Here is a 60948-nt window from a genome sequence, read left to right as displayed (position 1 = left end):
ATCAGGGATACTGTTCCTGACAGCTTGTATTCCATCAGTGTGTGGGATGTTTGTGTAGAGAGCCTCTACATCCATGGTGGCTAGGATGGTGTTTTCTGGAAGGTCACCAATGCATTGTAGTTTCCTCAGGAAATCAGTGGTGTCACGGAGATAGCTGGGAGTGCTGGTAACATAGGGTCTGAGTAGAGAGTCCACATATCCAGACAGTCCTTCAGTGAGAGTTCCAATGCCAGAGATGATGGGGCGTCCAGGATTTCCGGGTTTGTGGATCTTGGGTAGTAGATAGAATAACCCTGGTCGGGGTTCTAAGGGTATGTTGATTTGTTCCGGTGTTAGTGTAGGGAGTGTCCTGAGTAGATGGTGCAGTTTCTTAGTGTATTCCTCAGTGGGATCTAAGGGAAGTAGCCTGTAAAATTTGGTATTGGAGAGTTGTCTGGCGGCCTCCTTTTGGTAGTCAGACCTGTTCATGATGACAACAGCACCTCCTTTATCAACCTCTTTGATTATAATGTCAGGATGGTTTCTGAGGCTGTGGATGGCATTGCGTTCTGCACGACTTAGGTTGTGAGGCAAGCGATGTTGTTTTTCCACAATTTCTGCCTGTGTACTTCGGCTGAAGCATTCAATGTATAGGTCCAGACTGTCATTTTGACCCTCAGGAGGAGTCCCTGTGGAGTTCTTCTTCTTGTGCTGTTGGTGGGAGGGTAACTGTTTATCAGTGCGCTGTTCAGTGTTGTCCTGGAAGTATTCTTTGAGTCGGAGACGGCGAAAGTAGGCTTCCAGATCGCCGCAGAACTGTATCATGTTGGTGGGGGTGGCAGGGCAGAAAGAGAGTCCCCGAGATAGGACAGACTGTTCTTCTGGGCTGAGTGTGTGGCTGGATAGATTGACGATATTGCTCGGTGGGTTAGGGGTATCATGGTTGTGGCCCCATGTGGCAGGTAGGTGTTTAGACAGCTTACAGTCCTTTTTCCTTTGTAGAGAGGTGAAGTGAGTGATGTAGATCTCCTGTCTTATTTTAGTGAAGTCCGTTTGTATGGAAGTTTGGTTATTGATGATCACAAAGGTGGTTTTCCCAGGATGAGGCTCATCCATTGCACTGTGGGTGTGCTGACCCCTGCGATTTCCCCAAATGCGGGAAACTCAACTGCATAGTTTGTGGTAGTGGGGGACTGCGTTCGCGCTCTCCCCTGGCGATTGGTTTGAACAACAGAAAACCGACAGTGGGCTGCTTAGGCTTAGTGCACTGCAAAGCAGACTCTCGGGAAAGCAGTTGTCAGTCTGCTTTTGGGAGTGCTCTTTTCCACAGGCCCTGTACTTCTAGGTATCTTTGTCACAGGTTCCTCCTTGTAAGCAAAGCTCAGCTCTGGAACTTTACTTGGGTCTCTCTGTGTTCTTGGCTTTCCCTGGTCTTTTGCAGCTGATCTGCTCTCTAGTCTGCTTTTGGGGGGCTTGGACCGGTGCCTTCTTTGGCTCTAAGGGGAGCTGCCTGCCTGCTCTGCTTCTTTCCCTGCTTATAGCTTCTTGCCCGGCCCTTCTTCTCGGGCTCTTCCTCCTTTGACGGGAGGACGGCCTGTCCAAAACGCCTGTCCCACCTGGTCTCCTCGTCCAACAGGCAGCCTCGCCCCCTGCCCTGGGGCTGCTTTGGCTTTCGCTGTCTGTTCCTGTCTCTTGGTGGCCACCCTGTCTGTGCTACGGAGACTAGGCTGTCACAACCCCGTGCTGGAGGAGGGGCTTTCCGTCGCTTGAGGCCCACCCACCGCCTCCCCGAATGCCCTTAGCTATGCTGCGGGTTAGGGCGGCATGGCCGTGTCGCCCAGGAGCGGGTTTTCCCTTTTGCACACCTCTGACGGATGGAGCTGTTTTGACTTAACTGTTCAGCATGCACCGACCCTCGGGCCTGGTCTGCACGGGCAATGTAAATCGGCGCGGCTACATCAGTCTGCGCCTTGGTCGGAAGAATTCTTCCGTCGACCTAGCTTCCGCCTTTCGGGGAGGTGGATGGCCGGCACCAATGAGGAAAACCCTCTCCAGGACCCTTCTCCGGGAACAGGGCCCTTCCGTTTGGGGAGATTATGCTGCTTTAAAAAAGAGAAATTGTTTAACTGCCTTTCTCTGAGGCAAGGTTGATTTGTATTGCTTCCCTCGTGGCTCCTTATAGCAGTTGTGTTCTGAAATCTTTAGGGTTTGACTTCATTTATGATGAAATCTTGCTGTAACTTTATTCTAATTTTCAATGAGTAACTAGACCTGAGCTGTTTGGTGTGTTAGTGGAGGATTGTTTAAAAACCTGGGATTCCACTTTCGGCTGCCTTTCCATTCCATTTCCTCTGAAAGCCACCGAAAGCCTCCACTTCCCACATAACTCTCTCAAACCTGCAGTCATCAGGCATACAGACGATGCTTACAGTTTCACTCCATACGAGTCCAGTTCCTCGCTGTTTCCTGTCTAACCACTGCATACATATGGTGTCCCCTCCCTACCCGGAGCTGCTTCCTGGCTTTTGCGCTCAGGACAGGAAAACGAGAATGGAGAGGTAAGCTGTGCAGGGAACTCTTCCTCAGCTCGCACTCCACCCCCCAAGGGCCTTTCGAGGTCTTCTACGGACTTCAGGTTTCATTTGATTTCCAAGGTTTATGGGCTCATTAATTAGCCATCTCTCCTAATGCAGGGATCCTACGGGTCAGACCAAAGATCGATGGCCCAAAAGAGCTAAGAAACAGAAATAAAGGTGAGCGCTAGGCGTTACATTCAGATGAGCATCCAGAATCTGACTGTGCCCTGGCAAGTTCAACGCTGCCGAAAAGAAGGAGCTCGTCAGGTCCTTCTGCTAGCACCCACATCTGGTGGCTAGTCAGTCTGCTGGGAAATAAGGAAAAGGAAATGAATTAAAGGAGTCAGGCAATAACAAGGAAATGAAGAGGTTTGTCGAACGGGTTCTGTCTGATTCACTGTCTTCCCAGCTACCCATCAAAGTTAAAGACCTAGCCCAGTATCCTGTCTGCTGACAGCGGCCAATGCCAGGTGCCCCAGAGGGAATGAACAGAACAGGGAATCATCAAGTGCTCCATCCCCTGTCGCCCATGCCCCGCTTCTGGCAAACAGGGATACCTAGCTAGGGATACCGCTGGCAAAGCGCCATAGATGGACCTATCCTCCATTAATTTATCTAGTGCTTTTTTGAACCCTGTTATAGTCTTGGCCTTCACGACATCCTCTGGCAAAGAGTTCCACAGGTTGGCTGTGTGGTGCGTGAAGAAAGACTTCCTTTTGTTTGTTTTAAAGCTGCTGCCTATTAATTTGGTTTGGTGACCCCTGGTTCGTGTGTTATGAGAAGGAGTATATAACTCTTCCTTATTTACTTGGTCCACGCCAGTCATAGATTTACAGACCTCCCTCGTATCCCCCTTTAGTCGTCTCTTTTCCAAGATGAAAAGTCCCAATCTTATGAATCTCTTCTTAGATGGAAGCTGGTCCATATCCCCTCATCATCTTTGTTGTCCGTTTCTGAATCTTTCCCATTCCCATATATCGTTTTTGAGATTGGGGCGACCACATCAGCATGCAGTATTCAAGATGTGGGCATACCATGGATTGATATTGAGGCAATATGATAGTTTCTGTCTTATTACCTGTCCCTTTCTTAATGATTCCCAATGCTCCGCTGCACATTGAGTGGATGTTTTCAGAGAACTATCCACAACGACTTCCAGATCTCTTTCTCATGTGGTAACAGCTAATTTAGACCCCATCGTTTTATAGGGATAGTTGGGATTATGTTTGCCAATGTGCATTACTTTGCACTTATGAGCACCGACGTTCATCTGCCATTCGGTTGTCCCGTCACCCAGTTTTGTGAGATCTCTTTGTGGCTCTTGGCAGTCTGCCTGGGACTTAACTCTCTTGAGCAATTTTGTATCATCTGCAAATTTTGCCACCTCACTGTTTAGCCCTTCCCCCAGATCATTTATGAATAAGTTGAACAGTACTGCTCCCAGTACAGACACCTGGGGATAAGAGAGGGCAGATCCTCTTCTGACACTGGCAGACCAGGTGCCAGCTCATGCCAAGGCCCCTAGGGCTTACTGAAAAGTGACAAACGCATGGCTGGAAACTAGTCTTGCTCACCTGTTTGTTAGTGTTGTTAAAACAGGCATTAGCTTTATAAAAACGTGTTTAGAGTTTATGACAAGCTCGTGAGTTGCTGCATGCATTATTCTCACCTATAATAGCTGTAGCCCATGTTGTAAGGTGATATATAAGCGTTGGCACTAAAGCTGTAAACCCCCTTGCCGCCGCCCCACCACCAGTCAGGAGAGAAGCATTACCAAGTGTGAAATGGTAGTTTATCAGAAGAGGCGTCATCTCCTTTCCAACAAGAGAAGGCCCTGACTGAGACATCAGGCAAGCCACTGTGGATCATCCGTGGACAAAAGACTTGGTTGATTGCTCCTCCTCACACACCTCCGAGGAGGCAGAGCCCTGCACAAACACTTGCCCCCATCAGCTTGAGCTCTGGGGGAATGGAATAAAAATCCCTGTCAGGAAGAAACTGTTGTTCCCCCCTCCCCACGATGCTGCTTGGACTTCAGGGAGCCGGCACACCTTCTAAGCAACAGCAAGGGATCCTGGCTGTTTGGCTAGGGTTAGCCCTAAAGGACATACAGAGCTTGCGTGTTACAGCAGCTTCTACTACCCCTGGGTAGCAAGATAGAGTCAGGGTGCCCAAGGGGTCTGTCTGTGACTCCATGTTAAGGCTGTTCTAGTGCCTGAGGAGTTCACACTTGATACTTGGTGGGTGAAATTAAAGTGAGGAGCCCCGCTGCCTGCCAGCCCCAGGCGCCGGGGGCTGCTGCTCTCTGGGGCTCTGGCCACACTAGAAAGGTAAGTTTCTAGCTTGCCTGATTCAGAAAACCAGAAGGGAAAGAAAGAGAACCCACATTACATTTTTTAAAAAAAGAATCCTCCTGATTTGTAAGCCACTGTCATGATTTGGGGGATTTTCCAATAGCGAGGATGGCAACAATGAGAAGCTAAGGGTTATTATGTAGCATTTAGATTACAGTAGGCTTGGGGGGGGGGAAATCAGGATTGGGGCCCCTGTGTGCTGGGTGCAGCACGACACCTAGTGCCTTGTCTTGATCTTACGAACCAAGATACATAGAACGTAGGCCGGGTGGGGAGAAGTCTGTGTAACTCATGCAGTTGTGTATATACACATGACCTCAAATATTACCAACCGCCCCACCCCACCCCCCAAAAATACAAAAAAAAACCCAAAAAATCCCATCTCCCCAACAGACCCAGAATCTGGAAAGCATTTGTCCCTCATACTGTTGAAAAGACTCACAGCAGAAAGAAGGAGTCCAGCTTCTTAAATAACTCTCTAGCAAGAAAAAGAAGAACCTCTCACATCTATAGACTCACAAAACACTTCCAAGAAACTGTAAAGAAAGAAAAACACCCAGATTTTTCTGCTACTTCAAAAAACATTTGCTTTAAAGAAAGTATCACAGTTCAACTCTTTTCTGCTTTTCTAACCAGAAGGTTCTCCTCTAAAGGAGATACACCGATCCTGGAAGCACTGCAATACCAGATCAATGCATAGGGCAGACAAAGCAAGCTTCTGTTCTAACCCCCCCTGCTTCAAAAATCAAGTTAATATACAGTCCTCACATCAAGGATGTATCAGAGATTAAACTGATAAGAACAGACACAACACTTTGATCTGAGCTCCAAGGAGCCCAAAAACAATACTCACATTCTGCTATGCACGCACACCCCTGCGCCCACCCATTTCGACCTCACCAGGACGAGCTCCCAGAACCACAACAACCACCACAACTCGGGAACTCTACCTGAGAATCACTTCCCCAAAATGACTCCAGTGGAAGACTTCGAAGCAAGAACCCTTAACACACAATTCTGTTCAAAGACAGACAAGTCTTGCAGATGCCTTCCTCTCCCTGGTTTCCCCTCTATACTCCTAATTTCCATAAAGCCACCCACTGGCCTGGACTACCAATCTCTCACGGTTAACTCTTACAGCAAAACAGGGTAAAGAAAGCCTATGCAAGCGCTATTCCACAGCCCCGAGGCTCTTTTCTGCTCCTTCCCACAGAACTAGCTCAAACAGACAGTCAATTGCATCAAAGCAATTCCTTGCCATTTGGGGCATTGGTGCCCCTTAGTCCCTCTGAGGTGATCGGCTGGTTCCTTCTGGCCTGAAACGCTAGGAATCTGACTCAAAGGGCCACAGCCTTCCTCTTCTTCTGCGCCTATGAACTAGCACTCATCTGGGCAAAACGTTGACCATTTCCTAAGTTAAAACACTGGTGTTTTCCCCACAGGAAAGGGATGGACAATTTCTCTTATGTGGGAAGACGAAGGAAACCATGCAATCACCTTCTGGAAGGTATATTAAGGAGGGCGGTGGAAGAGCCCTCACGGACTAGACTAAGAAAGCAGCTCTTGAACTGACCTTCCAACAATGACAAACTAAAATCTGCAAGAGCAGCCTTTCAACTCAGGGGCCCAATAAGAAGCCGTTACCAATAACTAACCGAAGAGTTACAAATGACTCCAAACCAGACACTTTTAGGAAAAACCAAACGTTAACACAAACAACAACGCATTTCTTTGCTGCTCTTCAACCGTGATACTCTCCTCCACCGTTCCTCCCAAAAACATACAAAACCAAAGAGCCAGTAGAATGCACATCACAAAACAGTCCCCTGCTAGCTAGGAAACAATCTCACTAACATGAGAATCTTAAAGTAAATAAACCATTTTCAGAGCTCTGAGCTTTTTTCATATACTATAGATAAGCTTCAGCCAGTGACACCAGTTCAGGTAGCCCCCTTCTGTTTTTCTCACAGCAGGCAACAGCCTTGCCAAAGCAAAGCCTTAAAAAATTGGGTACAAACTCATAAACATTCCTCTCCACGGAAAAATGCAAAGGGAAATAGGCTGGCCCAGGGGCATGAGGACAATGGCCCAGACAAAGGGGGAGGGACTTGGTCCAGGGGTGGAGGAAGACAGAAAAAGGGACAGGCATGGGATTGGCTTCCTGTCTTTTTTCCTTTGCTCAGCATTTTACCTGTGACTGTAATGGGGAGACTTGAGAAATACCTGTGATGCTGGTGAGGTAGGTGGCTGCCACGAGAGCACAGAGCTGAGCATTTTCCACTGGGTTGCTGCCTGCACCCTCAGCGCCTGGCTATGATTGTATAGTGGTTAGTGTTCTGCGCTCTGGCTACAGCAGCCTAGGTTCGAATCCAGGTCACGGCATTGCTTTTTGGTGGGGAGGGGCTATCCTGCAGCACGCCTCGTGGCTCAGTCTGATGGCGTCCGTTTGCAAAGAGAGCCATCAGCTGCTCCTTAGTTTCTGCTTGGTAAAGGCAAGTCAGTGGGGTCCATTGGTCAGAAAAAGAGTACCAGGACTTCTTGCTGGGCGTCAGGGTCCAAAAGCAACACATTACCTACTGGAAAGGGCTGTGTTTCGAATGTCCATCCAGTGTGGGTTGAAGGGAAGGATCTGCGTGCCTGGGAAGCTGCGTCCCTCCAGAGGCACTTGAGAAGCCAAAGGGGCCATGGGTGAGTTTGCGATGAGGTGAGTGTGAAGTGTGGAAGGGGGAGGGTGGCAAGAGGAGGTTTTGAGAGGAAAAAAGGTGCTGCTGAGCTGGTAGGTGAGGGTAAGGTCCCAGGCGGGTGTTGTGTGAGGAGCTGTGTAGGCCCGAAAAGGCGTTGTGCTGGGCAAGGGCAGGTGAGGAGGGCCAGGGCTTTTCCAGGGCTGTTACTGCAGCCAAAGCCTTTGGGAAGCAGAAGAGGGCCATCTCGCTAGAGGATTAAATTCACAACTCTTTCAACTCCCAGAGCCCTTCTATAGCACAGATGATTTGTATACACCTTCACCGTGAGCCAAATTGGCAGGTTTCCGGGAGCCCTGTGAGTCCGATGTTGTTTTAGTCTCCCTGCTGATTTATTAGGAGAATAAAAGATGGACACCAGAACTGAGGCAGACTACGGACACCGCATTCTGAGAAAACAATGGTGAACCTCCAACTCCAGCAGTGTGGGCCACATAGACAAATAACCAGCACCCACAATCTTTACAAGCTTTTTTCCAAAATAACCAAAAATGTTACAAGGGCAATTGAAACCAGGCCACCTCTTGAGGTGGAATCAAGAGGTTGTGTCAGGAGTGGGATTTGAACCCACGCCTCCTGCAGGAGACCAGAAGCCCCAGTTGTGGGAAAGACAGAGCCTTGAGTCTGGCACCTTAGACCACTCGGCCATCCTGACGCTGGGACAAAAGCAGCTCTCTCAACCCTCCTTTTCTTCAATATTGTATGAGCCGCTCAAGGAGGCCAAGACAGCATCTCTCGTTCAACACCTACATCACATCTGGTTTTTAGACACCATCACCCTCATCTAAAGTTTCAGGTTTCCTACAACCCTGTGCCTTCTGAGGTGTTCTAATCTCCCCCCTCACTTATTAGATGGACACTAGGACAGAGGCAGAATAGAGACACTTAGCTTAATGAGAACCTCAAACTCCCGCACGGTGGGCCACAGAGTCAAGCAGCCAGCACTCACAATCGGTACCGGCCTTGTTTGGGTTTTTTTCCCAAACTAGCTCAGCACTCAGGGTGTTGAGCCCTTCTGGAAATCTTGCAAAAGAGTTTGGAGCCTGAATGGGTGTTGAGTTCTTAAGAAAACCTTGTTTTTGTTTTGTTTCCCAAGAAAATTGGGGACAAAAGATTAATCTAGGTGAACCTGGATGTTTACTGCTGTTTTCGTTCAGCTCCACTAGGCTCTTTCGAAAGCTGGTCCGTTCCCCATTACAGAGGGTCCAATCAGAGAGGGTGAAGGAAACCCTGTGCTCAGCATCACAACCTGAGCCCGAGGAAAAGCACTGAAACACGCTCAAATGACGCTTTAGGTTCATCCATCAGAATCACAAGAGCAAGACAAAGACATCTCAAGAGGAAGAGTCCTCGGCTTTCATTTACCCCATCGCAACCCTCTTCACTTCTTCTTCTGCCTACCTAGAGGCTCATCCAGGAAAATCACTCAACTGATTATAATTTGGGCAGAGAAACCCAGGGAGGGCTTGTGCTCCCCCTCCATGTGAGCGGATAGCACTCTGACTTCGTCACGGGTCTCTCAGCTTTGGCTTCCCCAGTTTGTCAACTCGGTGCAGGCAGGAAGCAGGCTCTCCTCGGCTTTGGCAAGCCACTTTCTGTCCAAATTGGGAAACCGGTCCAGTCTCCATTCCCCTGTGAGAACAAGAGCAGAGAGTTCACCAGCTGAACCCAATCCGAGGCATTGAAAAAAATGGAATTATGCTTCCCGTTCCTCTGTCAGGATCACCAGGGAAACACACCAAAATCCCAAGAGGAACAACTCGTCTCTGTTTTAGTTACCCCCAACGCAATCCTCTCCGCTTCTTCTGCCTCCCTCGAGGCTCTTCCAGGGACAAAACTCATTGAGCTGATAGGATTTGGGGGATGGAAACGGAGAGAGGGGGTTTGACACCTCCTGAGAGGATGTGGACGCGATAGAACAGCTCTCTCGGTTTTAGAAGCCTCCTAGCCTGGCTCTTTTGTTGTCAATTCTGTGCCATCAGGAAGCAGCGAAAGCAGGGTAGGTAGGGCACCCGGTGACGTTGCACTCCATACGTTTTATGAAAAGATGCTTATAAGTGTGAGTATGATGTAAGTGGAATATGCTTGATGCAAAAGGTCTCTTGTAAGGTATCATAACAAAGGTTCTAACCTACTGAATATATGTCTCCTATTTGTATACATGTCTCATTCTTGTCTCTGAAGCTGGAAATATGAAGTCTAACTCTGAGGTCCTATTGTAATTGTGCAAAGCATGGGCCACTAATGGCGGTTTAAAACCTTGACGGCTCCCATTGACAATTGGTTGTAAATGGTTTATTGACCTGCAAACCTTCCTGTGTACGTGTGGGCCAACCCAGGAAGAATGGAAACTAGGGGGTCTTACAGAGACCACGATAGTGGAATCCATCTTAAATCTGGTATTTTTCCGTTTAGAAGGAAGGGTGAGGACCCAGAGAGACAAAAGATTCCCGCCTTATGCCAAAGCTATAAAAGGGGGTGAAGCAGGACAAAGGGGCTGCCAGTCATGAGAAAACCCCTGCCAGTCACGAGAAAACCTAAGATGTCTGCTGGAAGTAACAAAGACCGAAGCAGGGGAAAGGATTGGGCCCAGACTAGGCAGGAGTCTAGTCTGTGAAAGAAGCTGATTGGAACACCTCTGAGGGTGAGCTATTCCCTGGAATCAGTTTCTTAATGTATTAGGCTTAGGCTTGCGTGTTTTGTTTTGGTTTGCTTGGTGACTTCCTTTATTCTGTCTGTTATTACTTGAAATCACTTCACTCCTACTTTTTAACCTTAATAAAAATGACTTTTGTTTATTAATAAACCTAGAGGAAGTGATTAATCCCTGGGGGAGCAAACAGCTGTGCATCTCTCTCTATCAGTGATCTAGAGGGTGAAGAATTTAGGAATTTACCCTGTATAAGCTTTATAGAGAGTACAAGGGATTTATTTGGGGTTTTGGATCCCACTGGGAGCTGGGTGCTGGAGACAGGTGCTGAGCTGTTTTGAGTTAAAGTCTGCAGCTTTGGGAGTGTGGCCCAGAGCCTGGGTCTGTGTTGCAGCAGGCTAGGGTGTCTGGCTCAACAAGGCAGGGTTCTGGAGTCCCAAGCTGGCAGGGAAAACGGGCTCGGAAGTAATTTCAGTCCCAAGGGGATCTCTGTGACCGAACCCATCACAGTGGCGTAGTCGAGCAGGATATGTGCACAGCTGATTGCTTTGAGACACTGGTAGTGATTTTTAAGCGTGTTGCCCGGAGGACAGACAAAGTGCTTATTCGGGAAAGGGAAGATGACAACTTTGGTTGCCAAATTGGCTGGGAAAGCTCTGGATATATTCAGTAAGATGCCTATTGCTGATGCTTCAAACTATGGTCTATTTAAGGAATTGGTTTTGAAAGAGTTTCAGATTAGGCCCGAAACCTAGAGGGTTAAATTCACAACTCTTTCAACTCCCAGAGCCCTTCTACAGCACAGATGATTTGTATACACCTTCACCGTGAGCCAAATTGGCAGGTTTCCGGGAGCCCTGTGAGTCCGATGTTGTTTTAGTCTCCCTGCTGATTTATTAGGAGAATAAAAGATGGACACCAGAACTGAGGCAGACTACGGACACCGCATTCTGAGAAAACAATGGTGAACCTCCAACTCCAGCAGTGTGGGCCACATAGACAAGTAACCAGCACCCACAATCTTTACAAGCTTTTTTCCAAAATCACTCATCTTTTGGAAAAATAGGTTGAGCCTTTTTGACAATCTGGCTAAAGATTTTAGTGCCTAACTGGGAGCCTAGTTCTTCTGCAAATCTGGCCCTAGCGGTGGGTGTGAGACCTTCTGAAAATTCTGGCCAATGTGTCTGGAAGCTCCAAGAAGCATCGCAACTTTGAGCATTTACTAGAACAGGATGAACAAAACCTTCCTTCCTTGACCTACAATCACCTTGATTCCAGGTTGAGGTTTCAAGAGAATTGATTTGATTCTTAGATGCACTGCGAAACAAACACCCTCCTGTAGACATTGGAAGGGGGAGGCTGAAATGGATCTGCCACTAAACCACGTTGCCTTTCATCAGTAGCCACCTGAGCAAGAGGGTAACCACTGGCCTAGAGGTGAAAGGCCCATAGCCCATGTTCAGAAGCCTTCAGCGGCTAGATCTTAGGAATGGAAAAGCTTAATGATCTTTCTCCGGGGTGTTACTTCCAAAGACTTGTATATAGCGCTGGGTGAAAGGTTTTTGGATGAATATTATATTTAGTGAAATATTTTGGTGGACCCAAAATGATTGTTTGGTTTGGTTGCATTCTTCTGGTTGAACTCCAAGCAAGGAAGGCAAGGTAGACTTTTGTTGAAGAGGATAACTCCCTGACCGGGAATCGAACCCAGGCTGTGGGGGTGAAAGCGCCAAATCCTAACCACTAGACCACCAGAGAGATGACAGTTGGGGGGGTTGGGCATAACTTTCTAGGCCTACTTTCTGTCCAACTGAGGCCATTCGTTCGTCTTCAAAGGAGGTTAACACAAACTCTGAGCTCTTCGTTTCCTTATGGTTCCCTTCCTATTTTTAGCACTGATATGAAAAAGAAACAGAAAACATATTAAGACAATTTCCAGTATTGTTATACATTGAGGCCATGTCTTTTTTAAAAAAAAAAACAGTTTTGTTGCTATCTTGTTTTACTCTCCATGGGCTTACAGAAATGTATGAGGGATGAATAAGATGTGGCAGAATCGTCAGCCTTAAGCAATCTCCATCCCAATGAAGAGGGCTGGTGGAGGATTTGAGAAAGAAGCAGTTATCTCAACTACTGAGCGCTGGCGAAGATATAGAAATAAGTAGAGAAGCTCTAGATGGCTGCTCAGGGGGAGGGGGGCAATCAGCTTCTGAAAGGTTATTTTTTCCCTCTCTTGCCTGGGCTAGAAGAGACTCAACTCTCTTAGGACCATGGAATTGTCAATGTGTCTTGTCTTCATGATGTACTAAAGGTCCGAGACCGCCTCAGCTGGTTGAGAGGACAAAGAGTGGATTCCGTTATGCTCTGAGACTCTAAGGGAGAGAGTGATGTCAAAGAGTGCAAGATGAAACGCCCAACGTGGGGCTTGAACCCAAGACTCTGAGATTAAGAGTCTCATGCTCTACCGACTGAGCTACTCGGGCTAGGCCTCAAGAGGTAGCAAAGGCACAGACAGTGCAAAAGAAGAGCGAAGGAAGTTTCTTTGCGTGCTGAGATTCGTTTCCTGACATTTGCCTGCTTTCCTGGTTCCTTCGCTCTCCAGCTAGCAAACAGGGCCCATTCCAAGGCTAGTTAGATGCTGGTGTCTAGACCAGAGAAGTGGGAAAATCATCTAGCAGCTGCTCAGAGAAACCTGGGTGGGAGGGTGGAATTTAGGATTCTCCCAGCAGGAGGAGGTGCTGTTTCTCAGAAAAAGCTTCTCAGCGCCCAAAGAGGGGGCAGAGAAGACAGTTCGCCGCCAGACACATCTTTTCGCAGGGAATCAGAACCCCCCGGGGTAAAACTCTTCCAAGGATGTGCGGCTCCAGGAATGTCAGAGAAGGAAGGACTGTTTGCTTTAGGAGGTGGGTGCGGAACCTGCAGGTCCTTAGGTCCCTCCAGCGTCCGATGAAAGCATTTGGGGGGAAGGGGCCGGGATAGACAAAGACAGGAAAGACGGGCTTGCGGCTCCTGTGCAAACACCATGTTGCCAGCGGTCCAAGAGAAGCGGGTGGGGGTTCGAGCATTTTGGCTGCTTCCTGAGGGCACGGAACTCTCAACCTGGCAATGCTCAGAGCCCCGTTCCTCTGGAGTTATCTTAGGTTTGGTCTTGTGATGCTGAGTGAGGAAGCTGAAGCATCATTTGAGTTTGTTTCAGTGCCTTCGGTTGGGCTAAGGTTGTGACCCTGAGCACAGGGGTTCCAGCTCTTAACCCCTGAGGGGAATGGACAATGGACCAACTTAATCTGTTGGACAGAAAGTAGCCAGAAAAAAATCTAATGATGCTTCCGGTTCCTCCGTCAGGATCACAAGAGAAACACAAAAATCCCAAGAGGAACAATTCTTCTCTGCTTTTGTTACCTCCATCGCAACCCTCTCCACCTCTTCTTCTGCCTACCTAGCGGCTCTTTGATGGAGAAAGATCCTGGAGCGGATAGAATTTCTGAGATACAAACTGAGAGAGAGGCTTTGAGACCTCCTGATAGGATGTTGACACAATCTAACAGGGCTCTTGGTTGTAGCTGCCTCCTGTCTCTGCTCCCTATGTTGTCAATTCTGTGCCCTCATGAAGCAGCCCAACCAGAGTACGTAGAGCACCCAGTTTAGGGCTCAAGCCCAAACCCTGAGACTAAGAGTCTTACCTTCCCTTTATCAGTGTCTACTGTACTGCTCCCTTCTTCCTCCACCTGTATATGTTTGACACCCATACCTGCCCAAGATCAAGCAATGCCAACTTTCTGGTGGGGAATACACTGGAATTTACCCAACTAGGTGCCTTGAGCGCATGGATTCTGAAGGTATTTACGATTCCCTCTAACTTCTCTTGCCGCTACTCTAAGAAAGCTCCTAAACAAGGGCTCTTCCAATATGTTACAAGGGCAATTGAAACCAGGCCACCTCTTGAGGTGGAATCAAGAGGTTGTGTCAGGAGTGGGATTTGAACCCACGCCTCCTGCAGGAGACCAGAAGCCCCAGTTGTGGGAAAGACAGAGCCTTGAGTCTGGCGCCTTAGACCACTCGGCCATCCTGACGCTGGGACAAAAGCAGCTCTCTCAACCCTCCTTTTCTTCAATATTGTATGAGCCGCTCAAGGAGGCCAAGACAGCATCTCTCGTTCAACACCTACATCACATCTGGTTTTTAGACACCATCACCCTCATCTAAAGTTTCAGGTTTCCTACAACCCTGTGCCTTCTGAGGTGTTCTAATCTCCCCCCTCACTTATTAGATGGACACTAGGACAGAGGCAGAATAGAGACACTTAGCTTAATGAGAACCTCAAACTCCCGCACGGTGGGCCACAGAGTCAAGCAGCCAGCACTCACAATCAGTACCGGCCTTGTTTGGGTTTTTTTCCCAAACTAGCTCAGCACTCAGGGTGTTGAGCCCTTCTGGAAATCTTGCAAAAGAGTTTGGAGCCTGAATGGGTGTTGAGTTCTTAAGAAAACCTTGTTTTTGTTTTGTTTCCCCAAGAAAATTGGGGACAAAAGATTAATCTAGGGTGAACCTGGATGTTTACTGCTGTTTTCGTTCAGCTCCACTAGGCTCTTTCGAAAGCTGGTCCGTTCCCCATTACAGAGGGTCCAAGCAGAGAGGGTGAAGGAACCCCTGTGCTCAGCATCACAACCTGAGCCCGAGGAAAAGCACTGAAACACGCTCAAATGACGCTTTAGGTTCATCCATCAGAATCACAAGAGCAAGACAAAGACATCTCAAGAGGAAGAGTCCTCGGCTTTCATTTACCCCATCGCAACCCTCTTCACTTCTTCTTCTGCCTACCTAGAGGCTCATCCAGGAAAATCACTCAACTGATTATAATTTGGGCAGAGAAACCCAGGGAGGGCTTGTGCTCCCCCTCCATGTGAGCGGATAGCACTCTGACTTCGTCTACGGGTCTCTCAGCTTTGGCTTCCCCAGTTTGTCAACTCGGTGCAGGCAGGAAGCAGGCTCTCCTCGGCTTTGGCAAGCCACTTTCTGTCCAAATTGGGAAACCGGTCCAGTCTCCATTCCCCTGTGAGAACAAGAGCAGAGAGTTCACCAGCTGAACCCAATCCGAGGCATTGAAAAAAATGGAATTATGCTTCCCGTTCCTCCGTCAGGATCACCAGGGAAACACACCAAAATCCCAAGAGGAACAACTCGTCTCTGTTTTAGTTACCCCCAACGCAATCCTCTCCGCTTCTTCTGCCTCCCTCGAGGCTCTTCCAGGACAAAACTCATTGAGCTGATAGGATTTGGGGATGGAAACGGAGAGAGGGGTTTGACACCTCCTGAGAGGATGTGGACGCGATAGAACAGCTCTCTCGGTTTTAGAAGCCTCCTAGCCTGGCTCTTTTGTTGTCAATTCTGTGCCATCAGGAAGCAGCGAAAGCAGGGTAGGTAGGGCACCCGGTGACGTTGCACTCCATACGTTTTATGAAAAGATGCTTATAAGTGTGAGTATGATGTAAGTGGAATATGCTTGATGCAAAAGGTCTCTTGTAAGGTATCATAACAAAGGTTCTAACCTACTGAATATATGCCTCTTATTTGTATGCATGTCTCATTCTTGTCTCTGAAGCTGGAAATATGAAGTCTAACTCTGAGGTCCTATTGTAATTGTGCAAAGCGTGGGCCACTAATGGCGGTTTAAAACCTTGACGGCTCCCATTGACAATTGATTGTAAATGGTTTATTGACCTGCAAACCTTCCTGTGTACGTGTGGGCCAACCCAGGAAGAATGGAAACTAGGGGGTCTTACAGAGACCACGATAGTGGAATCCATCTTAAATCTGGTATTTTTCCGTTTAGAAGGAAGGGTGAGGACCCAGAGAGACAAAAGATTCCCGCCTTATGCCAAAGCTATAAAAGGGGGTGAAGCAGGACAAAGGGGCTGCCAGTCATGAGAAAACCCCTGCCAGTCACGAGAAAACCTAAGATGTCTGCTGGAAGTAACAAAGACCGAAGCAGGGGAAAAGATTGGGGCCGGACTAGGCAGGAGTCTAGTCTGTGAAAGAAGCTGATTGGAACACCTCTGAGGGTGAGCTATTCCCTGGAATCAGTTTCTTAATGTATTAGGCTTAGGCTTGCGTGTTTTGTTTTAGTTTGCTTGGTGACTTCCTTTGTTCTGTCTGTTATTACTTGAAATCACTTCACTCCTACTTTTTAACCTTAATAAAAATGACTTTTGTTTATTAATAAACCCAGAGGAAGTGATTAATCCCCGGGGGAGCAAACAGCTGTGCATCTCTCTCTATCAGTGATCTAGAGGGTGAAGAATTTAGGAATTTACCCTGTATAAGCTTTATAGAGAGTACAAGGGATTTATTTGGGGTTTTGGATCCCACTGGGAGCTGGGTGCTGGAGACAGGTGCTGAGCTGTTTTGAGTTAAAGTCTGCAGCTTTGGGAGTGTGGCCCAGAGCCTGGGTCTGTGTTGCAGCAGGCTAGGGTGTCTGGCTCAACAAGGCAGGGTTCTGGAGTCCCAAGCTGGCAGGGAAAACGGGCTCGGAAGTAATTTCAGTCCCAAGGGGATCTCTGTGACCGAACCCATCACAGTGGCGTAGTCGAGCAGGATATGTGCACAGCTGATTGCTTTGAGACACTGGTAGTGATTTTTAAGCGTGTTGCCCGGAGGACAGACAAAGTGCTTATTCGGGAAAGGGAAGATGACAACTTTGGTTGCCAAATTGGCTGGGAAAGCTCTGGATATATTCAGTAAGATGCCTATTGCTGATGCTTCAAACTATGGTCTATTTAAGGAATTGGTTTTGAAAGAGTTTCAGATTAGGCCCGAAACCTAGAGGTTAAATTCACAACTCTTTCAACTCCCAGAGCCCTTCTACAGCACAGATGATTTGTATACACCTTCACCGTGAGCCAAATTGGCAGGTTTCAGGAGCCCTGTGAGTCCGATGTTGTTTTAGTCTCCTGCTGATTTATTAGGAGAATAAAGATGGACACCAGAACTGAGGCAGACTACGGACACCGCATTCTGAGAAAACAATGGTGAACCTCCAACTCCAGCAGTGTGGGCCACATAGACAAGTAACCAGCACCCACAATCTTTACAAGCTTTTTCCAAAATAACTCATCTTTTGGAAAAATAGGTTGAGCCTTTTGACAATCTGGCTAAAGATTTTAGTGCCTAACTGGGAGCCTAGTTCTTCTGCAAATCTGGCCCTAGCGGTGGGTGTGAGACCTTCTGAAAATTCTGGCCAATGTGTCTGGAAGCTCCAAGAAGCATCGCAACTTTGAGCATTTACTAGAACAGGAAGAACAAAACCTTCCATCCTAGAACTACAATCACCTAGAATACAGTAAGAGGTTACAAGAGAATTGATAAGATACTTAGATGCACTACGAAACAAACACCCACCTCTAGACAATGGAAGGGGAGGCTGAAATGGATCTGCCACTAAACCACGTTGCCTTTCATCAGTAGCCACCTGAGCAAGAGGGTAACCACTGGCCTAGAGGTGAAAGGCCCATAGCCCATGCTCAGAAGCCTTCAGCGGCTAGATCTTAGGAATGGAAAAGCTTAATGATCTTTCTCCGGGTGTTACTTCCAAAGACTTGAATATAGCGCTGGGTGAAAGGTTTTGGATGAATATTATATTTAGTGAAATATTTTGGTGGACCCAAAATGATTGTTTAGTTTAGTTTGGTTTCACCAAGAAAAGTGAAAAGAAAAGAAAAAGATCTTGGGTCAAAGTGCAATGTTGTTCTAATTTAGGTTAGGCTTGGTAAGAAGGAAAACCTAAATTGTTTGCACAAGTAAGTGTATTTGTGTAAAAGGGTGCAGAGGCTGGGCTTTCAATGGCAGATAGCCATATTGTAGTAGTTGGAAGCTTTGCTTTCCCCATGGCCTCTAAAGAGTTTCCAAGCATTCTGAAGGAGGCCAGGAAGTTGCATTCTTCTGGTTGAACTCCAAGCGAGGAAGGCAAGGTAGACTTTTGTTGAAGAGGATAACTCCCTGACCGGGAATCGAACCCGGGCCGTGGCGGTGAAAGCGCCAAATCCTAACCACTAGACCACCAGGGAGATGACAGTTGGGGGGGTTGGGCATAACTTTCTAGGCCTACTTTCTGTCCAACTGAGGCCATTCGTTCGTCTTCAAAGGAGGTTAACACAAGCTCTGAGCTCTTCGTTTCCTTACGGTTCCCTTCCTATTTTTAGCACTGATATGAAAAAGAAACAGAAAACATATTAAGACAATTTCCAGTATTGTTATACATTGAGGCCATGTCTTTTTTTAAAAAAAAAACAGTTTTGTTGCTATCTTGTTTTACTCTCCATGGGCTTACAGAAATGTATGAGGATGAATAAGATGTGGCAGAATCGTCAGCCTTAAGCAATCTCCATCCCAATGAAGAGGGCTGGTGGAGGATTTGAGAAAGAAGCAGTTATCTCAACTACTGAGCGCTGGCGAAGATATAGAAATAAGTAGAGAAGCTCTAGATGGCTGCTCAGGGGGAGGGGGGCAATCAGCTTCTGAAAGGTTATTTTTTCCCTCTCTTGCCTGGGCTAGAAGAGACTCAACTCTCTTAGGACCATGGAATTGTCAATGTGTCTTGTCTTCATGATGTACTAAAGGTCCGAGACCGCCTCAGCTGGTTGAGAGGACAAAGAGTGGATTCCGTTATGCTCTGAGACTCTAAGGAGAGAGTGATGTCAAAGAGTGCAAGATGAAACGCCCAACGTGGGGCTTGAACCCACGACCCTGAGATTAAGAGTCTCATGCTCTACCGACTGAGCTAGTCGGGCTAGGCCTCAAGGGGTAGCAAAGGCACAGACAGTGCAAAAGAAGAGCGAAGGAAGTTTCTTTGCGTGCTGAGATTCGTTTCCTGACATTTGCCTGCTTTCCTGGTTCCTTCGCTCTCCAGCTAGCAAACAGGGCCCGTTCCAAGGCTAGTTAGATGCTGGTGTCTAGACCAGAGAAGTGGGAAAATCATCTAGCAGCTGCTCAGAGAAACCTGGGTGGGAGGGTGGAATTTAGGATTCTCCCAGCAGGAGGAGGTGCTGTTTCTCAGAAAAAGCTTCTCAGCGCCCAAAGAGGGGGCAGAGAAGACAGTTCGCCGCCAGACACATCTTTTCGCAGGGAATCAGAACCCCCCGGGGTAAAACTCTTCCAAGGATGTGCGGCTCCAGGAATGTCAGAGAAGGGAAGGACTGTTTGCTTTAGGAGGTGGGTGCGGGAACCTGCAGGTCCTTAGGTCCCTCCAGCGTCCGATGAAAGCATTTGGGGGGAAGGGGCCGGGATAGACAAAGACAGGAAAGACGGGCTTGCGGCTCCTGTGCAAACACCATGTTGCCAGCGGTCCAAGAGAAGCGGGTGGGGTTCGAGCATTTTGGCTGCTTCCTGAGGGCACGGAACTCACAACCTGGCAATGCTCAGAGCCCCGTTCCTCGGGAGTTTTCTTTGTGTTGGTCTTGTGATGCTGAGGAGGAAGCTGAAGCATCATTTGAGTTTGTTTCAGTGCCTTCGGTTGGGCTAAGGTTGTGACCCTGAGCACAGGGTTCCAGCTCTTAACCCCTGAGGAATGGACAATGGACCAACTTAATCTGTTGGACAGAAAGTAGCCAGAAAAAATCTAATGATGCTTCCGGTTCCTCCGTCAGGATCACAAGAGAAACACAAAAATCCCAAGAGGAACAATTCTTCTCTGCTTTTGTTACCTCCATCGCAACCCTCTCCACCTCTTCTTCTGCCTACCTAGCGGCTCTTTGATGGAGAAAGATCCTGGAGCGGATAGAATTTCTGAGATACAAACTGAGAGAGAGGCTTTGAGACCTCCTGATAGGATGTTGACACAATCTAACAGGGCTCTTGGTTGTAGCTGCCTCCTGTCTCTGCTCCCTATGTTGTCAATTCTGTGCCCTCATGAAGCAGCCCAACCAGAGTACGTAGAGCACCCAGTTTAGGGCTCAAGCCCAAACCCTGAGACTAAGAGTCTTACCTTCCCTTTATCAGTGTCTACTGTACTGCTCCCTTCTTCCTCCACCTGTATATGTTTGACACCCATACCTGCCCAAGATCAAGCAATGCCAACTTTCTGGTGGGGAATACACTGGAATTTACCCAACTAGGTGCCTTGAGCGCATGGATTCTGAAGGTATTTATGATTCCCTCTAACTTCTCTTGCCGCTACTCTAAGAAAGCTCCTAAACAAGGGCTCTTCCAATATGTTACAAGGGCAATTGAAACCAGGCCACCTCTTGAGGTGGAATCAAGAGGTTGTGTCAGGAGTGGGATTTGAACCCACGCCTCCTGCAGGAGACCAGAAGCCCCAGTTGTGGGAAAGACAGAGCCTTGAGTCTGGCGCCTTAGACCACTCGGCCATCCTGACGCTGGGACAAAAGCAGCTCTCTCAACCCTCCTTTTCTTCAATATTGTATGAGCCGCTCAAGGAGGCCAAGACAGCATCTCTCGTTCAACACCTACATCACATCTGGTTTTAGACACCATCACCCTCATCTAAAGTTTCAGGTTTCCTACAACCCTGTGCCTTCTGAGGTGTTCTAATCTCCCCCCTCACTTATTAGATGGACACTAGGACAGAGGCAGAATAGAGACACTTAGCTTAATGAGAACCTCAAACTCCATACGGTGGGCCACAGAGTCAAGCAGCCAGCACTCACAATCAGTACCGGCCTTGTTTGGGTTTTTTTCCCAAACTAGCTCAGCACTCAGGGTGTTGAGCCCTTCTGGAAATCTTGCAAAAGAGTTTGGAGCCTGAATGGGTGTTGAGTTCTTAAGAAAACCTTGTTTTTGTTTTGTTTCCCCAAGAAAATTGGGGACAAAAGATTAATCTAGGGTGAACCTGGATGTTTACTGCTGTTTTCGTTCAGCTCCACTAGGCTCTTTCGAAAGCTGGTCCGTTCCCCATTACAGAGGGTCCAAGCAGAGAGGGTGAAGGAACCCCTGTGCTCAGCATCACAACCTGAGCCCGAGGAAAAGCACTGAAACACGCTCAAATGACGCTTTAGGTTCATCCATCAGAATCACAAGAGCAAGACAAAGACATCTCAAGAGGAAGAGTCCTCGGCTTTCATTTACCCCATCGCAACCCTCTTCACTTCTTCTTCTGCCTACCTAGAGGCTCATCCAGGAAAATCACTCAACTGATTATAATTTGGGCAGAGAAACCCAGGAGGGCTTGTGCTCCCCTCCATGTGAGCGGATAGCACTCTGACTTCGTCTACGGGGTCTCTCAGCTTTGGCTTCCCCAGTTTGTCAACTCGGTGCAGGCAGGAAGCAGGCTCTCCTCGGCTTTGGCAAGCCACTTTCTGTCCAAATTGGGAAACCGGTCCAGTCTCCATTCCCCTGTGAGAACAAGAGCAGAGAGTTCACCAGCTGAACCCAATCCGAGGCATTGAAAAAAATGGAATTATGCTTCCCGTTCCTCCGTCAGGATCACCAGGGAAACACACCAAAATCCCAAGAGGAACAACTCGTCTCTGTTTTAGTTACCCCCAACGCAATCCTCTCCGCTTCTTCTGCCTCCCTCGAGGCTCTTCCAGGGACAAAACTCATTGAGCTGATAGGATTTGGGGGATGGAAACGGAGAGAGGGGGTTTGACACCTCCTGAGAGGATGTGGACGCGATAGAACAGCTCTCTCGGTTTTAGAAGCCTCCTAGCCTGGCTCTTTTGTTGTCAATTCTGTGCCATCAGGAAGCAGCGAAAGCAGGGTAGGTAGGGCACCAGTGACGTTGCACTCCATACGTTTTATGAAAAGATGCTTATAAGTGTGAGTATGATGTAAGTGGAATATGCTTGATGCAAAAGGTCTCTTGTAAGGTATCATAACAAAGGTTCTAACCTACTGAATATATGCCTCTTATTTGTATGCATGTCTCATTCTTGTCTCTGAAGCTGGAAATATGAAGTCTAACTCTGAGGTCCTATTGTAATTGTGCAAAGCGTGGGCCACTAATGGCGGTTTAAAACCTTGACGGCTCCCATTGACAATTGATTGTAAATGGTTTATTGACCTGCAAACCTTCCTGTGTACGTGTGGGCCAACCCAGGAAGAATGGAAACTAGGGGGTCTTACAGAGACCACGATAGTGGAATCCATCTTAAATCTGGTATTTTTCCGTTTAGAAGGAAGGGTGAGGACCCAGAGAGACAAAAGATTCCCGCCTTATGCCAAAGCTATAAAAGGGGTGAAGCAGGACAAAGGGGCTGCCAGTCATGAGAAAACCCCTGCCAGTCACGAGAAAACCTAAGATGTCTGCTGGAAGTAACAAAGACCGAAGCAGGGGAAAGGATTGGGCCCAGACTAGGCAGGAGTCTAGTCTGTGAAAGAAGCTGATTGGAACACCTCTGAGGGTGAGCTATTCCCTGGAATCAGTTTCTTAATGTATTAGGCTTAGGCTTGCGTGTTTTGTTTTAGTTTGCTTGGTGACTTCCTTTGTTCTGTCTGTTATTACTTGAAATCACTTCACTCCTACTTTTTAACCTTAATAAAAATGACTTTTGTTTATTAATAAACCCAGAGGAAGTGATTAATCCCTGGGGGAGCAAACAGCTGTGCATCTCTCTCTATCAGTGATCTAGAGGGTGAAGAATTTAGGAATTTACCCTGTATAAGCTTTATAGAGAGTACAAGGGATTTATTTGGGGTTTTGGATCCCACTGGGAGCTGGGTGCTGGAGACAGGTGCTGAGCTGTTTTGAGTTAAAGTCTGCAGCTTTGGGAGTGTGGCCCAGAGCCTGGGTCTGTGTTGCAGCAGGCTAGGGTGTCTGGCTCAACAAGGCAGGGTTCTGGAGTCCCAAGCTGGCAGGGAAAACGGGCTCGGAAGTAATTTCAGTCCCAAGGGGATCTCTGTGACCGAACCCATCACAGTGGCGTAGTCGAGCAGGATATGTGCACAGCTGATTGCTTTGAGACACTGGTAGTGATTTTTAAGCGTGTTGCCCGGAGGACAGACAAAGTGCTTATTCGGGAAAGGGAAGATGACAACTTTGGTTGCCAAATTGGCTGGGAAAGCTCTGGATATATTCAGTAAGATGCCTATTGCTGATGCTTCAAACTATGGTCTATTTAAGGAATTGGTTTTGAAAGAGTTTCAGATTAGGCCCGAAACCTAGAGGGTTAAATTCACAACTCTTTCAACTCCCAGAGCCCTTCTACAGCACAGATGATTTGTATACACCTTCACCGTGAGCCAAATTGGCAGGTTTCCGGGAGCCCTGTGAGTCCGATGTTGTTTTAGTCTCCCTGCTGATTTATTAGGAGAATAAAAGATGGACACCAGAACTGAGGCAGACTACGGACACCGCATTCTGAGAAAACAATGGTGAACCTCCAACTCCAGCAGTGTGGGCCACATAGACAAGTAACCAGCACCCACAATCTTTACAAGCTTTTTTCCAAAATAACTCATCTTTTGGAAAAATAGGTTGAGCCTTTTTGACAATCTGGCTAAAGATTTTAGTGCCTAACTGGGAGCCTAGTTCTTCTGCAAATCTGGCCCTAGCGGTGGGTGTGAGACCTTCTGAAAATTCTGGCCAATGTGTCTGGAAGCTCCAAGAAGCATCGCAACTTTGAGCATTTACTAGAACAGGATGAACAAAACCTTCCTTCCTTGACCTACAATCACCTTGATTCCAGGTTGAGGTTTCAAGAGAATTGATTTGATTCTTAGATGCACTGCGAAACAAACACCCTCCTGTAGACATTGGAAGGGGGAGGCTGAAATGGATCTGCCACTAAACCACGTTGCCTTTCATCAGTAGCCACCTGAGCAAGAGGGTAACCACTGGCCTAGAGGTGAAAGGCCCATAGCCCATGCTCAGAAGCCTTCAGCGGCTAGATCTTAGGAATGGAAAAGCTTAATGATCTTTCTCCGGGGTGTTACTTCCAAAGACTTGTATATAGCGCTGGGTGAAAGGTTTTTGGATGAATATTATATTTAGTGAAATATTTTGGTGGACCCAAAATGATTGTTTGGTTTAGTTTGGTTTCACCAAGAAAAGTGAAAAGAAAAGAAAAAGATCTTGGGTCAAAGTGCAATGTTGTTCTAATTTAGGTTAGGCTTGGTAAGAAGGAAAACCTAAATTGTTTGCACAAGTAAGTGTATTTGTGTAAAAGGGTGCAGAGGCTGGGCTTTCAATGGCAGATAGCCATATTGTAGTAGTTGGAAGCTTTGCTTTCCCCATGGCCTCTAAAGAGTTTCCAAGCATTCTGAAGGAGGCCAGGAAGTTGCATTCTTCTGGTTGAACTCCAAGCGAGGAAGGCAAGGTAGACTTTTGTTGAAGAGGATAACTCCCTGACCGGGAATCGAACCGGGCCGTGGCGGTGAAAGCGCCAAATCCTAACCACTAGACCACCAGGGAGATGACAGTTGGGGGGGTTGGGCATAACTTTCTAGGCCTACTTTCTGTCCAACTGAGGCCATTCGTTCGTCTTCAAAGGAGGTTAACACAAGCTCTGAGCTCTTCGTTTCCTTACGGTTCCCTTCCTATTTTTAGCACTGATATGAAAAAGAAACAGAAAACATATTAAGACAATTTCCAGTATTGTTATACATTGAGGCCATGTCTTTTTTAAAAAAAAAACAGTTTTGTTGCTATCTTGTTTTACTCTCCATGGGCTTACAGAAATGTATGAGGGATGAATAAGATGTGGCAGAATCGTCAGCCTTAAGCAATCTCCATCCCAATGAAGAGGGCTGGTGGAGGATTTGAGAAAGAAGCAGTTATCTCAACTACTGAGCGCTGGCGAAGATATAGAAATAAGTAGAGAAGCTCTAGATGGCTGCTCAGGGGGAGGGGGGCAATCAGCTTCTGAAAGGTTATTTTTTCCCTCTCTTGCCTGGGCTAGAAGAGACTCAACTCTCTTAGGACCATGGAATTGTCAATGTGTCTTGTCTTCATGATGTACTAAAGGTCCGAGACCGCCTCAGCTGGTTGAGAGGACAAAGAGTGGATTCCGTTATGCTCTGAGACTCTAAGGAGAGAGTGATGTCGAAGAGTGCAAGATGAAACGCCCAACGTGGGGCTTGAACCCACGACCCTGAGATTAAGAGTCTCATGCTCTACCGACTGAGCTACTCGGGCTAGGCCTCAAGGGTAGCAAAGGCACAGACAGTGCAAAAGAAGAGCGAAGGAAGTTTCTTTGCGTGCTGAGATTCGTTTCCTGACATTTGCCTTCTTTCCTGGTTCCTTCGCTCTCCAGCTAGCAAACAGGGCCCGTTCCAAGGCTAGTTAGATGCTGGTGTCTAGACCAGAGAAGTGGGAAAATCATCTAGCAGCTGCTCAGAGAAACCTGGGTGGGAGGGTGGAATTTAGGATTCTCCCAGCAGGAGGAGGTGCTGTTTCTCAGAAAAAGCTTCTCAGCGCCCAAAGAGGGGGCAGAGAAGACAGTTCGCCGGCCGCCAGACACATCTTTTCGCAGGGAATCAGAACCCCCTGGGGTAAAACTCTTCCAAGGATGTGCGGCTCCAGGAATGTCAGAGAAGGGAAGGACTGTTTGCTTTAGGAGGTGGGTGCGGGAACCTGCAGGTCCTTAGGTCCCTCCAGCGTCCGATGAAAGCATTTGGGGGGAAGGGGCCGGGATAGACAAAGACAGGAAAGACGGGCTTGCGGCTCCTGTGCAAACACCATGTTGCCAGCGGTCCAAGAGAAGCGGGTGGGGGTTCGAGCATTTTGGCTGCTTCCTGAGGGCACGGAACTCACAACCTGGCAATGCTCAGAGCCCCGTTCCTCGGGAGTTTTCTTTGTGTTGGTCTTGTGATGCTGAGGGAGGAAGCTGAAGCATCATTTGAGTTTGTTTCAGTGCCTTCGGTTGGGCTAAGGTTGTGACCCTGAGCACAGGGGTTCCAGCTCTTAACCCCTGAGGGGAATGGACAATGGACCAACTTAATCTGTTGGACAGAAAGTAGCCAGAAAAAAATCTAATGATGCTTCCGGTTCCTCCGTCAGGATCACAAGAGAAACACAAAAAATCCCAAGAGGAACAATTCTTCTCTGCTTTTGTTACCTCCATCGCAACCCTCTCCACCTCTTCTTCTGCCTACCTAGCGGCTCTTTGATGGAGAAAGATCCTGGAGCGGATAGAATTTCTGAGATACAAACTGAGAGAGAGGCTTTGAGACCTCCTGATAGGATGTTGACACAATCTAACAGGGCTCTTGGTTGTAGCTGCCTCCTGTCTCTGCTCCCTATGTTGTCAATTCTGTGCCCTCATGAAGCAGCCCAACCAGAGTACGTAGAGCACCCAGTTTAGGGCTCAAGCCCAAACCCTGAGACTAAGAGTCTTACCTTCCCTTTATCAGTGTCTACTGTACTGCTCCCTTCTTCCTCCACCTGTATATGTTTGACACCCATACCTGCCCAAGATCAAGCAATGCCAACTTTCTGGTGGGGAATACACTGGAATTTACCCAACTAGGTGCCTTGAGCGCATGGATTCTGAAGGTATTTACGATTCCCTCTAACTTCTCTTGCCGCTACTCTAAGAAAGCTCCTAAACAAGGGCTCTTCCAATATGTTACAAGGGCAATTGAAACCAGGCCACCTCTTGAGGTGGAATCAAGAGGTTGTGTCAAGAGTGGGATTTGAACCCACGCCTCCTGCAGGAGACCAGAAGCCCCAGTTGTGGGAAAGACAGAGCCTTGAGTCTGGCGCCTTAGACCACTCGGCCATCCTGACGCTGGGACAAAAGCAGCTCTCTCAACCCTCCTTTTCTTCAATATTGTATGAGCCGCTCAAGGAGGCCAAGACAGCATCTCTCGTTCAACACCTACATCACATCTGGTTTTTAGACACCATCACCCTCATCTAAAGTTTCAGGTTTCCTACAACCCTGTGCCTTCTGAGGTGTTCTAATCTCCCCCCTCACTTATTAGATGGACACTAGGACAGAGGCAGAATAGAGACACTTAGCTTAATGAGAACCTCAAACTCCCACGGTGGGCCACAGAGTCAAGCAGCCAGCACTCACAATCAGTACCGGCCTTGTTTGGGTTTTTCCCAAACTAGCTCAGCACTCAGGGTGTTGAGCCCTTCTGGAAATCTTGCAAAAGAGTTTGGAGCCTGAATGGGTGTTGAGTTCTTAAGAAAACCTTGTTTTTGTTTTGTTTCCCCAAGAAAATTGGGGACAAAAGATTAATCTAGGGTGAACCTGGATGTTTACTGCTGTTTTCGTTCAGCTCCACTAGGCTCTTTCGAAAGCTGGTCCGTTCCCCATTACAGAGGGTCCAAGCAGAGAGGGTGAAGGAACCCCTGTGCTCAGCATCACAACCTGAGCCCGAGGAAAAGCACTGAAACACGCTCAAATGACGCTTTAGGTTCATCCATCAGAATCACAAGAGCAAGACAAAGACATCTCAAGAGGAAGAGTCCTCGGCTTTCATTTACCCCATCGCAACCCTCTTCACTTCTTCTTCTGCCTACCTAGAGGCTCATCCAGGAAAATCACTCAACTGATTATAATTTGGGCAGAGAAACCCAGGGAGGGCTTGTGCTCCCCCTCCATGTGAGCGGATAGCACTCTGACTTCGTCTACGGGGTCTCTCAGCTTTGGCTTCCCCAGTTTGTCAACTCGGTGCAGGCAGGAAGCAGGCTCTCCTCGGCTTTGGCAAGCCACTTTCTGTCCAAATTGGGAAACCGGTCCAGTCTCCATTCCCCTGTGAGAACAAGAGCAGAGAGTTCACCAGCTGAACCCAATCCGAGGCATTGAAAAAAATGGAATTATGCTTCCCGTTCCTCCGTCAGGATCACCAGGGAAACACACCAAAATCCCAAGAGGAACAACTCGTCTCTGTTTTAGTTACCCCCAACGCAATCCTCTCCGCTTCTTCTGCCTCCCTCGAGGCTCTTCCAGGGACAAAACTCATTGAGCTGATAGGATTTGGGGGATGGAAACGGAGAGAGGGGCTTTGACACCTCCTGAGAGGATGTGGACGCGATAGAACAGCTCTCTCGGTTTTAGAAGCCTCCTAGCCTGGCTCTTTTGTTGTCAATTCTGTGCCATCAGGAAGCAGCGAAAGCAGGGTAGGGAGGGCACCAGTGACGTTGCACTCCATACGTTTTATGAAAAGATGCTTATAAGTGTGAGTATGATGTAAGTGGAATATGCTTGATGCAAAAGGTCTCTTGTAAGGTATCATAACAAAGGTTCTAACCTACTGAATATATGCCTCTTATTTGTATGCATGTCTCATTCTTGTCTCTGAAGCTGGAAATATGAAGTCTAACTCTGAGGTCCTATTGTAATTGTGCAAAGCGTGGGCCACTAATGGCGGTTTAAAACCTTGACGGCTCCCATTGACAATTGGTTGTAAATGGTTTATTGACCTGCAAACCTTCCTGTGTACGTGTGGGCCAACCCAGGAAGAATGGAAACTAGGGGGTCTTACAGAGACCACGATAGTGGAATCCATCTTAAATCTGGTATTTTTCCGTTTAGAAGGAAGGGTGAGGACCCAGAGACAAAAGATTCCCGCCTTATGCCAAAGCTATAAAAGGGGGTGAAGCAGGACAAAGGGGCTGCCAGTCATGAGAAAACCCCTGCCAGTCATGAGAAAACCTAAGATGTCTGCTGGAAGTAACAAAGACCGAAGCAGGGGAAAGGATTGGGCCCAGACTAGGCAGGAGTCTAGTCTGTGAAAGAAGCTGATTGGAACACCTCTGAGGGTGAGCTATTCCCTGGAATCAGTTTCTTAATGTATTAGGCTTAGGCTTGCGTGTTTTGTTTTAGTTTGCTTGGTGACTTCCTTTGTTCTGTCTGTTATTACTTGAAATCACTTCACTCCTACTTTTAACCTTAATAAAAATGACTTTTGTTTATTAATAAACCCAGAGGAAGTGATTAATCCCTGGGGGAGCAAACAGCTGTGCATCTCTCTCTATCAGTGATCTAGAGGGTGAAGAATTTAGGAATTTACCCTGTATAAGCTTTATAGAGAGTACAAGGGATTTATTTGGGGTTTTGGATCCCACTGGGAGCTGGGTGCTGGAGACAGGTGCTGAGCTGTTTTGAGTTAAAGTCTGCAGCTTTGGGAGTGTGGCCCAGAGCCTGGGTCTGTGTTGCAGCAGGCTAGGGTGTCTGGCTCAACAAGGCAGGGTTCTGGAGTCCCAAGCTGGCAGGGAAAACGGGCTCGAAGTAATTTCAGTCCCAAGGGGATCTCTGTGACCGAACCCATCACAGTGGCGTAGTCGAGCAGGATATGTGCACAGCTGATTGCTTTGAGACACTGGTAGTGATTTTTAAGCGTGTTGCCCGGAGGACAGACAAAGTGCTTATTCGGGAAAGGGAAGATGACAACTTTGGTTGCCAAATTGGCTGGGAAAGCTCTGGATATATTCAGTAAGATGCCTATTGCTGATGCTTCAAACTATGGTCTATTTAAGGAATTGGTTTTGAAACAGTTTCAGATTAGGCCCGAAACCTAGAGGTTAAATTCACAACTATTTCAACTCCCAGAGCCCTTCTACAGCACAGATGATTTGTATACACCTTCACCGTGAGCCAAATTGGCAGGTTTCCGGGAGCCCTGTGAGTCCGATGTTGTTTTAGTCTCCTGCTGATTTATTAGGAGAATAAAGATGGACACCAGAACTGAGGCAGACTACGGACACCGCATTCTGAGAAAACAATGGTGAACCTCCAACTCCAGCAGTGTGGGCCACATAGACAAGTAACCAGCACCCACAATCTTTACAAGCTTTTTCCAAAATAACTCATCTTTTGGAAAAATAGGTTGAGCCTTTTGACAATCTGGCTAAAGATTTTAGTGCCTAACTGGGAGCCTAGTTCTTCTGCAAATCTGGCCCTAGCGGTGGGTGTGAGACCTTCTGAAAATTCTGGCCAATGTGTCTGGAAGCTCCAAGAAGCATCGCAACTTTGAGCATTTACTAGAACAGGATGAACAAAACCTTCCTTCCTTGACCTACAATCACCTTGATTCCAGGTTGAGGTTTCAAGAGAATTGATTTGATTCTTAGATGCACTGCGAAACAAACACCCTCCTGTAGACATTGGAAGAGGGAGGCTGAAATGGATCTGCCACTAAACCACGTTGCCTTTCATCAGTAGCCACCTGAGCAAGAGGGTAACCACTGGCCTAGAGGTGAAAGGCCCATAGCCCATGCTCAGAAGCCTTCAGCGGCTAGATCTTAGGAATGGAAAAGCTTAATGATCTTTCTCCGGGTGTTACTTCCAAAGACTTGAATATAGCGCTGGGTGAAAGGTTTTGGATGAATATTATATTTAGTGAAATATTTTGGTGGACCCAAAATGATTGTTTGGTTTGGTTTGGTTTCACCAAGAAAAGTGAAAAGAAAAGAAAAAGATCTTGGGTCAAAGTGCAATGTTGTTCTAATTTAGGTTAGGCTTGGTAAGAAGGAAGAACTAAATTGTTTGCACAAGTAAGTGTATTTGTGTAAAAGGGTGCAGAGGCTGGGCTTTAAGGGGCAGATAGCCATATTGTAGTAGTTGGAAGCTTTGCTTTCCCCATGGCCTCTAAAGAGTTTCCAAGCATTCTGAAGGAGGCCAGGAAGTTGCATTCTTCTGGTTGAACTCCAAGCGAGGAAGGCAAGGTAGACTTTTGTTGAAGAGGATAACTCCCTGACCGGGAATCGAACCCGGGCCGCGGCGGTGAAAGCGCCAAATCCTAACCACTAGACCACCAGGAGATGACAGTTGGGGGGTTGGGCATAACTTTCTAGGCCTACTTTCTGTCCAACTGAGGCCATTCGTTCGTCTTCAAAGGAGGTTAACACAAGCTCTGAGCTCTTCGTTTCCTTACGGTTCCCTTCCTATTTTTAGCACTGATATGAAAAAGAAACAGAAAACATATTAAGACAATTTCCAGTATTGTTATACATTGAGGCCATGTCTTTTTTTAAAAAAAAACAGTTTTGTTGCTATCTTGTTTTACTCTCCATGGGCTTACAGAAATGTATGAGGGATGAATAAGATGTGGTGGAATCGTCAGCCTTAAGCAATCTCCATCCCAATGAAGAGGGCTGGTGGAGGATTTGAGAAAGAAGCAGTTATCTCAACTACTGAGCGCTGGCGAAGATATAGAAATAAGTAGAGAAGCTCTAGATGGCTGCTCAGGGGGTGGGGGGCAATCAGCTTCTGAAAGGTTATTTTTTCCCTCTCTTGCCTGGGCTAGAAGAGACTCAACTCTCTTAGGACCATGGAATTGTCAATGTGTCTTGTCTTCATGATGTACTAAAGGTCCGAGACCGCCTCAGCTGGTTGAGAGGACAAAGAGTGGATTCCGTTATGCTCTGAGACTCTAAGGGAGAGAGTGATGTCGAAGAGTGCAAGATCAAATGCCCAACGTGGGGCTCGAACCCACGACCCTGAGATTAAGAGTCTCATGGTCTACCGACTGAGCTACGCTGGCTAGGCCTCAAGGGTTAGCAAAGGGACAGACAGTGCAAATGAAGAGCGAAGGAAGTTTGTTTGCGTGCTGTGATTCGTTTACTGACATTTGCCTGCTTTCCTGGTTCCTTCGCTCCAGCTAGCAAACAGGGCCCGTTCCAAGGCTAGTTAGATGCTGGTGTCTAGACCAGAGAAGTGGGAAAATCATCTAGCAGCTGCTCAGAGAAACCTGGGTGGGAGGGTGGAATTTAGGATTCTCCCACCAGGAGGAGGTGCTGTTTCTCAGAAAAAGCTTCTCAGCGCCCAAAGAGGGGCAGAGAAGACAGTTCCCGCCGGCCGCCAGACACATCTTTCGCAGGGAATCAGAACCCCCTGGGGTAAAACTCTTCCATGGATGTGCGGCTCCAGGAATGTCAGAGAAGGGAAGGACTGTTTGCTTTAGGAGGTGGGTGCGGGACCCTGCAGGTCCTTAGGTCCCTCCCGCGTCCGATGAAAGCATTTGGGGGGAAGGGGCCAGGATAGACAAAGACAGGAAAGACGGGCTTGCTCCTGTGCAAACACCATGTTGCCAGCGGTCCAAGAGAAGCGGGTGGGGGTTCGAGCATTTTGGCTGCTTCCTGAGGGCACGGAACCCACAACCTGGCAATGCTCAGAGCCCCGTTCCTTGGGAGTTTTCTTTGTGTTGGTCTTGTGATGCTGAGGAGGAAGCTGAAGCATCATTTGAGTTTGTTTCAGTGCCTTCGGTTGGGCTAAGGTTGTGACCCTGAGCACAGGGGTTCCAGCTCTTAACCCCTGAGGGGAATGGGCAATAGACCAACTTAATCTGTTGGACAGAAAGTAGCCTGAAAAAAATGAAATGATGCTTCCGGTTCCTCCGTCAGGATCACAAGAGAAACACAAAAAATCCCAAGAGGAACAATTCTTCTCTGCTTTAGTTACCTCCATCGCAATCCTCTCCACTTCTTCTTCTGCCTACCTAGCGGCTCTTTGATGGAGAAAGATCCTGGAGCGGATAGAATTTCTGAGATACAAACTGAGAGAGAGGCTTTGAGACCTCCTGATAGGAGTTGACACAATCTAACAGGGCTCTTGGTTGTAGCTGCCTCCTATCTCTGCTCCCTATGTTGTCAATTCTGTGCCCTCCTGAAGCAGCCAAACCAGAGTACCTAGAGCACCCAGTTTAGGGCTCAAGCCCAAACCCTGAGACTAAGAGTCTTACCTTCCCTTTATCAGCGTCTACTGTACTGCTCCCTTCTTCCTCCACCTGTACATTTGACATCCATACCTGCCCAACACCAAGCAATGCCAACTTTCTGGTGGGGAATAAACTGGAATTTACCCAACTAGGTGCCTTTAGTGCATGGATTCTGAAGGTATTTACAATTCCCTCTAACTTCTCTGGCCACTACTCTAAGAGAGCTCCTGAACAAGCGCTCTTCCAATGTTATAAGGGCAATTGAAACCAGGCCACCTCTTGAGGTGGAATCAAGAGATCGTGTTAGGAGTGGGATTTGAACCAACACCTGCTGCGGTAGACCAGAAGCCCCAATTGTGAGAAAGACAGAGCCTTGAGTCTGGCGCCTTAGACCACTCGGCCATCCTGACACTGGGATAAAAGTAGCCCTCTCAACCCTCCCTTTCTTCAATATTGTATGAGCCGCTCAAGGAGGCCAAGACAGCATCTCTCTTTCAGCACCTACATCACATCTGGTTTTTAGACACCATCACCCTCATCTAAAGTTTCAGGTTTCCTACAACCCTGTGCCTTCTGAGGTGTTCTAATCTCCCCCCTCACTTATTAGATGGACACTAGGACAGAGGCAGAATAGAGACACTTAGCTTAATGAGAACCTCAAACTCCCGCACGGTGGGCCACAGAGTCAAGCAGCCAGCACTCACAATCGGTACCGGCCTTGTTTGGGTTTTTTTCCCAAACTAGCTCAGCACTCAGGGTGTTGAGCCCTTCTGGAAATCTTGCAAAAGAGTTTGGAGCCTGAATGGGTGTTGAGTTCTTAAGAAAACCTTGTTTTTGTTTTGTTTCCCCAAGAAAATTGGGGACAAAAGATTAATCTAGGGTGAACCTGGATGTTTACTGCTGTTTTCGTTCAGCTCCACTAGGCTCTTTCGAAAGCTGGTTCGTTCCTATTACAGAGGGTCCAAGCAGAGAGAGTGAAGGAACCCTGTGCTCAGCATCACAACCTGAGCCCGAGGAAAGCACTGAAACACGCTCAAATGACGCTTTAGGTTCATCCATCAGAATCACAAGAGCAAGACAAAGACATCTCAAGAGGAAGAGTCCTCGGCTTTCATTTACCCCATCGCAACCCTCTTCACTTCTTCTTCTGCCTACCTAGAGGCTCGTCCAGGAAAATCACTCAACTGATTATAATTTGGGCAGAGAAACCCAGGGAGGGCTTGTGCTCCCCCTCCATGTGAGTGGATAGCACTCTGACTTCGTCTACGGGGTCTCTCAGCTTTGGCTTCCCCAGTTTGTCAACTCGGTGCAGGCAGGAAGCAGGCTCTCCTCGGCTTTGCAAGCCACTTTCTGTCCAAATTGGGAAACCGGTCCAGTCTCCATTCCCCTGTGAGAACAAGAGCAGAGAGTTCACCAGCTGAACCCAATCCGAGGCATTGAAAAAAATGGAATTATGCTTCCCGTTCCTCCGTCCGGATCACCAGGAAACACACCAAAATCCCAAGAGGAACAACTCGTCTCTGTTTTATTTACCCCACCGCACTCCTCTCTGCTTCTTCTGCCTCCCTCGAGGCTCTTCCAGGGACAAAACTCATTGAGCTGATAGGATTTGGGGGATGGAAACGGAGAGAGGGGGTTTGACACCTCCTGAGAGGATGTGGACGCGATAGAACAGCTCTCTCGGTTTTAGAAGCCTCCTAGCCTGGCTCTTTTGTTGTCAATTCTGTGCCATCAGGAAGCAGCGAAAGCAGGGTAGGTAGGGCACCCGGTGACGTTGCACTCCATACGTTTTATGAAAAGATGCTTATAAGTGTGAGTATGATGTAAGTGGAATATGCTTGATGCAAAAGGTCTCTTGTAAGGTATCATAACAAAGGTTCTAACCTACTGAATATATGCCTCTTATTTGTATGCATGTCTCATTCTTGTCTCTGAAGCTGGAAATATGAAGTCTAACTCTGAGGTCCTATTGTAATTGTGCAAAGCGTGGGCCACTAATGGCGGTTTAAAACCTTGACGGCTCCCATTGACAATTGGTTGTAAATGGTTTATTGACCTGCAAACCTTCCAGTGTACGTGTGGGCCAACCCAGGAAGAATGGAAACAAGGGGGTCTTACAGAGACCACGATAGTGGACTCCATCTTAAATCTGGTATTTTTCCATTTAGAAGGAAAGGTGAGGACCCTGAGAGACAAAAGATTCCCGCCTTATGCCAAAGCTATAAAAGGGGTGAAGCAGGACAAAGGGGCTGCCAGTCATGAGAAAACCCTGCCAGTCATGAGAAAACCTAAGATGTCTGCTGGAAGTAACAAAGACCGAAGCAGGGGAAAGGATTGGGCCCAGACTAGGCAGGAGTCTAGTCTGTGAAAGAAGCTGATTGGAACACCTCTGAGGGTGAGCTATTCCCTGGAATCAGTTTCTTAATGTATTAGGCTTAGGCTTGCGTGTTTTGTTTTAGTTTGCTTGGTGACTTCCTTTGTTCTGTCTGTTATTACTTGAAATCACTTAACTCCTACTTTTTAGCCTTAATAAAAATGACTTTTGTTTATTAATAAACCCAGAGGAAGTGATTAATCCCTGGGGGAGCAAACAGCTGTGCATCTCTCTCTATCAGTGATCTAGAGGGTGAAGAATCTAGGAATTTACCCTGTATAAGCTTTATAGAGAGTACAAGGGATTTATTTGGGGTTTTAGATCCCACTGGGAGCTGGGTGCTGGAGACAGGTGCTGAGCTGTTTTGAGTTAAAGTCTGCAGCTTTGGGGGTGTGGCCCAGAGCCTGGGTCTGTGTTGCAGCAGGCTAGGGTGTCTGGCTCAACAAGGCAGGGTTCTGGAGTCCCAAGCTGGCAGGGAAAATGGGCTCGGAAGTCATTTCAGTCCCAAGGGGATCTCTGTGACCGAACCCATCACAGTGGCATAGTCGAGCAGGATATGTGCACAGCTGATTGCTTTGAGACACTGGTAGTGATTTTTAAGCGTGTTGCCCGGAGGACAGACAAAGTGCTTATTCGGGAAAGGGAAGATGACAACTTTGGTTGCCAAATTGGCTGGGAAAGCTCTGGATATATTCAGTAAGATGCCTATTGCTGATGCTTCAAACTATGGTCTATTTAAGGAATTGGTTTTGAAACAGTTTCAGATTAGGCCCGAAACCTAGAGGGTTAAATTCACAACTCTTTCAACTCCCAGAGCCCTTCTACAGCACAGATGATTTGTATACACCTTCACCGTGAGCCAAATTGGCAGGTTTCCGGGAGCCCTGTGAGTCCGATGTTGTTTTAGTCTCCCTGCTGATTTATTAGGAGACTAAAAGATGGACACCAGAACTGAGGCAGACTACGGACACCGCATTCTGAGAAAACAATGGTGAACCTCCAACTCCAGCAGTGTGGGCCACATAGACAAGTAACCAGCACCCACAATCTTTACAAGCTTTTTTCCAAAATAACTCATCTTTTGGAAAAATAGGTTGAGCCTTTTTGACAATCTGGCTAAAGATTTTAGTGCCTAACTGGGAGCCTAGTTCTTCTGCAAATCTGGCCCTAGCGGTGGGTGTGAGACCTTCTGAAAATTCTGGCCAATGTGTCTGGAAGCTCCAAGAAGCATCGCAACTTTGAGCATTTACTAGAACAGGATGAACAAAACCTTCCTTCCTTGACCTACAATCACCTTGATTCCAGGTTGAGGTTTCAAGAGAATTGATTTGATTCTTAGATGCAATGCGAAAAACACCCTCTTGTAGACATTGGAAGAGGGAGGCTGAAATGGATCTGCCACTAAACCACGTTGCCTTTCATCAGTAGCCACCTGAGCAAGAGGGTAACCACTGGCCTAGAGGTGAAAGGCCCATAGCCCATGCTCAGAAGCCTTCAGCGGCTAGATCTTAGGAATGGAAAAGCTTAATGATCTTTCTCCGGGGTGGTTACTTCCAAAGACTTGTATATAGCGCTGGGTGAAAGGTTTTGGGATGAATATTATATTTAGTGAAATATTTTGGTGGACCCAAAATGATTGTTTGGTTTGGTTTGGTTTCACCAAGAAAAGTGAAAAGAAAAGAAAAAGATCTTGGGTCAAAGTGCAATGTTGTTCTAATTTAGGTTAGGCTCGGTAAGAAGGAAGAACTAAATTGTTTGCACAAGTAAGTGTATTTGTGTAAAAGGGTGCAGAGGCTGGGCTTTAAGGGCAGATAGCCATATTGTAGTAGGTGGAAGCTTTGCTTTCCCATGGCCTCTAAAGAGTTTCCAAGCATTCTGAAGGAGGCCAGGAAGTTGCATTCTTCCGCTTGAACTCCAAGTGAGGAAGGCAAGGTAGACTTTTGTTGAAAAGGGTAACTCCCTGACCGGGAATCGAACCCGGGCCGTGGCGGTGAAAGCGCCAAATCCTAACCACTAGACCACCAGGGAGATGACATTTGGGGGGTTGGGCATAACTTTCTAGTCCTACTTTCTGTCCAACTGAGGCCATTCGTTCGTCTTCAAAGGAGGTTAACACAAGCTCTGAGTTCTTCGTTTCCTTACGGTTCCCTTCCTATTTTTAGCACTGATATGAAAAAGACACAGAAAACATATTAAAACAATTTCCAGTATTGTTATTCATTGAGGCCACGTCTTTTTTTTAAAAAAAAAAACAGTTTTATTGCTATCTTGTTTTACTCTCCATGGGCTTACAGAAATGTACGAGGGATGAATAAGATGTGGTGGAATCGTCAGCCTTAAGCAATCTCCATCCCAATGAAGAGGGCTGGTGGAGGATTTGAGAAAGAAGCAGTTATCTCAACTACTGAGCGCTGGCGAAGATATAGAAATAAGTAGAGAAGCTCTAGATGGCTGCTCAGGGGGTGGGGGGCAATCAGCTTCTGAAAGGTTATTTTTTCCCTCTCTTGCCTGGGCTAGAAGAGACTCAACTCTCTTAGGACCATGGAATTGTCAATGTGTCTTGTCTTCATGATGTACTAAAGGTCCGAGACCGCCTCAGCTGGTTGAGAGGACAAAGAGTGGATTCCGTTATGCTCTGAGACTCTAAGGGAGAGAGTGATGTCGAAGAGTGCAAGATCAAATGCCCAACGTGGGGCTCGAACCCACGACCCTGAGATTAAGAGTCTCATGTTCTACCTACTGAGCTAGTCGGGCTAGGCATCAAGGGCTCACAAAGGCACAGACAGTGCAAAAGAAGAGCGAAGGAAGTTTCTTTGCGTGCTGAGATTCGTTTCCTGACATTTGCCTTCTTTCCTGGTTCCTTCGCTCTCCAGCTAGCAAACAGGGCCCGTTCCAAGGCTAGTTAGATGCTGGTGTCTAGACCAGAGAAGTGGGGTTCATCTAGCAGCTGCTCAGAGAAACCTGGGTGGGAGGGTGGAATTTAGGATTCTCCCACCAGGAGGAGGTGCTGTTGCTCAGAAAAAGCTTCTCAGCGCCCAAAGAGGGGGCAGAGAAGACAGTTCCCCGCCGGCCGCCAGACACATCTTTTCGCAGGGAATCAGAACCCCCTGGGGTAAAACTCCTCTAAGGATGTGCGGCTCCAGGAATGTCAGAGAAGGGAAGGACTGTTTGCTTTAGGAGGTGGGTGCGGGAACCTGCAGGTCCTTAGGTCCCTGCAGCGTCCGATGAAAGCATCTGGGGGGAAGGGGCCAGGATAGACAAAGACAGGAAAGACGGGCTTGCGGCTCCTGTGCAAACACCATGTTGCCAGCGGTCCAAGAGAAGCGGGTGGGGGTTCGAGCATTTTGGCTGCTTCCTGAGGGCACGGAACTCACAACCTGGCAATGCTCAGAGCCCCGTTCCTTGGGAGTTTTCTTTGTGTTGGTCTTGAGATGCTGAGGGAGGAAGCTGAAGCATCATTTGAGTTTGTTTCAAAGTGCCTTCGGTTGGGCTAAGGTTGTGACCCTGAGCACAGGGGTTCCAGCTCTTAACCCCTGAGGGGAATGGACAATGGACCAACTTAATCTGTTGGACAGAAAGTAGCCAGAAAAAAATCAAATGATGCTTCCGGTTCCTCCGTCAGGATCACAAGAGAAACACAAAAAATCCCAAGAGGAACAATTCTTCTCTGCTTTAGTTACCTCCATCGCAACCCTCTCCACCTCTTCTTCTGCCTACCTAGCGGCTCTTTGATGGAGAAAGATCCTGGAGCGGATAGAATTTCTGAGATACAAACGGAGAGAGAGGCTTTGAGACCTCCTGATAGGATGTTGACACAATCTAACAGGGCTCTTGGTTGTAGCTGCCTCCTGTCTCTGCTCCCTATGTTGTCAATTCTGTGCCCTCATGAAGCAGCCAAACCAGAGTACGTAGAGCACCCAGTTTAGGGCTCAAGCCCAAACCCTGAGACTAAGAGTCTTACCTTCTCTTTATCAGTGTCTACTGTACTGCTCCCCTCTTCCTCCACCTGTGTATGTTTGACATCCATACCTGCCCAAGATCAAGCAATGCCAACTTTCTGGTGGGGAATAAACTGGAATTTACTCAACTAGGTGCCTTGAGCGCATGGATTCCGAAGGTATTTACAATTCCCTCTAACTTCTCTTGCCGCTACTCTAAGAAAGCTCCTAAACAAGGGCTCTTCCAATATGTTACAAGGGCAATTGAAACCAGGCCACCTCTTGAGGTGGAATCAAGAGGCTGTGTCAGAAGTGGGATTTGAACCCACGCCTCCTACAGGAGACCAGAAGCCCCAGTTGTGGGAAAGACAGAGCCTTGAGTCTGGCGCCTTAGACCACTCGGCCATCCTGACGCTGGGACAAAAGCAGCTCTCTCAACCCTCCTTTTCTTCAATATTGTATGAGCCGCTCAAGGAGACCAAGACAGCATCTCTCGTTCAACACCTACATCACATCTGGTTTTTAGACACCATCACCCTCATCTAAAGTTTCAGGTTTCCTACAACCCTGTGCCTTCTGAGGTGTTCTAATCTCCCCCCTCACTTATTAGATGGACACTAGGACAGAGGCAGAATAGAGACACTTAGCTTAATGAGAACCTCAAACTCCCGCACGGTGGGCCACAGAGTCAAGCAGCCAGCACTCACAATCGGTACCGGCCTTGTTTGGGTTTTTTTCCCAAACTAGCTCAGCACTCAGGGTGTTGAGCCCTTCTGGAACTCTTGCAAAAGAGTTTGGAGCCTGAATGGGTGTTGAGTTCTTAAGAAAACCATGTTTTTGTTTTGTTTCCCAAGAAAATTGGGGACAAAAGATTAATCTAGGTGAACCTGGATGTTTATTGCTGTTTTCGTTCAGCTCCACTAGGCTCTTTCGAAAGCTGGTTCGTTCCTATTACAGAGGGTCCTAGCAGAGAGAGTGAAGGAACCCCTGTGCTCAGCATCACAACCTGAGCCCGAGGAAAAGCCCTGAAACACGCTCAAATGACGCTTTAGGTTCATCCATCAGAATCACAAGAGCAAGACAAAGACATCTCAAGAGGAAGAGTCCTCGGCTTTCATTTACCCCATCGCAACCCTCTTCACTTCTTCTTCTGCCTACCTAGAGGCTCGTCCAGGAAAATCACTCAACTGATTATAATTTGGGCAGAGAAACCCAGGGAGGGCTTGTGCTCCCCCTCCATGTGAGTGGATAGCACTCTGACTTCGTCTCACGGGTCTCTCAGCTTTGGCTTCCCAGTTTGTCAACTCGGTGCAGGCAGGAAGCAGGCTCTCCTCGGCTTTGCAAGCCACTTTCTGTCCAAATTGGGAAACCGGTCCAGTCTCCATTCCCCTGTGAGAACAAGAGCAGAGAGTTCACCAGCTGAACCCAATCCGAGGCATTGAAAAAAATGGAATTATGCTTCCCGTTCCTCCGTCAGGATCACCAGGGAAACACACCAAAATCCCAAGAGGAACAACTCGTCTCTGTTTTATTTACCCCCAACGCAATCCTCTCTGCTTCTTCTGCCTCCCTCGAGGCTCTTCCAGGGACAAAACTCATTGAGCTGATAGGATTTGGGGATGGAAACGGAGAGGGGGTTTGACACCTCCTGAGAGGATGTGGACGCGATAGAACAGCTCTCTCGGTTTTAGAAGCCTCCTAGCCTGGCTCTTTTGTTGTCAATTCTGTGCCATCAGGAAGCAGCGAAAGCAGGGTAGGGAGGGCACCCGGTGACGTTGCACTCCATACGTTTTATGAAAAGATGCTTATAAGTGTGAGTATGATGTAAGTGGAATATGCTTGATGCAAAAGGTCTCTTGTAAGGTATCATAACAAAGGTTCTAACCTACTGAATATATGCCTCCTATTTGTATGCATGTCTCATTCTTGTCTCTGAAGCTGGAAATATGAAGTCTAACTCTGAGGTCCTATTGTAATTGTGCAAAGCGTGGGCCACTAATGGCGGTTTAAAACCTTGACGGCTCCCATTGACAATTGGTTGTAAATGGTTTATTGACCTGCAAACCTTCCAGTGTACGTGTGGGCCAACCCAGGAAGAATGGAAAGTAGGGGTCTTACAGAGACCACGATAGTGGAATCCATCTTAAATCTGGTATTTTTCCGTTTAGAAGGAAGGGTGAGGGCCCGGAGAGACAAAAGATTCCCGCCTTATGCCAAAGCTATAAAAGGGGGTGAAGCAGGACAAAGGGGCTGCCAGTCATGAGAAAACCCCTGCCAGTCATGAGAAAACCTAAGATGTCTGCTGGAAGTAACAAAGACCGAAGCAGGGGAAAGGATTGGGCCCAGACTAGGCAGGAGTCTAGTCTGTGAAAGAAGCTGATTGGAACACCTCTGAGGGTGAGTTATTCCCTGGAATCAGTTTCTTAATGTATTAGGCTTAGGCTTGCGTGTTTTGTTTTAGTTTGCTTGGTGACTTCCTTTGTTCTGTCTGTTATTACTTGAAATCACTTAACTCCTACTTTTTAGCCTTAATAAAAATGACTTTTGTTTATTAATAAACCCAGAGGAAGTGATTAATCCCTGGGGGAGCAAACAGCTGTGCATCTCTCTCTATCAGTGATCTAGAGGGTGAAGAATCTAGGAATTTACCCTGTATAAGCTTTATAGAGAGTACAAGGGATTTATTTGGGGTTTTAGAACCCACTGGGAGCTGGGTGCTGGAGACAGGTGCTGAGCTGTTTTGAGTTAAAGTCTGCAGCTTTGGGGGTGTGGCCCAGAGCCTGGGTCTGTGTTGCAGCAGGCTAGGGTGTCTGGCTCAACAAGGCAGGGTTCTGGAGTCCCAAGCTGGCAGGGAAAATGGGCTCGGAAGTCATTTCAGTCCCAAGGGGATCTCTGTGACCGAACCCATCACAGTGGCATAGTCGAGCAGGATATGTGCACAGCTGATTGCTTTGAGACACTGGTAGTGATTTTTAAGCGTGTTGCCCGGAGGACAGACAAAGTGCTTATTCGGGAAAGGAAGATGACAACTTTGGTTGCCAAATTGGCTGGGAAAGCTCTGGATATATTCAGTAAGATGCCTATTGCTGATGCTTCAAACTATGGTCTATTTAAGGAATTGGTTTTGAAACAGTTTCAGATTAGGCCCGAAACCTAGAGGGTTAAATTCACAACTCTTTCAACTCCCAGAGCCCTTCTACAGCACAGATGATTTGTATACACCTTCACCGTGAGCCAAATTGGCAGGTTTCCGGGAGCCCTGTGAGTCCGATGTTGTTTTAGTCTCCCTGCTGATTTATTAGGAGACTAAAAGATGGACACCAGAACTGAGGCAGACTACGGACACCGCATTCTGAGAAAACAATGGTGAACCTCCAACTCCAGCAGTGTGGGCCACATAGACAAGTAACCAGCACCCACAATCTTTACAAGCTTTTTTCCAAAATAACTCATCTTTTGGAAAAATAGGTTGAGCCTTTTTGACAATCTGGCTAAAGATTTTAGTGCCTAACTGGGAGCCTAGTTCTTCTGCAAATCTGGCCCTAGCGGTGGGTGTGAGACCTTCTGAAAATTCTGGCCAATGTGTCTGGAAGCTCCAAGAAGCATCGCAACTTTGAGCATTTACTAGAACAGGATGAACAAAACCTTCCTTCCTTGACCTACAATCACCTTGATTCCAGGTTGAGGTTTCAAGAGAATTGATTTGATTCTTAGATGCAATGCGAAAAAAACACCCTCTTGTAGACATTGGAAGAGGGAGGCTGAAATGGATCTGCCACTAAACCACGTTGCCTTTCATCAGTAGCCACCTGAGCAAGAGGGTAACCACTGGCCTAGAGGTGAAAGGCCCATAGCCCATGCTCAGAAGCCTTCAGCGGCTAGATCTTAGGAATGGAAAAGCTTAATGATCTTTCTCCGGGGTGGTTACTTCCAAAGACTTGTATATAGCGCTGGGTGAAAGGTTTTGGGATGAATATTATATTTAGTGAAATATTTTGGTGGACCCAAAATGATTGTTTGGTTTGGTTTGGTTTCACCAAGAAAAGTGAAAAGAAAAGAAAAAGATCTTGGGTCAAAGTGCAATGTTGTTCTAATTTAGGTTAGGCTCGGTAAGAAGGAAGAACTAAATTGTTTGCACAAGTAAGTGTATTTGTGTAAAAGGGTGCAGAGGCTGGGCTTTAAGGGGCAGATAGCCATATTGTAGTAGGTGGAAGCTTTGCTTTCCCCATGGCCTCCAAAGAGTTTCCAAGCATTCTGAAGGAGGCCAGGAAGTCGCATTCTTCCGCTTGAACTCCAAGTGAGGAAGGCAAGGTAGACTTTTGTTGAAAAGGGTAACTCCCTGACCGGGAATCGAACCCGGGCCGTGGCGGTGAAAGCGCCAAATCCTAACCACTAGACCACCAGGGAGATGACATTTGGGGGGTTGGGCATAACTTTCTAGTCCTACTTTCTGTCCAACTGAGGCCATTCGTTCGTCTTCAAAGGAGGTTAACACAAGCTCTGAGTTCTTCGTTTCCTTACGGTTCCCTTCCTATTTTTAGCACTGATATGAAAAAGACACAGAAAACATATTAAAACAATTTCCAGTATTGTTATTCATTGAGGCCACGTCTTTTTTTAAAAAAAAAAAACAGTTTTATTGCTATCTTGTTTTACTCTCCATGGGCTTACAGAAATGTACGAGGGATGAATAAGATGTGGTGGAATCGTCAGCCTTAAGCAATCTCCATCCCAATGAAGAGGGCTGGTGGAGGATTTGAGAAAGAAGCAGTTATCTCAACTACTGAGCGCTGGCGAAGATATAGAAATAAGTAGAGAAGCTCTAGATGGCTGCTCAGGGGGTGGGGGGCAATCAGCTTCTGAAAGGTTATTTTTTCCCTCTCTTGCCTGGGCTAGAAGAGACTCAACTCTCTTAGGACCATGGAATTGTCAATGTGTCTTGTCTTCATGATGTACTAAAGGTCCGAGACCGCCTCAGCTGGTTGAGAGGACAAAGAGTGGATTCCGTTATGCTCTGAGACTCTAAGGGAGAGAGTGATGTCGAAGAGTGCAAGATCAAATGCCCAACGTGGGGCTCGAACCCACGACCCTGAGATTAAGAGTCTCATGTTCTACCTACTGAGCTAGTCGGGCTAGGCATCAAGGGCTCACAAAGGCACAGACAGTGCAAAAGAAGAGCGAAGGAAGTTTCTTTGCGTGCTGAGATTCGTTTCCTGACATTTGCCTTCTTTCCTGGTTCCTTCGCTCTCCAGCTAGCAAACAGGGCCCGTTCCAAGGCTAGTTAGATGCTGGTGTCTAGACCAGAGAAGTGGGGTTCATCTAGCAGCTGCTCAGAGAAACCTGGGTGGGAGGGTGGAATTTAGGATTCTCCCACCAGGAGGAGGTGCTGTTGCTCAGAAAAAGCTTCTCAGCGCCCAAAGAGGGGGCAGAGAAGACAGTTCCCGCCGGCCGCCAGACACATCTTTCGCAGGGAATCAGAACCCCTGGAGTAAAACTCCTCTAAGGATGTGCGGCTCCAGGAATGTCAGAGAAGGAAGGACTGTTTGCTTTAGGAGGTGGGTGCGGAACCTGCAGGTCCTTAGGTCCCTGCAGCGTCCGATGAAAGCATCTGGGGAAGGGGCCAGGATAGACAAAGACAGGAAAGACGGGCTTGCGGCTCCTGTGCAAACACCATGTTGCCAGCGGTCCAAGAGAAGCGGGTGGGGGTTCGAGCATTTTGGCTGCTTCCTGAGGGCACGGAACTCACAACCTGGCAATGCTCAGAGCCCCGTTCCTTGGGAGTTTTCTTTGTGTTGGTCTTGAGATGCTGAGGGAGGAAGCTGAAGCATCATTTGAGTTTGTTTCAAAGTGCCTTCGGTTGGGCTAAGGTTGTGACCCTGAGCACAGGGGTTCCAGCTCTTAACCCCTGAGGAATGGACAATGGACCAACTTAATCTGTTGGACAGAAAGTAGCCAGAAAAATCAAATGATGCTTCCGGTTCCTCCGTCAGGATCACAAGAGAAACACAAAAAATCCCAAGAGGAACAATTCTTCTCTGCTTTAGTTACCTCCATCGCAACCCTCTCCACCTCTTCTTCTGCCTACCTAGCGGCTCTTTGATGGAGAAAGATCCTGGAGCGGATAGAATTTCTGAGATACAAACGGAGAGAGAGGCTTTGAGACCTCCTGATAGGATGTTGACACAATCTAACAGGGCTCTTGGTTGTAGCTGCCTCCTGTCTCTGCTCCCTATGTTGTCAATTCTGTGCCCTCATGAAGCAGCCAAACCAGAGTACGTAGAGCACCCAGTTTAGGGCTCAAGCCCAAACCCTGAGACTAAGAGTCTTACCTTCTCTTTATCAGTGTCTACTGTACTGCTCCCTTCTTCCTCCACCTGTGTATGTTTGACATCCATACCTGCCCAAGATCAAGCAATGCCAACTTTCTGGTGGGGAATAAACTGGAATTTACTCAACTAGGTGCCTTGAGCGCATGGATTCCGAAGGTATTTACAATTCCCTCTAACTTCTCTTGCCGCTACTCTAAGAAAGCTCCTAAACAAGGGCTCTTCCAATACGTTACAAGGGCAATTGAAACCAGGCCACCTCTTGAGGTGGAATCAAGAGGCTGTGTCAGAAGTGGGATTTGAACCCACGCCTCCTACAGGAGACCAGAAGCCCCAGTTGTGGGAAAGACAGAGCCTTGAGTCTGGCGCCTTAGACCACTCGGCCATCCTGACGCTGGGACAAAAGCAGCTCTCTCAACCCTCCTTTTCTTCAATATTGTATGAGCCGCTCAAGGAGACCAAGACAGCATCTCTCGTTCAACACCTACATCACATCTGGTTTTTAGACACCATCACCCTCATCTAAAGTTTCAGGTTTCCTACAACCCTGTGCCTTCTGAGGTGTTCTAATCTCCCCCCTCACTTATTAGATGGACACTAGGACAGAGGCAGAATAGAGACACTTAGCTTAATGAGAACCTCAAACTCCCGCACGGTGGGCCACAGAGTCAAGCAGCCAGCACTCACAATCGGTACCGGCCTTGTTTGGGTTTTTTTCCCAAACTAGCTCAGCACTCAGGGTGTTGAGCCCTTCTGGAACTCTTGCAAAAGAGTTTGGAGCCTGAATGGGTGTTGAGTTCTTAAGAAAACCATGTTTTTGTTTTGTTTCCCCAAGAAAATTGGGGACAAAAGATTAATCTAGGGTGAACCTGGATGTTTATTGCTGTTTTCGTTCAGCTCCACTAGGCTCTTTCGAAAGCTGGTTCGTTCCCTATTACAGAGGGTCCTAGCAGAGAGAGTGAAGGAACCCCTGTGCTCAGCATCACAACCTGAGCCCGAGGAAAAGCCCTGAAACACGCTCAAATGACGCTTTAGGTTCATCCATCAGAATCACAAGAGCAAGACAAAGACATCTCAAGAGGAAGAGTCCTCGGCTTTCATTTACCCCATCGCAACCCTCTTCACTTCTTCTTCTGCCTACCTAGAGGCTCGTCCAGGAAAATCACTCAACTGATTATAATTTGGGCAGAGAAACCCAGGGAGGGCTTGTGCTCCCCCTCCATGTGAGTGGATAGCACTCTGACTTCGTCTCACGGGTCTCTCAGCTTTGGCTTCCCAGTTTGTCAACTCGGTGCAGGCAGGAAGCAGGCTCTCCTCGGCTTTGCAAGCCACTTTCTGTCCAAATTGGGAAACCGGTCCAGTCTCCATTCCCCTGTGAGAACAAGAGCAGAGAGTTCACCAGCTGAACCCAATCCGAGGCATTGAAAAAAATGGAATTATGCTTCCCGTTCCTCCGTCAGGATCACCAGGGAAACACACCAAAATCCCAAGAGGAACAACTCGTCTCTGTTTTATTTACCCCCAACGCAATCCTCTCTGCTTCTTCTGCCTCCCTCGAGGCTCTTCCAGGGACAAAACTCATTGAGCTGATAGGATTTGGGGGATGGAAACGGAGAGAGGGGGTTTGACACCTCCTGAGAGGATGTGGACGCGATAGAACAGCTCTCTCGGTTTTAGAAGCCTCCTAGCCTGGCTCTTTTGTTGTCAATTCTGTGCCATCAGGAAGCAGCGAAAGCAGGGTAGGGAGGGCACCCGGTGACGTTGCACTCCATACGTTTTATGAAAAGATGCTTATAAGTGTGAGTATGATGTAAGTGGAATATGCTTGATGCAAAAGGTCTCTTGTAAGGTATCATAACAAAGGTTCTAACCTACTGAATATATGCCTCCTATTTGTATGCATGTCTCATTCTTGTCTCTGAAGCTGGAAATATGAAGTCTAACTCTGAGGTCCTATTGTAATTGTGCAAAGCGTGGGCCACTAATGGCGGTTTAAAACCTTGACGGCTCCCATTGACAATTGGTTGTAAATGGTTTATTGACCTGCAAACCTTCCAGTGTACGTGTGGGCCAACCCAGGAAGAATGGAAAGTAGGGGTCTTACAGAGACCACGATAGTGGAATCCATCTTAAATCTGGTATTTTTCCGTTTAGAAGGAAGGGTGAGGACCCGGAGAGACAAAAGATTCCCGCCTTATGCCAAAGCTATAAAAGGGGGTGAAGCAGGACAAAGGGGCTGCCAGTCATGAGAAAACCCCTGCCAGTCATGAGAAAACCTAAGATGTCTGCTGGAAGTAACAAAGACCGAAGCAGGGGAAAGGATTGGGCCCAGACTAGGCAGGAGTCTAGTCTGTGAAAGAAGCTGATTGGAACACCTCTGAGGGTGAGCTATTCCCTGGAATCAGTTTCTTAATGTATTAGGCTTAGGCTTGCGTGTTTTGTTTTAGTTTGCTTGGTGACTTCCTTTGTTCTGTCTGTTATTACTTGAAATCACTTAACTCCTACTTTTTAGCCATAATAAAAATGACTTTTGTTTATTAATAAACCCAGAGGAAGTGATTAATCCCTGGGGGAGCAAACAGCTGTGCATCTCTCTCTATCAGTGATCTAGAGGGTGAAGAATCTAGGAATTTACCCTGTATAAGCTTTATAGAGAGTACAAGGGATTTATTTGGGGTTTTAGAACCCACTGGGAGCTGGGTGCTGGAGACAGGTGCTGAGCTGTTTTGAGTTAAAGTCTGCAGCTTTGGGGGTGTGGCCCAGAGCCTGGGTCTGTGTTGCAGCAGGCTAGGGTGTCTGGCTCAACAAGGCAGGGTTCTGGAGTCCCAAGCTGGCAGGGAAAATGGGCTCGGAAGTCATTTCAGTCCCAAGGGGATCTCTGTGACCGAACCCATCACAGTGGCATAGTCGAGCAGGATATGTGCACAGCTGATTGCTTTGAGACACTGGTAGTGATTTTTAAGCGTGTTGCCCGGAGGACAGACAAAGTGCTTATTCGGGAAAGGGAAGATGACAACTTTGGTTGCCAAATTGGCTGGGAAAGCTCTGGATATATTCAGTAAGATGCCTATTGCTGATGCTTCAAACTATGGTCTATTTAAGGAATTGGTTTTGAAACAGTTTCAGATTAGGCCCGAAACCTAGAGGGTTAAATTCACAACTCTTTCAACTCCCAGAGCCCTTCTACAGCACAGATGATTTGTATACACCTTCACCGTGAGCCAAATTGGCAGGTTTCCGGGAGCCCTGTGAGTCCGATGTTGTTTTAGTCTCCCTGCTGATTTATTAGGAGACTAAAAGATGGACACCAGAACTGAGGCAGACTACGGACACCGCATTCTGAGAAAACAATGGTGAACCTCCAACTCCAGCAGTGTGGGCCACATAGACAAGTAACCAGCACCCACAATCTTTACAAGCTTTTTCCAAAATAACTCATCTTTTGGAAAAATAGGTTGAGCCTTTTTGACAATCTGGCTAAAGATTTTAGTGCCTAACTGGGAGCCTAGTTCTTCTGCAAATCTGGCCCTAGCGGTGGGTGTGAGACCTTCTGAAAATTCTGGCCAATGTGTCTGGAAGCTCCAAGAAGCATCGCAACTTTGAGCATTTACTAGAACAGGATGAACAAAACCTTCCTTCCTTGACCTACAATCACCTTGATTCCAGGTTGAGGTTTCAAGAGAATTGATTTGATTCTTAGATGCAATGCGAAAAAAACACCCTCTTGTAGACATTGGAAGAGGGAGGCTGAAATGGATCTGCCACTAAACCACGTTGCCTTTCATCAGTAGCCACCTGAGCAAGAGGGTAACCACTGGCCTAGAGGTGAAAGGCCCATAGCCCATGCTCAGAAGCCTTCAGCGGCTAGATCTTAGGAATGGAAAAGCTTAATGATCTTTCTCCGGGGTGGTTACTTCCAAAGACTTGTATATAGCGCTGGGTGAAAGGTTTTGGGATGAATATTATATTTAGTGAAATATTTTGGTGGACCCAAAATGATTGTTTGGTTTGGTTTGGTTTCACCAAGAAAAGTGAAAAGAAAAGAAAAAGATCTTGGGTCAAAGTGCAATGTTGTTCTAATTTAGGTTAGGCTCGGTAAGAAGGAAGAACTAAATTGTTTGCACAAGTAAGTGTATTTGTGTAAAAGGGTGCAGAGGCTGGGCTTTAAGGGGCAGATAGCCATATTGTAGTAGGTGGAAGCTTTGCTTTCCCCATGGCCTCCAAAGAGTTTCCAAGCATTCTGAAGGAGGCCAGGAAGTCGCATTCTTCCGCTTGAACTCCAAGTGAGGAAGGCAAGGTAGACTTTTGTTGAAAAGGGTAACTCCCTGACCGGGAATCGAACCCGGGCCGTGGCGGTGAAAGCGCCAAATCCTAACCACTAGACCACCAGGGAGATGACATTTGGGGGGTTGGGCATAACTTTCTAGTCCTACTTTCTGTCCAACTGAGGCCATTCGTTCGTCTTCAAAGGAGGTTAACACAAGCTCTGAGTTCTTCGTTTCCTTACGGTTCCCTTCCTATTTTTAGCACTGATATGAAAAAGACACAGAAAACATATTAAAACAATTTCCAGTATTGTTATTCATTGAGGCCACGTCTTTTTTTAAAAAAAAAAAACAGTTTTATTGCTATCTTGTTTTACTCTCCATGGGCTTACAGAAATGTACGAGGGATGAATAAGATGTGGTGGAATCGTCAGCCTTAAGCAATCTCCATCCCAATGAAGAGGGCTGGTGGAGGATTTGAGAAAGAAGCAGTTATCTCAACTACTGAGCGCTGGCGAAGATATAGAAATAAGTAGAGAAGCTCTAGATGGCTGCTCAGGGGGTGGGGGGCAATCAGCTTCTGAAAGGTTATTTTTTCCCTCTCTTGCCTGGGCTAGAAGAGACTCAACTCTCTTAGGACCATGGAATTGTCAATGTGTCTTGTCTTCATGATGTACTAAAGGTCCGAGACCGCCTCAGCTGGTTGAGAGGACAAAGAGTGGATTCCGTTATGCTCTGAGACTCTAAGGGAGAGAGTGATGTCGAAGAGTGCAAGATCAAATGCCCAACGTGGGGCTCGAACCCACGACCCTGAGATTAAGAGTCTCATGTTCTACCTACTGAGCTAGTCGGGCTAGGCATCAAGGGCTCACAAAGGCACAGACAGTGCAAAAGAAGAGCGAAGGAAGTTTCTTTGCGTGCTGAGATTCGTTTCCTGACATTTGCCTTCTTTCCTGGTTCCTTCGCTCTCCAGCTAGCAAACAGGGCCCGTTCCAAGGCTAGTTAGATGCTGGTGTCTAGACCAGAGAAGTGGGGTTCATCTAGCAGCTGCTCAGAGAAACCTGGGTGGGAGGGTGGAATTTAGGATTCTCCCACCAGGAGGAGGTGCTGTTGCTCAGAAAAAGCTTCTCAGCGCCCAAAGAGGGGGCAGAGAAGACAGTTCCCCGCCGGCCGCCAGACACATCTTTTCGCAGGGAATCAGAACCCCCTGGGGTAAAACTCCTCTAAGGATGTGCGGCTCCAGGAATGTCAGAGAAGGGAAGGACTGTTTGCTTTAGGAGGTGGGTGCGGGAACCTGCAGGTCCTTAGGTCCCTGCAGCGTCCGATGAAAGCATCTGGGGGGAAGGGGCCAGGATAGACAAAGACAGGAAAGACGGGCTTGCGGCTCCTGTGCAAACACCATGTTGCCAGCGGTCCAAGAGAAGCGGGTGGGGGTTCGAGCATTTTGGCTGCTTCCTGAGGGCACGGAACTCACAACCTGGCAATGCTCAGAGCCCCGTTCCTTGGGAGTTTTCTTTGTGTTGGTCTTGAGATGCTGAGGGAGGAAGCTGAAGCATCATTTGAGTTTGTTTCAAAGTGCCTTCGGTTGGGCTAAGGTTGTGACCCTGAGCACAGGGGTTCCAGCTCTTAACCCCTGAGGGGAATGGACAATGGACCAACTTAATCTGTTGGACAGAAAGTAGCCAGAAAAAAATCAAATGATGCTTCCGGTTCCTCCGTCAGGATCACAAGAGAAACACAAAAAATCCCAAGAGGAACAATTCTTCTCTGCTTTAGTTACCTCCATCGCAACCCTCTCCACCTCTTCTTCTGCCTACCTAGCGGCTCTTTGATGGAGAAAGATCCTGGAGCGGATAGAATTTCTGAGATACAAACGGAGAGAGAGGCTTTGAGACCTCCTGATAGGATGTTGACACAATCTAACAGGGCTCTTGGTTGTAGCTGCCTCCTGTCTCTGCTCCCTATGTTGTCAATTCTGTGCCCTCATGAAGCAGCCAAACCAGAGTACGTAGAGCACCCAGTTTAGGGCTCAAGCCCAAACCCTGAGACTAAGAGTCTTACCTTCTCTTTATCAGTGTCTACTGTACTGCTCCCTTCTTCCTCCACCTGTGTATGTTTGACATCCATACCTGCCCAAGATCAAGCAATGCCAACTTTCTGGTGGGGAATAAACTGGAATTTACTCAACTAGGTGCCTTGAGCGCATGGATTCCGAAGGTATTTACAATTCCCTCTAACTTCTCTTGCCGCTACTCTAAGAAAGCTCCTAAACAAGGGCTCTTCCAATATGTTACAAGGGCAATTGAAACCAGGCCACCTCTTGAGGTGGAATCAAGAGGCTGTGTCAGAAGTGGGATTTGAACCCACGCCTCCTACAGGAGACCAGAAGCCCCAGTTGTGGGAAAGACAGAGCCTTGAGTCTGGCGCCTTAGACCACTCGGCCATCCTGACGCTGGGACAAAAGCAGCTCTCTCAACCCTCCTTTTCTTCAATATTGTATGAGCCGCTCAAGGAGACCAAGACAGCATCTCTCGTTCAACACCTACATCACATCTGGTTTTTAGACACCATCACCCTCATCTAAAGTTTCAGGTTTCCTACAACCCTGTGCCTTCTGAGGTGTTCTAATCTCCCCCCTCACTTATTAGATGGACACTAGGACAGAGGCAGAATAGAGACACTTAGCTTAATGAGAACCTCAAACTCCCGCACGGTGGGCCACAGAGTCAAGCAGCCAGCACTCACAATCGGTACCGGCCTTGTTTGGGTTTTTTTCCCAAACTAGCTCAGCACTCAGGGTGTTGAGCCCTTCTGGAACTCTTGCAAAAGAGTTTGGAGCCTGAATGGGTGTTGAGTTCTTAAGAAAACCATGTTTTTGTTTTGTTTCCCCAAGAAAATTGGGGACAAAAGATTAATCTAGGGTGAACCTGGATGTTTATTGCTGTTTTCGTTCAGCTCCACTAGGCTCTTTCGAAAGCTGGTTCGTTCCCTATTACAGAGGGTCCTAGCAGAGAGAGTGAAGGAACCCCTGTGCTCAGCATCACAACCTGAGCCCGAGGAAAAGCCCTGAAACACGCTCAAATGACGCTTTAGGTTCATCCATCAGAATCACAAGAGCAAGACAAAGACATCTCAAGAGGAAGAGTCCTCGGCTTTCATTTACCCCATCGCAACCCTCTTCACTTCTTCTTCTGCCTACCTAGAGGCTCGTCCAGGAAAATCACTCAACTGATTATAATTTGGGCAGAGAAACCCAGGGAGGGCTTGTGCTCCCCCTCCATGTGAGTGGATAGCACTCTGACTTCGTCTACGGGGTCTCTCAGCTTTGGCTTCCCCAGTTTGTCAACTCGGTGCAGGCAGGAAGCAGGCTCTCCTTGGCTTTGCAAGCCACTTTCTGTCCAAATTGGGAAACCGGTCCAGTCTCCATTCCCCTGTGAGAACAAGAGCAGAGAGTTCACCAGCTGAACCCAATCCGAGGCATTGAAAAAAATGGAATTATGCTTCCCGTTCCTCCGTCAGGATCACCAGGGAAACACACCAAAATCCCAAGAGGAACAACTCGTCTCTGTTTTATTTACCCCAACGCAATCCTCTCTGCTTCTTCTGCCTCCTCGAGGCTCTTCCAGGACAAAACTCATTGAGCTGATAGGATTTGGGGATGGAAACGGAGAGAGGGGTTTGACACCTCCTGAGAGGATGTGGACGCGATAGAACAGCTCTCTCGGTTTTAGAAGCCTCCTAGCCTGGCTCTTTTGTTGTCAATTCTGTGCCATCAGGAAGCAGCGAAAGCAGGGTAGGGAGGGCACCCGGTGACGTTGCACTCCATACGTTTTATGAAAAGATGCTTATAAGTGTGAGTATGATGTAAGTGGAATATGCTTGATGCAAAAGGTCTCTTGTAAGGTATCATAACAAAGGTTCTAACCTACTGAATATATGCCTCCTATTTGTATGCATGTCTCATTCTTGTCTCTGAAGCTGGAAATATGAAGTCTAACTCTGAGGTCCTATTGTAATTGTGCAAAGCGTGGGCCACTAATGGCGGTTTAAAACCTTGATGGCTCCCATTGACAATTGGTTGTAAATGGTTTATTGACCTGCAAACCTTCCTGTGTACGTGTGGGCCAACCCAGGAAGAATGGAAAGTAGGGGTCTTACAGAGACCACGATAGTGGAATCCATCTTAAATCTGGTATTTTTCCGTTTAGAAGGAAGGGTGAGGACCCGGAGAGACAAAAGATTCCCGCGTTATGCCAAAGCTATAAAAGGGGGTGAAGCAGGACAAAGGGGCTGCCAGTCATGAGAAAACCCCTGCCAGTCATGAGAAAACCTAAGATGTCTGCTGGAAGTAACAAAGACCGAAGCAGGGGAAAGGATTGGGCCCAGACTAGGCAGGAGTCTAGTCTGTGAAAGAAGCTGATTGGAACACCTCTGAGGGTGAGCTATTCCCTGGAATCAGTTTCTTAATGTATTAGGCTTAGGCTTGCGTGTTTTGTTTTAGTTTGCTTGGTGACTTCCTTTGTTCTGTCTGTTATTACTTGAAATCACTTAACTCCTACTTTTTAGCCTTAATAAAAATGACTTTTGTTTATTAATAAACCCAGAGGAAGTGATTAATCCCTGGGGGAGCAAACAGCTGTGCATCTCTCTCTATCAGTGATCTAGAGGGTGCCTTTCATCAGTAGCCACCTGAGCAAGAGGGTAACCACTGGCCTAGAGGTGAAAGGCCCATAGCCCATGCTCAGAAGCCTTCAGCGGCTAGATCTTAGGAATGGAAAAGCTTAATGATCTTTCTCCGGGGTGTTACTTCCAAAGACTTGTATATAGCGCTGGGTGAAAGGTTTTTGGATGAATATTATATTTAGTGAAATATTTTGGTGGACCCAAAATGATTGTTTGGTTTGGTTTGGTTTCACCAAGAAAAGTGAAAAGAAAAGAAAAAGATCTTGGGTCAAAGTGCAATGTTGTTCTAATTTAGGTTAGGCTCGGTAAGAAGGAAAAACTAAATTGTTTGCACAAGTAAGTGTATTTGTGTAAAAGGGTGCAGAGGCTGGGCTTTAAGGGGCAGATAGCCATACTGTAGTAGTTGGAAGCTTTGCTTTCCCCATGGCCTCTAAAGCATTTCCGAGCATTCTGAAGGAGGCCAGGAAGTTGCATTCTTCTGGTTGAACTCCAAGCGAGGAAGGCAAGGTAGACTTTTGTTGAAGAGGATAACTCCCTGACCGGGAATCGAACCCGGGCCGTGAAAGCGCCAAATCCTAACCACTAGACCACCAGGGAGATGACAGTTGGGGGGGTTGGGCATAACTTTCTAGGCCTACTTTCTGTCCAACTGAGGCCATTCGTTCGTCTTCAAAGGAGGTTAACACAAGCTCTGAGCTCTTTGTTTCCTTATGGTTCCCTTCCTATTTTTAGCACTGATATGAAAAAGAAACAGAAAACATATTAAGACAATTTCCAGTATTGTTATACATTGAGGCCATGTCTTTTTTTTAAAAAAAACAGTTTTGTTGCTATCTTGTTTTACTCTCCATGGGCTTTCAGAAATGTATGAGGGATGAATAAGATGTGGTGGAATCGTCAGCCTTAAGCAATCTCCATCCCAATGAAGAGGGCTGGTGGAGGATTTGAGAAAGAAGCAGTTATCTCAACTACTGAGCGCTGGCGAAGATATAGAAATAAGTAGAGAAGCTCTAGATGGCTGCTCAGGGGGAGGGGGGCAATCAGCTTCTGAAAGGTTATTTTTTCCCTCTCTTGCCTGGGCTAGAAGAGACTCAACTCTCTTAGGACCATGAAATTGCCAATGTGTCTTGTCTTCATGATGTACTAAAGGTCCAAGACCGCCTCAGCTGGTTGAGAGGACAAAGAGTGGATTCCATTATGCTTTGAGACTCTAAGGGAGAGAGTGATGTCGAAGAGTGCAAGATGAAACGCCCAACGTGGGGCTTGAACCCATGACCCTGAGAATAAGAGGCTCATGCTCTACTGATTGAGCTAGTCAGGCTAGGCCTCAAGGGGTCGCAAAGGCACAGACAGTGCAAAAGAAGAGCGAAGGAAGTTTCTTTGCGTGCTGAGATTCGTTTCCTGACATTTGCCTTCTTTCCTGGTTCCTTCGCTCTCCAGCTAGCAAACAGGGCCCGTTCCAAGGCTAGTTAGATGCTGGTGTCTAGACCAGAGTTCATCTAGCAGCTGCTCAGAGAAACCTGGGTGGGAGGGTGGAATTTAGGATTCTCCCACCAGGAGGAGGTGCTGTTTCTCAGAAAAAGCTTCTCAGCGCCCAAAGAGGGGGCAGAGAAGACAGTTCTCCGCCGGCCGCCAGACACATCTTTTTGCAGGGAATCAGAACCCCCTGGGGTAAAACTCCTCCAAGGATGTGCAGCTCCAGGAATGTCAGAGAAGGGAAGGACTGTTTGCTTTAGGAGGTGGGTGTGGGAACCTGCAGGTCCTTAGGTCCCTCCAGCGTCCGATGAAAGCATTTGGGGGGAAGGGGCCGGGATAGACAAAGACAGGAAAGACGGGCTTGCGGCTCCTGTGCAAACACCATGTTGCCAGCGGTCCAAGAGAAGTGGGTGGGGGTTCGAGCATTTTGGCTGCTTCCTGAGGGCACGGAACTCACAACCTGGCAATGCTCAGAGCCCCGTTCCTCGGTAGTTTTCTTTGTGTTGGTCTTGTAATGCTGAGGGAGGAAGCTGAAGCATCATTTGAGTTTGTTTCAGTGCCTTCGGTTGGGCTAAGGTTGTGACCCATTCATATATATAGTATGAACTATATACACTAACTATACTACAAACGAATAAAGTTAACTACAACTATATAAATCTGAACTATATATACAAGAATTAACGAGAGAAACTATGAGTAGCTAGGGAAGTGGAGGTCAGCTAAGCCGCGCTCCACTGTTCCAACGACCGACACGGGCAGTAAGAAGGAACTGAGGGGCGGGTGGGTCAGCAGTGGTATATATCTGGCGCTATAGCAGCGCCACTCCAGGGGGCACCCATCCGACCCACCGAGTGTTGCTTGGGTAAAAATCTTCCGACGAACGTGCACACGGCGTGCGCACACCTAACTGGAATGCATATGAGCAATCACTCGAAGAAGAACTCCTTCTTTCTTGTATATTGGAAAGAAACCTGGTGTTATTTTTCACCAAGGAAGCTGGTAGATGTTTGAACACAAAGTATTGCAGCTTGGGAACAATCCCCCAGAAATGGCATCTTCCACTCCACAGATCAGTAGCAAACAGTTAATATTAGTGTTTGTCTGAGAATAGAATGAAGGTGAGTGTTTACTCCGACTCCTCAGTGAGTGAAACAGACAGAAAGAGCAAGGTTGTTCTGAAAGACAACGGATCTGTCTGGAGGCAAACAGACCTTGAGAATGAGCAAGAGTGTGAAAAGAGGTTCAAATGTGGGTTAGGTGTTAGTTAGGTTGGTCTGACAAATTTCAAGAAAATACCAATGCTCATAGACTGATGCAGACACAGCCTTACAACTCCCCCACTGCCAGCTCCCCATCGGTGTCAGAAGCTCTCCCTTCCCTGCTCCCCAGCCCTCAGCCCCAGGAACCACTGTCCTCTGCTTCCCCCTCTGGCCCCACCAACTTTTCCTCCCATTTCTGGGTTCCTCAACCCAGGGGCCAGACACGGGGTCCTACTCACCGCAATGCTCTCCACGAGGGCTGCTTTGGAGACCTGGGGCTCCAGAGTGTCCAGCCCCTGCTGCTGTGCCAAGAAGCACAGACGTGGGACAGCATGGAGGAAGCCGAGCTGTTGGGCCCTGTCCTCCACCAACTAGGAGTGGGGGAGAGAGAGAGAGAGATGGTTAGGTGAGGACCTCCCCGGGCATGGGGGTTTCTGGCAGGCGAGGGAGAAGGTGAAAGGAGGCGAGTGGTGGGTGGGGACTGACTAGGAGGGACGCAGCAAGCCAGCGGGGGGCTAGGGGGTGAAGAGGGGTGTGATGGTGGGGCCCAGCAGGGAGGGGGCAGGTCCTATTTTACTGCTGTGATCTGGTCACCCCAAATGCCGTTTCTTCCTGCCCCCACCGAACCTTGTTTCGACGGGGCGGAGCTGGGGAAGGAGGGTTTGTTTCCACGGGGCTGGGCGGAGCTGGGGGGGGGAAGAAGGGGGCAATTTTATATTAATAAGGAAATGTTTTATAAATTTTAATAAAATAAACATTAGTGAAGAAAATCAGTTGTACAACTATCAAAACAAATTATTTTCCTGATATTAAAGTGCAAATCAGCTAATTAATATATGATGCAATGTATGTAATAGATAATTTTGTTATTATTTATATAGTCATGGAAAGTAAATAATACATGGAAGAAATGAAAGGGGTTTTTTTTAAGTGTTTTTTTGTTTTAGTCATCCCTGCCGGGGCCCCATCGAAACTGTTCGAATTGGGCCCCGCACTTCCTGAAGCCGCCCTGGCAATGAGGCTAATCATCTAGTGGAACAAGCTCCGCAAGGGACGTGGTTAATTCCCCATCACTGCTCTGTGTAAATGAAGACCGCAGCTCTTGCTGCAAGACACCTGGTGTGTGAGTGTCCCTGTTCCCCCTTCAGAACCTCTGGTACATGGTGCTTCCCTCCTCCCAGTTCAAGATCCCCATCATGTGGGTGCTCCCATCCAGGATCTCTGGTGGGTGTCTCTGTCCCCCACCCCATGAACTAGCTCCAGTGTGTGGTTTCCCCTGCCTGCCCCCATCCGGGATCTGTGGGTGTCTCTGTTCCCCTTTTCAAGATCCGTGGTGCAGGGGGGCATCCCTCCCCCCAAGTCAGACTCCCCATCGTGTCGGTGCTCCCATCCCCCCTTCCAGGCTCTGCAGGGTGTGTGTGTGTGTGTGTGTCTAAAAAGAGACTGTGTCTCACTGTCTTGCCCAGGCTACACTGCAGGGGCTATTCACAGGCGCGATCCCACTACTGATCAGCACAGGAGATTTGACCTGCTCTGTTTCCAACCTGGGCCGGTTCATCGCTCCTTAGACAACATGGAGACCCCAAGCTCCCCCAGGATCAGCATATTGATGCTGAACTTAGTGCGGACACCCGATCGGCACAGCCCCCTGCAGCCCAGAACTCCTGAGCTCAAGCGATCCGCCAGCCTCAGCCTCCCCAGGAGCTGGGATCACAGGCACCAGCCATGGAGCCTGGCTTGTTTCTCAGCCTGGCAGCTGGAGCTTTAAACTCTGCTTGTGAGCTCTGTGCCTTGGCCAGACAGGGACAGCCTGGAACTGGGAAATGCTCCTTCTCCCCTCGCCCCCGTCTCATGTCGAGCTGCAGGCGCCGCTGTCGTCCCAGGTAAGATCCTGGACGTTTTGGTGCCCCCATCCCCCGCCCAGGTGTCCGGGTACCTCTGCCCCCCATACAGAATCCTGGATGCGTGGGTGTCCATCCCTCTGCAGAGGATCCCGGAGTGTGGATGCCCTTGTCCCCCCCCACAAGATCCTGGGTGTGTGGGTGCCACTCTCCCCCCCAGTAGATCTCTGGTGGGTGGGTCCCCAGGGTGTGAGTGCTCCCAGCCCCCGATACAGGCTGGGGGGGGGGTATAACTGGCTCTCCCTGTCCTGCCCAGGTGGTGCTACAGCAGCTGTTCACAGGGGCAGCAACCCCACTGTCACCCTGCAGCTTTAACCTGCTCCAGGGGTGACCTGCTTCACCCTCCTGTGGGAGCCCGGGGACCCTGAACTTCCCAGAATCACCTGATTGATGCCGAGCTTAGCACAGACACCGGCTCAGCCTGGCAGGGAGCTGCCCTGAGCCCTGACAATCAGCTTCCCTCCGCCTCCTGCTGCACAGCGAGGATCCCATGAGAGAGGCTTTGTGCCCAGTTTGTTCAGGAGCGTCCCAGGCTCCAGCTGTAAACTCTGCTGGTCAGTTCTAGTCTTTGGCCACACGGGGGCGGCACTAACGGTCCCATCTAAACGCTGTTTGTGATCGACCCTTCGGATCGCAGATTGTAACCCGCGGGCAGATCTCTGAGTGCAGCCAAATCCCTCCCCAAACTGAACACTGAAGCAGCAGCTCCCATTGGAAAGATCAGGATTTTTGCCTTTTAAAAACAAGGAAAATGTCTGCAGCGAGAGACTGAAGAAGCTCAATTGATTTCATTGACTCCATGAATGTTCCTCTGTGTCCCCCTAGAAGTCATGCCCCACTTTTTGAGAACCACTGAACCCTACTCGCTAAGCAGGGGCTAGTGATGCCAAAGCCCAGGGAAAGGGAGAACAAGTGCGGGCCCCCCAGCACTGGAGCCATGTGAAGGGGCTGCAGGAGAGGGGCAATGGCTGGTGGCCCAGGGAGTTAAGGGCAAAGGGGGCACAGGAGGGGGAAGGAGTTAGGGGTGAAGGAGGTGCAAGGGTTGGGAGTGCAGTGGCTAGCGGTAAAGTGGGAGTGGGGATCATCCAGGGGCAATGGGGAAGTGCCAAAGTACAAGCTTTGCCCAGGGCACCATTTTCCCTAATGCTGGTCTGAGCAAACAATTGGAAATGGCCCTTCAGTGAGACCAGAACCATAGTGTAGAAAAGCCCCTTTGTTAAGTGGTGGTGGCTGAGGACTTAGGGAGATGGGTTAGGAAACAACAGGAGGTTTGATTCTTGCCTGCTATGCGTGTGGGGTGTCTCCATGGCTGTACTTTCTGTCTCTGATCCCCCCCAGGGAGCCAAGTCTAGACATATTCAGAGGCTCTATGCCAGGGTTTCTCAAACTTCCTTTCAGTGCAACCCCCCTTCTGCCAAAAAAAAAAAACAACTTACTACATGACCCTAGAAAGATGCACCAAGCCCCTCTACACTGAGGACAAGCAGAGGAGACAAAGCCTGAGCCCTGCCCCAGTTAGGGGAGGGTAAAACCAGAGCTTGAGGGATTCAGCCCTGGGTGGTGGGGCTCAGACTTTTGGTTTCAGCCCCAGGAACCAACAAGTCTAATGCCAGCCCTGGCGACCCCATTAAAACAGGGTTATGACCCACTTTGGGGTCCTGACTCTCAGTTTGATAACCACTGCTCTGTGCTGATGGGAGAGAGTTTTCCTGGGGGTGTAGTTAATCCACTTCCCAAGAGGTGGCAGCTATGTCAGTGGGAGAAACTATATCAGTGGGTGTGCAAGCTGTGGTGTTTGCCACATTTAAGAAGTTTAATCAAACCCCATTTTTAAACCACCTGTGGTCTGGGAATGGCAAAGGA

At 47.9% G+C, this 60948-nt stretch overlaps 22 non-coding genes across 22 annotated transcripts; 1 reads left to right on the top strand and 21 right to left on the bottom strand.

Moving 5' to 3' along the window:
- Positions 1 to 1028: 1028 nt before the first annotated feature.
- On the top strand, positions 1029 to 1193 carry LOC120393953. The gene has a single exon (XR_005592178.1). It is a non-coding gene; the product is annotated as a U1 spliceosomal RNA (small nuclear RNA).
- A 4367-nt stretch (positions 1194 to 5560) lies between these two features.
- Positions 5561 to 5756, bottom strand: LOC120393944. The gene has a single exon (XR_005592170.1). It is a non-coding gene; the product is annotated as a U2 spliceosomal RNA (small nuclear RNA).
- A 2440-nt stretch (positions 5757 to 8196) lies between these two features.
- TRNAL-CAA lies at positions 8197 to 8305 on the bottom strand. The gene is made up of 2 exons: positions 8268 to 8305; positions 8197 to 8242 (listed from the first exon to the last, which is right to left on the bottom strand). It is a non-coding gene; the product is annotated as a tRNA-Leu (tRNA).
- Positions 8306 to 12710: 4405 nt separating this feature from the next.
- On the bottom strand, positions 12711 to 12783 carry TRNAK-CUU. The gene has a single exon. It is a non-coding gene; the product is annotated as a tRNA-Lys (tRNA).
- Positions 12784 to 14261: 1478 nt separating this feature from the next.
- On the bottom strand, positions 14262 to 14370 carry TRNAL-CAA. Its single transcript has 2 exons — positions 14333 to 14370; positions 14262 to 14307 (listed from the first exon to the last, which is right to left on the bottom strand). It is a non-coding gene; the product is annotated as a tRNA-Leu (tRNA).
- Positions 14371 to 18288: 3918 nt separating this feature from the next.
- TRNAE-UUC lies at positions 18289 to 18360 on the bottom strand. The gene has a single exon. It is a non-coding gene; the product is annotated as a tRNA-Glu (tRNA).
- Positions 18361 to 19010: 650 nt separating this feature from the next.
- Positions 19011 to 19083, bottom strand: TRNAK-CUU. The gene has a single exon. It is a non-coding gene; the product is annotated as a tRNA-Lys (tRNA).
- Positions 19084 to 20557: 1474 nt separating this feature from the next.
- Positions 20558 to 20666, bottom strand: TRNAL-CAA. The gene is made up of 2 exons: positions 20629 to 20666; positions 20558 to 20603 (listed from the first exon to the last, which is right to left on the bottom strand). It is a non-coding gene; the product is annotated as a tRNA-Leu (tRNA).
- Positions 20667 to 24591: 3925 nt separating this feature from the next.
- TRNAE-UUC lies at positions 24592 to 24662 on the bottom strand. Its single transcript has one exon. It is a non-coding gene; the product is annotated as a tRNA-Glu (tRNA).
- A 650-nt stretch (positions 24663 to 25312) lies between these two features.
- On the bottom strand, positions 25313 to 25385 carry TRNAK-CUU. The gene has a single exon. It is a non-coding gene; the product is annotated as a tRNA-Lys (tRNA).
- Positions 25386 to 26869: 1484 nt separating this feature from the next.
- Positions 26870 to 26978, bottom strand: TRNAL-CAA. The gene is made up of 2 exons: positions 26941 to 26978; positions 26870 to 26915 (listed from the first exon to the last, which is right to left on the bottom strand). It is a non-coding gene; the product is annotated as a tRNA-Leu (tRNA).
- A 3915-nt stretch (positions 26979 to 30893) lies between these two features.
- Positions 30894 to 30966, bottom strand: TRNAE-UUC. The gene has a single exon. It is a non-coding gene; the product is annotated as a tRNA-Glu (tRNA).
- A 648-nt stretch (positions 30967 to 31614) lies between these two features.
- Positions 31615 to 31692, bottom strand: TRNAK-CUU. The gene has a single exon. It is a non-coding gene; the product is annotated as a tRNA-Lys (tRNA).
- A 5498-nt stretch (positions 31693 to 37190) lies between these two features.
- On the bottom strand, positions 37191 to 37262 carry TRNAE-UUC. The gene has a single exon. It is a non-coding gene; the product is annotated as a tRNA-Glu (tRNA).
- A 653-nt stretch (positions 37263 to 37915) lies between these two features.
- Positions 37916 to 37988, bottom strand: TRNAK-CUU. Its single transcript has one exon. It is a non-coding gene; the product is annotated as a tRNA-Lys (tRNA).
- A 1488-nt stretch (positions 37989 to 39476) lies between these two features.
- TRNAL-CAA lies at positions 39477 to 39585 on the bottom strand. Its single transcript has 2 exons — positions 39548 to 39585; positions 39477 to 39522 (listed from the first exon to the last, which is right to left on the bottom strand). It is a non-coding gene; the product is annotated as a tRNA-Leu (tRNA).
- Positions 39586 to 43507: 3922 nt separating this feature from the next.
- Positions 43508 to 43579, bottom strand: TRNAE-UUC. The gene has a single exon. It is a non-coding gene; the product is annotated as a tRNA-Glu (tRNA).
- Positions 43580 to 44232: 653 nt separating this feature from the next.
- Positions 44233 to 44305, bottom strand: TRNAK-CUU. The gene has a single exon. It is a non-coding gene; the product is annotated as a tRNA-Lys (tRNA).
- Positions 44306 to 45782: 1477 nt separating this feature from the next.
- Positions 45783 to 45891, bottom strand: TRNAL-CAA. The gene is made up of 2 exons: positions 45854 to 45891; positions 45783 to 45828 (listed from the first exon to the last, which is right to left on the bottom strand). It is a non-coding gene; the product is annotated as a tRNA-Leu (tRNA).
- Positions 45892 to 49819: 3928 nt separating this feature from the next.
- TRNAE-UUC lies at positions 49820 to 49891 on the bottom strand. The gene has a single exon. It is a non-coding gene; the product is annotated as a tRNA-Glu (tRNA).
- Positions 49892 to 50544: 653 nt separating this feature from the next.
- Positions 50545 to 50617, bottom strand: TRNAK-CUU. Its single transcript has one exon. It is a non-coding gene; the product is annotated as a tRNA-Lys (tRNA).
- Positions 50618 to 52105: 1488 nt separating this feature from the next.
- Positions 52106 to 52214, bottom strand: TRNAL-CAA. Its single transcript has 2 exons — positions 52177 to 52214; positions 52106 to 52151 (listed from the first exon to the last, which is right to left on the bottom strand). It is a non-coding gene; the product is annotated as a tRNA-Leu (tRNA).
- Between the last annotated feature and the right edge of the window lie 8734 nt (positions 52215 to 60948).

Source organism: Mauremys reevesii, unplaced genomic scaffold, assembly GCF_016161935.1.
Source record: "Mauremys reevesii isolate NIE-2019 unplaced genomic scaffold, ASM1616193v1 Contig4, whole genome shotgun sequence".
Taxonomy (NCBI): domain Eukaryota; kingdom Metazoa; phylum Chordata; order Testudines; family Geoemydidae; genus Mauremys; species Mauremys reevesii.
The sequence above is the reverse complement of the archived record's forward strand: the minus strand, read 5'-3'. Positions and strand labels throughout refer to the sequence as shown.